Raw genomic sequence first — 72,089 nt, forward strand, 5'->3', positions numbered from 1 at the left:
TACTAAGTGCTAGAATTTAGGTACTTGTATATTCTACATTAGTGTATTTTGGATTTATATAATCTGTATTACTTTTAGAATTGTTTGAAGGAAAATTGTTTAATTAGTTTTAAAATATATTTTGCATATTTTTCTTGGGACTAGCAATATTCTATTTGGGGGTGTGATAACATATAGATATTTCTTATTTATCCTCTCAAGTACATTAGTTTCCATGCAATTAAGTATAAATTCGATATATTTATATATGTTTTCTTCATGCAAGGTGATTTTGGACCTAAAGATGAATACGTGCTTAAAAGAAGAATTAAAGCTCAAAAGAATGATTGATGAAGAATTGAAGATTTAGAGAATATTATTGAAGAATTCAAGTATCGAAGATCCAAGAAAACAAGGACAATGGATGAAAAAAAAGACTGAAAAAAATCACACAATTCATTAATAAATAACAGACTGTTCGGTCCCACCAGAGGTTGGTTTGGTTTGACCAAATGTGCATAGAACAGTCTAATGAGAATTTGTGATTTTTGGAGGAAACTCAGATTGACACTTAGGTTTGACCGAAGCCATGTTTGGTGCCACCGAAGGGAGGTTCGGTGTGACTTGAGGGAGACATAGACTTTAGATATATTTTGGTGAAATTTTACTACAGACGAATGAATCTTTGGTTGGACTCGGTGCATCTTTGGTGCCACCAAAGGTGACTATCAATGTGACCAAAGCATAACATAAGTATGCAAATTTGAAGTTGGTTCTAAGTTTCTACAAAATTTTCCTATTTAAAGGGATGTTTTATGCTTTCCAAAGCACGAATGAGGGCTTGGGAGAAAGGCCTAGGGGAGACAGAGCTTCCACAAAGACATCATTCTTCTTCGATCCCTCAAATTTAGTTTTTCTTTTATTTTTTTAAAGAGATGTTAGCCATGTTAAGCTAATCTTTTAGCTAAGGTGAATGGACGAAGCTTGTACTTTAATTACAATATTTAGTTTATTTAATTCAATGACAATGCTTTGAATGATGATAATATATTGAAATTGATTTGGATTTACTTTGAAGTCTTTGAATTGTTTATTTTTAGATTTATCTTCGTCTCCAAGTACAATGAATGCTTTGATTTAACAAGTTGTTTAGCTTAAATTAGAAGAAGGATCTAATCTGTATAATTGATTGATTTATTATCACCTAAGGGTGCTTTAGACTCTTTTGATTTGCTGCGATTGAGATCCGAGTGGTTTATGAGAGAATCATTCAATCGAAACCATATCTTATTGGTGTTCATGATTGATTTAACTGAATTATCTTTTAATTTGATAGAATAGGACTTCGATTCCAATTGAGTTATATATTGAATCAATGAATGAGATATTGTGATTAATATGAGTGGATTCTTGGATCCTTAGTTGTTTATTTTTATTGATTTCAAAACATTTTTTTACTTTGCTGTATTAAAAACCTAGACAACCTTTGCTGTTAGACTAGTTTTAGGTTGTGTTCCCTATTCCCTGAGTATTTGACCTCAGTCTCACAAAGTTATTACTACATCACAGTCCTACACTTGAGGTTGTTAACCATTGGGTTCGATCATTAGTCTGGATGTTTGGTCAGGTAGGACCGATCTTAAAATGTGCCAAATTGAATATTCAACCCAAAGGTTAACCAACGAAATGTGGTCGATCGGTCCCTAGTGACCGATCAATCGAAATCTTTGCTCGATCTCGCCAAAGACTGGAACCCTTTAGCCTAAAATTGATGATGAACCACCTCACTCAACCCTTAAGACCTAATAACAATGACATGGGCCCAATAAATGACAATTTAAGTCTTGTCGACTTGACTTATAGGCTGTAGGTTTGACTGACTAGGGGAACTCAGGCTATAAGGGCATACCCTGTCCTATCAGTCCAACCAATAGGATTGTCGATTCTTGTCAGTTTGACTGACATCCATCAATGATCCAACCAATAGCTCGCATTAAGTTGTGGATTTTCCTTTTTTTAGGGGTTATAAGTACCCTTCCTTTTCTTCATTTTCCCTAATTCATTCCAATCCCTCTTTTCTTTTTTTGTGTGTGTGTGGGGGGGGGGGGAGAGGGAGTGAGTGGGAGATCAAATGAGGATCTCACCACTCTGGATCATGCAAGCTACCTCGGATAATCTCCGGGCGGTTTGCATTTTTCCTAGCTAGGGTAGTCCTGACTGTCGTGAGGCATAGCCCTGTAGTATGCAAAAATCATAAGGAGGGGGGAGGTTAGAATAGCTCCGTGGGAGCCCTAAGATTGAGCCGAATTGAGTCGCCTAGCTGATTGGTGGATCATCAAGGTGAGTTATCCCTTTTAATCCCCAATTATAATTTGGGGGAAAATATTATAATTGCACCAAATTGAAGATGTGATTTGGGTTTTCCCCAGAGTTCGGCCCTAAGAACCATCTCCATCGAATCGTGCCTAGATCAATGTGGTAGAACCAAGAAATCCTAACCCTAAGGCGATGAATTACTCCTTCAAGCTTTCCTACAATATTTTTGGTCTTGGGATAGTTTCAATTTTGAAAAAATCATTCCAAGAATCTATGAAGCATATGATAACCCCTTATAACATCTCACATGTGTAAGTTGTAAGACGATTTGCTAGAATTCGTGACTTTCAAACCCTGTACATGAACATATAACATGCTTAGGCCTTGTATAGGCTAATCCACGCACACACACTTTTCGAATGCTCTAAATCATTTGAATATATCACTTGTCAAGTTTGATTTACATGGACACGTATTATAATATGCTTTAGTGTGATTCAGATGTATTGCATGCTGAATGGTTAGACTCTTAAAATATGGCAATCAAAATTCCTTGGGGAATTTGTGGAATTAGGTAAGTTGTGGATGGAAATCCGGAGGTCCGGATTGCTCCATTTATGAAAGATGTGGTTTGTATGATTGAGACATGTATATGAAATTGTACCTTGAACTATTGACCATCTTGTGTTTTGAACTAAATAAGAATTGAGTTCTAGACTTACCATCTTAGTGCCTTGTTGGCTTTTGTTAGGAGGAACTCTTTTGTTGAGAATAATTATAAATTAGTGATGAAAAAGTCTACTCATTAGATCAAGATGGGCTACTAGTATAGAGGCTTTATACAAATGGGCTTTTTGCAAATTGGATTAATAAAGGTTAGATTAATTGTGCACTCATGGCACACATACACTATTGGGTGCCTAGTCATTGATGATGCGAGTACTTAAAGATATTTTCACTTACGACTAGTGCATCATTATTTGAGCAACCCTTTGGTGGCATTATTGAGTGGCTAGATATTGTGGTAGCACGTACCTTCCGGTATTTTCGTTGGTTCCTAGTCCACTATTCGAATGACTTGTGTGTGGCTAGATATTGTGGTATCACGCATCTATGCATATTTTCGAAGGTTCCTAACCACTATCGTTATCATAGGTGGGTAATCATTGATAAGACACATACCTAAAGGTACTTTCACCGATGGCTACCCCCAAAAGCCATTTGGATGAGCATTCCCAATGTGACGTGCATTAATGCATTAATGCATGTAACAAGTTATATTGTGAATTGTAATTGTTTTGTATATTTTTATTCTTGAAACTATACTTGATTAATATGTTGAATGTGCAATCTTGAAGGGATTTAACACTGAATTTGTCACTCATGTTTGTAATATACAATTGCATCAACCAGGTGATGTAGATGTAGGTTGGGGCAATGTTGTCCCTAAGGGTGACCTTGTAGAGAGTGGCAATAACTAGCCACTGAGGGGCCTTTTTTAGTGTGGCCGAGTTGTAAGATCCCAATGATTAAACTTTAGTTTTCTCTGAGTTCTTTTTAACTTTCTATATATTTGGATATTGTGATGTGTAGTTCCCATCCGGGCTGACGCAACTTTGAAATTTTGTATACTTTTGGATGTTAGCTAGCATTTTCATGGGTTTAGTTATCTTTGTTTATCTTTGATGTCATTGATTAAATGCCACTTTGATTATTGATTTAGGGAAGAATGAATGTAATCTAATTTAATGTAATTATGGGAAGCACACCATGGGTGGTTGGGTCCCCAAGTGAAACTCTCGGGTTTTTGTAGGAAGAGTAGTATACTCGACCCATAAAACTTGGGGCGTTACAAGTTGGGACCTAAGGATTGGTTCTTCATTCAGTTAACACCCCTGGATTCGGGATCTGAGCCCCCATACCTAGTTTGTTGGTTTTGGGGCGTTACATTGACATGGGCCAATTATAGGCCGCCATGTATCAACACCACGTAACCACAACTGGCACAAAACATACTTTCACCCAAGAGTATCATTTTTCGCAATTCCTTTAGCAATACATATTCTGCCATTAATGCGATGTCACAAACCCTTACGCATGACTTTGGAACCCTTAAAATGGTGAATCAGCATAGGCCATGTGGCCACAATTATCATGTCCATTAATGGGGTAACACGTTTACCATGTTTATAAGAGATCTGCAGAGAGAACAAATCTTATTGCGAATCTAGCCATGATCTTCTTGAAGAGGTTGTTTCTCACAGTCCTTTAAAAATGGGAGATATTCCCAAAGACATTCGGAGAGAATGTAGTGTTTGAAAAGTTTCCAAAGATCTGAAGATCTGACTAGTGTCCACGCGAACCTAGTCATGGTTTGGGCCAAAATTGGGAGAATTAGACACATCTGTCCGATCAGGTTTTCTTCCCTGTACCTTAATTGAAATGAAGAGAATGTGAGAACTAAATCTAAAACCTAGTTTGACCAATCCTCGATCAAAGGTGTGGGAGATCTTGATACGATGGATCTTATCTATCTATGCCTTCTAACATTCTAAACCATCAAGGTGGCAGGATCCTTTGGACAAGCGATCTTGATTTCTTAGAGGGGTCCTTTCTGGATCAATCCATGAGCCGATCTAGTGGCCCAGATCCAGAGAAACTTTGGTGGTCCCAGGCTTGATCTTTACTGGGCCACGAAGATCTCCATAGAGGACCAGTTATGAGAAGAAGATCTGGGAAGCCAGCAAGTTCGGATTAAGTTTGCACTCTTTCTTTCCAACGCAGCCCGATAGTTCCGGAGCAAGTAAATAGATTCCTATATCCAAAACAACAACGTGAGCATGAAGGATCTAGAAGCAACAATGAAACCCTAATGAAGATTTCACCACCTCAACAATCTATAAACAGAGCAATCGAAGAAGAGCTTGAGGCCCTACGCTAAACACATCAATTTATTTATTTATTTATTTTTTCTTCTTATTTTCCTAGCATAGCTTAGCTTAGTTTACAGCTACTAACTAGTGGCTCTCGTTACAATACTTTAGTAGTAGATATAGTCTTTTTACAACCTTAAGTTATTGTTCACTCCCCAAGTATAGGGTTGTGATGTAGTAATAAACTCGGTGAGACCGAGGTCGAATCCCAAGGGACTGATACCTGTACGTTATCTGAAACTAAGTAGAACTAGAACTAAACTAAGACGAAATCTAAATCAAATAAATTTAAGGAGTAATGGTGAAATATTTATATAAAATTTAGAGATATCAGAGGTAGGAAACTAGGGATTCAGAGGATCTACTTATAGAAATCAGGGAGATCTTATGCCTGCTTCAAGAACTCAACTGGACTTAGAGTCCCATCTTCATCCAGTGAAGAGTGTAACCATGGTAATCAAGACTGAACTTCCTTTGATATAGTTTTCAAGAGATGAAAGGTATATGAATTAGAATGGATTCCATCACCAAACCATGCCCAGGAGACAAAGTAAACAACAGAATTAAACTAATTATCAACCAATCGACAATGTATGAAGGTTAGGAAGGGTACCGTCATCCGACCATGCCCAGGAGACTATGGTGAACAACAGGGCTTCCTGATGTCATAACATAAAAGGGAAGGAACATGCTCAAAGCTATCGAAGACCCATTGTAATTTTAGTCACAACAGACCATTAAAAACTAAAAACATTCCCATAATCAAACTAATATCAAGTTCAATTCAATGTAAATAAAAAGCACAAGCAAAAAGTCTCCCCATCATGTTACAAGCTTCACCTTGTAGCCCTAGCTAAGAGGTTTAGCCTAACATGATCGAACTAAAGCTCAACATAATTCATGAAAATAAAAATAAAAAAATAACTAAATCTAAAACTTCTCTCTCTCTCACGTCTCCAGCTTCCCAGCCGTGGATCCCTTCTTTCGTTCTCTCTCCCTATCTCTTATAGATAAGGAAAGCCTGGAGTCGGTCGGTTGAAGCTTCCGCACAACAGAGGCGGTGGAAAACTTCCGCACAAACAGAGTTACGCAGTCAGTTACGCAGCACCTTTGATCGTGTGCACGTTCGTGGTCCTCTTAGCATCCATCAAAAGTTGTTAAAACAATGCCCTGCTGGATGGTTTTGGACATTATTCAAGATGGATGGTCTGGATTTGCCATCCAATCAACGATGGTGGCCCACCTGGATCGACCGCAGCTCTGTTGCAAAACAGAGCTTGCGCGGCCTTGCGCTGTGGTAGTCGGTGGGCCCATGATCAGTGTATTCAGGAAAATCCAATCCATCCACTGAATGCACAACGAAAAACTAGTTGGAATTGACTGGTTTTGGATTAGATTTGGGGTGGCCCACAGATTTTTTCGTTGCACCATCAATCTTTCATTTTAACGGCTGAAATCAACTCTCTGTTGTCTTCCGAGAGTACTCCACCTAGGCGATGGTCACGCATACACTCTGGAGTGAATTGACGTCTCATATCATCCGAATGGGTGATAGGTGGGGCCCATAAATAAAAAACGGCGGACGGTCGTCCGTCCGATGTCCTTGCGCATGAAGAAAGACGGGTCAGCCCATCTTTGACCGGGTTGCCCGTCCAGTGCACGACGGCTGTGCGTGTGCTGTGCACACGTACCATGTAAGGTGGGTCCCTCCTTGATGTATACGATGAATCCGCTCCGTCCATTCCTTTCCCAATGTAGATTAAGGGGTTGAGACCAAAATTGAAGTATGTCCAGTGATCAGGTGAGCTCCAGTTTAATGATTTGTGGGATGATCTGTCTGTTAGGCCACTTTTACAGTGATCCGATGGCTGAAATTCGATATGTACGGTTAATTTATGGTCCTTAGTCCATACATGAAGTTTCTAGCTGAAAAGATGGTGAAAACCTTGTGATCTTTCATTCTGGCCGACTTTCAGGCCATTTGAGCTTCAGTTTCTCGATTTTCTCAGATCTCTGACATGTAAATCTATCGATTTCGGTCCTCTAAAGTCCGTTCCTTGCCTCGGTGACTTCAGAGTGTCAAATCCACACTTTTAGTAACCTTTTTCAGTCCACGCTCGTAAATACACCTTGCATCACAAACACGATTAAAATAGAGCATTAAATAGCATCATGTTCGTAAAAGCAGGAAATAACTGGGGTCTATTATGTAATATTTGACCCTCAACAGTTATAGACTGTGATCATCTAAGTTCCAATTTGGTTGATTACACTCCTCGATTCGTCTGTTACAATGGTGCATTAGGTATTTATCATTTTCCTTTGTTTATTCATTTGGCTGTCTGACAACTTTTTGATTATAATAAACATCAATTTCAAATATGAATGAAATTAACAACTTTTTTACCTTATTTAATTTGAATGTGTATGTTTGTTCACTTGAAAATTATTTTGAACTTACCATGTCTTTGAAAGAATAAGTCCTTAAGTACATATAATGACATCTATTGTCACGTGGCAAAAAGAGCTCATTTGGAAGGATTAGCCTAATCTTGTTTGAACGGAGCAAAATTTTTGTGGTCGAGAGAACTCTAGATCTTCAATCATAATCTCCAATCTATATGAAGAAGTGGACATTAACAATTCAATCAATACTTGAGTTAAGCAAACTCTAACACACTTATGCATCCTAGTCACACACACATGTACTACATCTAAACCCTTAATCATATGAGTGATCTAATTTGATTGAATTGAGTGCAACAGTACCAATCTTCTTCTAATTAGATTGGGCAACGCTGCTCTTGCAAAGAGGAATCCATTCTGTAAATTGTCTGGCTCAAAACGTAAAAGGGACCTCTCATCTGGTGGGCCAGACACGTAGGTTTAACCGGTATATCTTACTACACCGGTGTTTCTTTGTCTACTGTATTTACAGGCAGGTGGGTCCCACCTGATGAAGGAATTGCAGGAGTTTTTTGATACTTGGCTGTGTATGACGCTTGATACCGGGCATTCAGTAATTGCATAGAAGGCATACACCAAGCCACACTGAAACGGACTAAATTGTAGGACTTACTAAAGTTAATAAGTCAAATTGTCGGAATCAATTTGATAGAACCATTCTGACATCTGATCCTTGGACACTTGTATGTTGGAGAAGGACCTTTGGATATTTTCGTTTTAACCATCCAATAAATGTCCATTAATCCAACAGCAAGCTTATTCAATGAGTTTAATTTTCTCCTATTGGCGCATCTAAATTTGGACCCACAATTTAGACGGATTAATTTGAATAATTCTTGTTTCACATGTGCTATTTTTAAGTAATTCATAACTGCCCGCGTATCATCCATTACATTCTGTCAGACTATTTTTTTTTCTCATAGAGTATCTGGTTCGTCTGTACCCAGGGGGTTGGGGCACCGAATTTCGAGGCGTGGCTGGGCAGTCCGAGAGAATATTGGGAGAAAGAGCGGGCCATTTTCTCTCTCGGGAGACGATACCGAGCTAGGACTCCGTTTCGGTACCACGCTTGCCATGGTACTGGTATAAGCACTGTGGCCCCACCCATTATAATATTTATTTTATCCATGCTGTCCATGCATTTTATCAGCTCATTTTAGGGCATCAACCAAAAAATGAGGTATATTCAAATTTAAATTGGACCACATAGTAAGAAATAGTGGGGATTGAATGCTTACCATTGAAAACTTCTTGTGGGCTACGGAATTTTTGGATCAATCTGATTTTTATTTTTTTCCATCATCCAGGTCTGTGTAAGCTCATGAACAGGCTGAATGGAAAATAAACATCATCTTCACTGCTACCTGTGGTGTGGTCCACTTGAGCTTTAGATCTGCCTTATTTCTGGGCTCTTATTCTAAAATGAGCTCACAACATGAACGGACGACGTGGATAAAAACATACATCATGATGGGGCCCACAGAAGGGTCACTACCGTTGCTGCTCCATGCTAGTAAAGCTATGTGACCCATCATGATGTATGTGCTTTATCCATGTTATTAATCTATTTTTCCAGCTCATTTTGAGAGACGAACTAAAAAATAAGTGGACCGCGCTAGAAGAAAACAGTGGTGATTGAACGCCGTAATAAAAAGTTCTTAGGGACTACAAAAGTTTTGAAACTAACAGATATCCCTGTTTTCCCTTCATCCAGGTCTGTGTGATCTTATCAACAAGGTTGGATGGTAAATCAACATTACAGTGGGCCTTATGAAGTTCTTAGTAGTGGGTGTTAAATTACTAATGTTTCCTGTGGTGTGGTCCACCTGAGATTTGGATCCACCTCATTTTGAAGCTCATGCCCTAAAATAAGCTGACAAAATGGAAGAACCGCGTGGATAAAAATACATGCATTATTGTGGGGCTCACAGCTTTTCCGCATCTACCAGCAGGAAGGTCCCCATGGAGGGGCCACTACCGAATCCTAGCCCACTGTATTAAAGCCATCTGTATGGTTGAAAGAGCAATTAATCATTTCCAACTGTCCATTGAGTTATTTTATTATGGATAACAAATGTTTGGAATGCAGATGAGACGATGAGTCAGATGATCCTGGCCATCTAAACGGTGGACCCTTCAAGCAATAATGGAAAGAAAATAGTGAACGGTCAAATATCGGGGGGCCTCTGTTAGCATCTAACTGCCCAAGGTATTCCACGATGCTCGACCTAATGTTACCATGGTCTGATTTTCAGTGGGTCACGATGGATGACCCGTGCAGTCCCCATCAAAGTTCAAACTCTGAATGATCCGATCCACCCATCCATGGGCAAAAATGAGGTCACCCGGGCCAAATGGTTCCTCGCTCTTATATGTAGGGTCTTCTTGGACAAGTCTCGACAATTCAAATCGAGTTGCCCATAAAGGTTCCACTTACAGTCGGTTTGACATTATCAGATCAAATAATTAGAAAGTAGACATGTGACAACACCTTTATATGAGAGATTAGGACAAATCATCATGGCCGATATGATCTGTACGAGAGATTGTAAAGAGCAAATGTCACACCCAAAATCGGGGACCGGGCTCACAAAATTTCCGATCATTGAATCCGGCGCTGACAGACTCCATAGTATCTCATTCTCGGCTCCTGACACCCATATACTAGATTTCGTTCCTGGTATCGTAGAAGGAGGATTTTCAGCATGAATTTGTTCTCGTAAGAAGCATAACCATAAGCATAACCCAGTCACAAACAACAACATCACCACATATCCACTATAATCAAAACTTTGAGTACAATACATAAAGGGAAATACAAGATAAATATCAAAAACTCCAGAAGTTCAGCCGCATGCTCCTGCCTCAGTGCTACTGTGTCCTAGCATCACCTACACGCAACGGTCGTGCGTAAGCTTATCGAAAGTTTAGATGGTGGTGTAAGTGTGTGCGTAATATGTGCTAAGTATACAATATTAGAGTAATGCGAAAAAATGCTGGCAAGTCAATGAATGCTATCAGCCGTACCAAGGCTATGCGATGCAAGGCCTATATGGCCCAATGTCATATGCAAGATACAATGCAAGCATACCAAGTCTTCAGTTGGATCTACATATCAGTACAGTCCATGAGTACCATTAGCCATACCAAGGCTATTCGATGCAAGGCCTACATGGCTAAATGTCATATGCAAGATGCAACGCAAGCATGTTAGTCCTCAGTTGGATCCTCACATCAGTATAGTTCATCTCAGGAATATCACCGGGGCCTAGTACACTCCACGATGACTGCCCCCCTCCCAGGCACACAGCTAAGTGAGCGTAAGGGACCTCTGGCCAGTAGTCAACCGATATCTACCCGGCTCGTCAGTAGTGGACCCATTTCCAAGATGGTCAAACTTAGCCTAGCTTCAACCTGCCCCTTGGGTGGATAAGGCCACACCCCCTTCCAACCAACCACGGTACAGTGGGAGATGCAACCTACTAGTATTTGACACTCGGGCACTCATGTATCCACTCGGTCTCGACATTGGAGTATCCTCCTGGTACCAAAAGGGTTCTGGGACTTTCACCCAAGGACATCCTAAGTGCCCTAGTGCTAGAACCAAACATTTTTGGTGTCCAATCCTGTCATCCATGATATGCCTGTGGAGGCCACAACCCTGATGTCGCTAGGGCAAACAATAATCGTATCACACAAATGTAGGATGCATGAATCATACTATCCAGTCATGCATTAGTCCCATGCGTACTGCGCACTCATGTGGGGCAACTCCGTCTCTCAGGGAGTCCCATAAACAATCAGCCCAATGACATATGTTATGATCAATCACTTCACATAACATGCATGCAAATGATGCGTATGAGCATGTATCATGATGCTCTACTAGGCATATATAACGCTAATGATGTACTCTCTTACAATCAGTAGATGGCCTAGATGACATGCTCATATCAAGAATGGACCTCATGGGTAAGTCTAATGTATATAACAAGGGGAATTAAGAGGATGGGCTTAAGTACAAAGAGTGGGTTTCCTCACCCTCTCCATCACGTAGTAACTGGGCTTCCTAAGGGGCCCAATAAGCACAAGATGGGCTTTATGACTTGGATAAATCTACAAGACATAGTGGAAGCACTATCAATAATGGGGGCCCAACAGTTTGGGTTAGCCCACTAAGAGAGGAAGAGAATAGGCCTAACAATGGGCCTAGGGAGGTTTACAACATGGACATTTAACCACCATTGCCTCCTAGAGTGTGGCTCACTGTAGAAACTATCTCACAATGGGGCCCATGACCCTTAAACTAGCTAGAAAATGAATGGGCAGCATACATATTATTTCATTCATCATGGTGGGCCTCTTGGGACAGCCTATATAATCAACAAAATAGATGGGCAGCATATACAACACATATATTATAATGGGCCTCATGGGGTAGCCCATATAATCTAGCAAAGTAGATGGGCAGCATGCATATTGTTGAGGGTCAAATATTGCATATTGGACCCTATTTATTACTTGGTTTTATGAACATGACAATGCTTAATGTTCTATTTTAATCATGTTTGTGTTGCAAGGTGAATTCAAGAGCTTGGATTGAAAAGGATGTTAAAAACATGAATTTAACGCTCAAGAATCACCAAAGCCAATAATGGATCTTTCAAGACCAAGAATGAAGAATTCACATGCCAAAGACTAAGAAAATCAAGTCAAGAATGAAGAAAATTGATGTTTTGAAATGAATTTGTGTAATCCTCGACTAGTCCTGACTCTTGCTTGACTAGTCCTGGCTACGTAGGATTAGTCCTGGCTTTCACAGGACCAGTATTGGCTTTCGCAGGACTATTCCTGGCTTTTGCTTGACCAGTCTTGGCTCCTGCAGGACTAGTCGAGGAAACTTCGACTCGAATTCCAGCAACATCGGCTTCTAAATTCGCGCGATCTTTGACCAGTTAAGGGTGGTCCACGACCGGTCGAGGATGGCCCAAGACCAGTCGAGGGTTAAGTAATTTTTGTACGGATTGTATAAATTTGAGATGGTTTCCAAAAATTTCCACTCGGTGCGAAAGGTTAAGGCCTAAAACTATAAATAGGGGTCCCTAGGGCATCCCTAAGCATCTTCTAGGATTTGAGGAATGGAGCAAAAGGGTGGAGCCATCGTCAGGGAGTTCTTCTTCTTTCTCTTTAGTAGGTCTTTTTGTTTTGTCTAAGAGTTTTTATTTCAATCATGTCTATGATTTGCTAAACCTCTTAGCTAGGGCTAAGAGGTGAAGTTTGTAGCGTGATGGGATGTTTCTATTGTTTTGATTTATGTTTATATTGAACTCTCTTTGATTCTAATTTGATTATAAGGAATACTTTCAGTTTTTAATGGTTTGTTGTGACTCAAATTACAATAGATCTGCGATAGCTTTGAGTATGTTCTTTTCATGTATTGAGATTGTGAAATTAGGAAATCCTATTGTTCACCATCGTCCCTTGGGCATGGTTGGGTGATGGAATCCTTCCCAACTTTCAAAATTCTCTTATAATTGGTTGTGGGTTTAGTAAATTGCTGTTGGTGGCCAAAGTCTCCTGGGCATGGTTACGTGACGGAATCACTTCCAAAACCTCACCACTCTCATCTATTGATGATTAGATCCATGAGAAGTTCAGAGATATGACAAATCTCTTCTTACCAACTAGATAAGATAGGACTCTGATTCCAGTTGTGTCCTTGAATCATGCACGGTAGCTTCCTAATTGCTATAAGTGGATCCTTGGCACCCTAGTTCATACTTTTAAATTTACTAGTTTTAATTACTTTAATCACAATTATTTTCTCAAATATTTTAGACTTAGGTTTTCATCTTTTTCTAGTTCTTCTTCTAGTTACTTTCGGAATACGCATGAGATTAGTCCCTGTGGATTTAACCTCGGTCTCACCGAGATTATTACTACATTGCGACCCTACACTTGGGGTTGTGAATAAGTTTTTTGGTACTGTTGCCGGGGACTAGCGGTTGCGTTTTTCTAAGATTAGCTACATTTAGAATTAGTTTAAGATTATGGTTTTTCTAGTTTCTATTTTTAGGATTACGATTTTCTTAATTATTTTAGAAACTAACTTAGCTTTCTAATTTTGTTTTTAGAAACTTTGTAATTTTAAAATTTCGGTTTTTAGAAAGTTTCTTGTTTTATTTTGTTTTACAGGATCTTAATTTAGGAACTTCTAATTTGCTAACTTCTTTCTAATTCTCTCTCTTTCTATTTCTAGATTTCTTATTATTGTGGAATTTTTCTTTTATTTTTTTGGGATTAGATTCAGAGTTAGGGTTTCACCATGCAAAAGTGGGTACGTCAGTATGCTAAGATGGATAAGAGATATTGGGAAGGGATGTATGATGATTATGATAGAAATCAACCTGAAATCATCATTGAGAACCGATCGAAATATAATACTCCACCAGTGAAGAAGTCCTTACGTGATCATATGCGGGAGAACAATTACACCCCACAAATTAATAAAATAGTACAGGAGTGTTGGGGTTATCATAATTATGGGAGTGAGAACCATTATCACCCATCAGATAAGAAGAAAATAATACGTGATTATATTATGAGTGATAATATGTATTAACAACCATCAGATTCTCCCACCTATAATCCGTATGACTATAATCAGTGGAAACATCAATGTTGGGAAGATGAACCGGCAATACACCCTAGTGAACATTCTCTTGGGTCCTCTACCTTTAAAACCCAATCAGAAACAATCCAGGAGGATTCACTTCAGGGTAACATATATGATTTTGCTGACATTAGATGAACAATAAAAGCACTTGCATTGCACATCGATAAGACATTTGAGGCTCGTTCGTCCCAGCCACAACTCAATTCAGAAACACAATACGAGAAGAGTAATCCTAACTCGTTTGTGGAGAACTCTGGAATTTGGAATGAAGAGTTGGATTCCGTTAATGAGCATATGGTTCAATTTCTTAAAGAGTTGATCTTGATGATGGTCCAAAGGAATGATCAAGAGACGTGGGTGTCTTTCAAATATAATGATAATGACACACTTCACTCACATGACACACTTGGTTTCAATGATGAGGGAGAGGTTAGCCTATTTGAACCTCAACCCAATATAAGAATAGAATCTAAGGAAAGCGATCCCATTCCAAGTGTGTGCATCATTAAATTGAAAGATGATAAGTATTGGGATGATGATCATGAATGTTCAACCCAAATTCTTCTAGAATCGATCTCAAGTTTGGCCCAGGTCAATGATCAAGAGGTTAAGGAAGTTGTCAACTATAATGATCTACTTCGCCTATCTGGCGTGACCGATTTAAATGTGGAGGATAAACTGTAAGTCCCATATCCTAGTCTGTACCGTTCCTTAGACTTTCGCGATCCTCCCTATCGAATTTCGCCAACCCGCGACCTATAGTCGGCATTTGTGCCCGACCTTGAGTCGCACCTTGTCAACCTGAGTCGACTCGACCCGAGACTTGTACCCTTGCACATTGCGTCTTGCGCACTGATGTGATACGCAGGCCAGGAGTTGTGGGCCCTTGTATATTTCGAGAAAACGCCGCGCATTGTGAATCCTGAGAGAATCTCTACCCAAACATCACATCAATCAATCGAGTACAAGTTAAGTACAACTCATCTCTCTCTTACCAACAAAACATGGCATCCATCTTTCTTTCATTCCCAAAGTCAACCAAGCCCATACCCTCCTTACAACACCCACTCCTCCCATCCCATCTCCATTACAACAACCCATCCCCTCTCTCATTTCTCTCTTCATTCCTAAGCAACCCAAGAAGAGTGGACATCCAAGCATTTTCAAGAGGAGAGCCAAGTGTGGCCCACTTCCTACCCCAAGATCTCACCATCCAACCCTTCAATTCTCATCATCCTCCATCAAAGAGGAAGCTTAGGAGCTTGGGATATTAAGGAGCCAAGAAGAAGTGAAATCGGTGGGTGTTCATAGTACTAGATCATGATTTTGATTTAGGGCCCACATGATTTGGGACCCATCTTGTTGTTTGTGTTGTATATGGCCTACCTAGGGGAGCTTATAGTGGTGGAGCTCCCTCACCTCACATCTCTCTCTCTCTCTCTCTCTCTCTCTCTCTCTCTCTTTCCCATCTTGTGGCCCACCATGATATATTTTTATCCATGCTGTCCACTAAGTGGGATGCACCCGCTGTCCAATCGGGGCCCACCTTGCTGTCCACCTGCTACCCATTTTTGGCAGACCCTGTTGCAGGGAAAACACAAATATTAGCTTTATTCAAAGTAGGTGGGCCACACGTGTGGACCCCACCTATGATGCATGCATTTCATCCACTCCATCCACTATCCAGCCTACTGGACGGTGGGGCCTACTGGATGCATGGACCGTCCACACAGTCCAACCAAGTGGACGGTGGACCCACTTTAAATATATGTGTTGTATATGCACGTCGTCCATCCGTTTTCTAGTGTGGGACCTACCCCACATGTGCTGCACGTGTGGGGGTGAGGCCCACCTTGTTGATATGTATTGTATATCCCCACCGTCCATGTGGGACATTGGGACCCCATATGATGTATGTGTTTTAGCCACGCCGTCCAGTCTGCTAGATGTGTGGCCCACCTTGATGTATGTGTTTTAGCCACGCCGTCCAGTCCGCTAGACGTGCGGCCCACGTTGATGTACGTATTCTGTATCTACACCGTCCATCCATGGACGGTGCCATGTGGGGCCGACCATGATGTATGGGTCTTATCCACACCGTTCATAAGCTGGGACGGGTGAGGCCCACCTTCATGTATATATTCTATATCCGCACCGTCCATTTACTGGGGATGGTGAGCCTCTTGATGCATGTATTCTATATCTAGCCGTCCATCTGTTGCTGGACGTGGGCCCTACCTTGATGTATATCTACACCATCCATGGGACGTGGGCCCTACATTGATGTATATCTACACCGTCCATGGGACGTGGGGTCCACCATGATGTGTATTGTATTTAGGTCCATCTTGCAGGCCCACCTTGAGGTATATGATGTGCATGTGGCCCATCTATTTTGCTAGATTATGGGCCACCCCATGATGCCCAATGTGATGTATTTATGGCCCATTGATGAGCCCAATGTGATGTATTTATGGCCCATTGATGAGGCCCAATGTGATGTATTTGTGGCCCATTTTATGAGGCCCAATGTGATGTATATGAGGCCCATATGGTGAGGGCTGATGCGATGTATATGTGGCCCTTGAGTGAGACCCATTGTGATGTATATTAGGCCCTTATGTGAGGCCATAGGCCCACTATATGTTTGGCTCTATGTAGGCCACTCCTTAGGAGCAATGTTGGTTAAATGTCCACATTGATGGGCAATGATGGTCAAATGTCCACATTGTGACCTTCCCTTAGGCCGTTGTTAGGCCCATTCTCATCATTCTCTGAGTGGGTTGACCCTAATCATTGGGCCCCATTTGCATAATCCATCTATTCACATTGGGCTATCTCAAGATGTTGGGCCCCCATTGGTTGTTAGTAAGATTATTGCTTTGATTTTGGAGTCCATCTAGTACTTATTTGGGCCCTCTAGGGCATCTAACGGGCTATATGATAGTATGGAGAAGGAACCCTTTTCGGATCCTTAGGTATTTAGGTAAGGCCACCTAGGCCCAACATTGATATAAGGAGAGTAAATGGAAGGATCCGTGCTAGTAGATTTGGTATATCCGCAGTTGAGGACTGACCCTCATGTTATGGATCTACTGTCCATCTATGGACCCCGCCTTGTATAAAGGCCGGTTATTGATATCGATTATGAGTATGCGATAGTATAACATTATGATTGTAGGAGACCCTTATGTGAGGACCGATTGTGATGTATGAGGCCCATTGTGACCATGTGAGGCCCATTGAGATTGTATGAGGCCCATTGTCATTGTATGAGGCCCATTGTGATTGTATGAGGTCGATTGGGAAGGCCGATTATATGTGTAGGGCCCATTGTATGTGTGAGGCCCAATTGTGATACGTGAGGCCCACCATTTGTGTGTGTGTGATTATGTGCACACCACTCATTCATTTACATGGGCTATGGGCTGCCTTATACAGGCCCACCATGATGTATGTATAATCATGCTTAGTATACTTCATGATACATACCCATATACATCATCCGCATGCTTGTTATGAGGAGTGATTGAGCATAGCATGTGTCATTGAGCTGATTGTTTATAGGACTCCTTGAGAGGCAGAGTTGCCCCACATGAGCGCGCGATATGCGCAGGTTTGATGCATGACTAGATGGTATGATTCATCCATCTCATATTTTATGATATGACCACCGTACGCCCTAGTGACATCAGGGCCATGGTCTCCACAGGTATATTGTGGATGGCTAGTTGGGACATTAAAAATGTTTGGTTCTAGCATATGGGCATCTAATATGTCCTTGGGTGAAAGTCTCTAAACCCCTTGGTACCAGGGACGCTTCAACATCTAAACCGAGTGGAAACATGAGCACACAAGGGCCGTATACTGTTAGGTTGCGTTCCCATAGTGTCGTGGTCGGTTGGAAGGGGGTGTGACCTTACCCACCTGAGTGAGGGGGCAATGTCTAGGTCGAGTTTGACCAGCTTGGGGAATGGGTCCGCTATCGACGAGCTAGGTCCGATATTGGCAGGCGGATAGTGAGGTCTCTTTCACTTATCCAGTTGCGTGCCCGATGTTGCATACTCAGCATTTACTCATTCATTCATTCACTCACTATCCACTCGGGTTGGTGGTGCATAACTAATTTGTTATGTGTACTTTCGCTGTGGCCAGGATTTCGGTTGGAGCATGTGACTAACCTGAGATAAGGAGTTTATCAAATTGAGTCTGGCTATCTAAATTTAGGTATGTGACTGGCTTGGATAAAAGTCTCTTGTGGTGGACCCCATAGCCTGTGATACTATTACTATCATCCTAACTTCATACTCTAGCTTGGTCATTTCTTTCGCACCGCATATTGCATTGCATCCCCAGTACATGGCATATGGTTTACCACGACCTCGCATGTTATAACCGATCTGCATTGCATACTCTGATATCGTATGGCTCATGAACTTGTCAGTATTTTTGTTTACTCTGATATCGTATGATTCATGAACTTGCCAGTATTTCCGATATTGTATGATTTATGGAATTGTATTGAATACTTGGCACCTGCTTGCGCACACACGTACACTACCCTCTAAGCTTTCTATAAGCTTATGCACGATAGATGCGTGCAGGTGACACCAGGACGCAGTAGCGCTGAGGCAGGAGCGTGTGGCCAAGCTTTGTGGAGATTTTATTATATACATGTATTTCCTTTCAGCATTGTAATGAACGATTTTTATTAGTGGATTTGTGATGATAATGTTGCTCTTATGATTTGGGTACACTTGTGGTTATGCTCCTTTACAAAAATTTTACACTGAAAATCCTCCTTGTAGGATTCCAAAATCAGAAATCTGGCATATGGGTGCTGGGAGCCGAGAATGGGGTACTATGGAGGCTATCGACGTTGGATTCGGCGATCAAAAATTTTGTGATTCCGGTTTCCGAGTTTGGGACGTGACATAAACCATTTTCAACTAACCCTTCCAACTTTTGTGAGGTATGGTTAGAGCACTCCCCTGAATTGAATGATGATAAGATATAGGAGATGGACGAGTTGCTCAATATGACTTTGGAATTTAAAATCATCCAATTGAGGCCACCATTTGAATTGTCAACCCTTTACAATACAATGCCTTTACTAAGTATCGATGAATAGAGTTTTCACATCAATGCTTCATCTATTGATCTTCAATATGTCTGTGCAGGGCAAGAGTAAGAGAGCATGCATCCATCCACTTCCAGAAATGATGGAATCCTTGGGCAGATCATCAAAAACTTCAATGAGGAAAATGAGTCACTCTCAGCCGAATTTCTCAACTCTTTGGTGATTGCTTGACACACTTTGCGGATTCAAATGATCCCATGATATAAGACATAGTGAATGCCTTGCATGACAACACCTCAGTAGTTGTTACTGACCGAGAGAACCCTTATTTTTAAACCCTTCCCTCCATACATCCTGATTGTTTACTATCACAGGAGGGAAAACTGAAAATTGAATCGGAGTTTGAAACTTCGGAATGTGTTGAGACTACATCATCTGCCGAGATTTTTTCTGAATTTTATCTACTTGTAGTCTCTGATTCACCATAGAGTACTAACATTGAAACTTTTTTTGTCATAGGTGAATCATATATACTTTGGATATCTTAGGCGATTCAACGATAATTTTTTGCTTAGGTCTATAAATTTCTCTAGAAATTTATGCTCCAGGGTACAAAGCCTATTGCAAAAAGGGCTTTTGGATGATCTTATTGAGAAACCTACTGAGAAATTTATCAAGGTATTGGCCGGAGGAGGAACTTTGCGGCATGACTGAGTAGTTTTTCCCTTGCTTTCCTTAATTAGGATTAGTTTATTGCTTTCATGTTATGTCTAGGATAGTCGGCTTTATGCTATTTAGGATAAGTTGCTTTCTGTCTATTTTAGGATAATTTGCTTATTGTCTGTTTAAGTCTTTTGTGCTAACCCATCTTCACACTGAGATCATTAGAAACACCTCAAAATTCCTTCTTCAGGTAGTACCTTTCCATCACTTCTCCTTTACTTTCATTGTCTCATGTGCATTGCATGCTTATATCTTCTACTTTGAGGACAATGTAAACTTAAGGTTGGGGGGTGTGGATTAGGCAAGCTAATCAGGTTTTCTTAGTCTTTGAGCGAAAATTGTGAAAATTTTTCTAAAATTTTTGTAAATTTAAGTGATTTTGAAGTTCATCCATGATTTAGAAATATAAGATACTTAATGTTGGTGATTTATGACTCTTGGATTCAGTTACTTGTTAGATTTCATAGTTAAGTTCGAATTACTAATCCATGATTAGAAGTTCTGCACATTGAGCGAAGTCATGATTTCACATGTCACATTTAGCTTTCTCACTAAAGCTTCAATCAACATTGAATTGTTAACTTGGTGATTATTAAGCATGGAAGGAACCAACCTGGGGAATTTGTCCATCATGTTTAATAAGAAGAATTGTAAAAAAAAAAAAAAAAAACCCAGCTAAAATACAGTTGTCGTCGAAAATGGCTACCTATTAAAGATCTTTAAAAAGGTTGACATAACATGAAGGCATTGATGGAAAAATCAAAAGCTGGAAGAATGAAAAGATGAACTATAAGGCAAGTTTTGGTTGGCCCGAATGTTATTTTGATTATCAATGTTATCATGAAAATGGAGAATTGAACCTTTTATTGTGAAAAGTCTAAGCTTCATTAAACACTCATGGAACTCAATATGTAGAATTGTTCTAATTAGTGGATTAATACTTTGAACTAGATTGTGAAATTTACTGAGTGCTAGAGCTGAGGAGAAGGTGATGCTCAACATTGATGCATCTTAGAATTCTATTATCTGGATTGTTTTTCAAAAAACCACTTGAGCTTATAGAAATTGTCATGTGGTTCTCAAAATATTTTTGCATACTTTGCTCGGGACTAGCAAAATGCTGGTTGGGGATTGTGTTGAGGGTCAAATATTGCATATTGGATCTTATTTATTACTTGGTTTTATGAACATGATAATGCTTAATGTTTTATTTTAATAATGTTGTGTTGCGATATGAATTCATGAGCTTGGATTGAAAAGGATGTTAAAAGCATAGATTTAATGCTCAAGAATCACCAAAGCAAAGAATAGATCTTTTAAGACCAAGAATGAAGAATTTACATGCCAAAGATTCAAGAAAACCAAGTTAAGAATGAAGAGAATTGAAGTTTTGAAGTGAATTTACGTAATCCTCGACCAGTCTTGGCTACGCTGGACTAGTCCTGGCTTTCGCAGGACTAGTCCGGGCTTCCACTCGACCAGTCTTGGCTCCTGTAGGACTAGTCGAGGAAACTTTGACTCCCAGCAACATCGGCTTCTAAATTCATGCGATCTTCGACCAGTCGAGGGTGGTCCATGACTGGTCGAGGATGGCCCAAGACCAGTCGAGGGTTACACAATTTTTGCGCGGATTGCGTAAATTTGAGACGGTTTCCAGAAATTTCCACTCAGTGCGAAAGGTTAAAGCCTAAAACTATAAATAGGGGTCCCTAGGGCATCCCTAGGCATCTTCTAGGGTTTGAGGAGTGGAGCAAAAGGGTGGAGCCTCCATTTGAGAGTTCTTCTTCTTTCTCTTTAGTTGTGTTTTTGTTTTGTTTAAGAGTTTTTAGTTCAATCATGTCTATAGTTGGCTAAACCTCTTAGTTAGGGCTAAGAGGTGAAGCTTGTAGCATGATGGGATGTTTTTATTACTTTGATTCATGTTTATATTGAACTCTCTTTGATTCTAGTTTGATTATAAGGAATACTTTCAGTTTTTAATGGTTTATTGTGACTCAAATTACAATAGATCTGCGATAGCTTTGAGTATGTTCTTTTCATGTATTGAGATTATGAAATTAGGAAATCCTGTTGTTCACCATCGTCCCTTGGGCATGGTTGGGTGATGGAATCGTTCCTAACTTTCACAATTCTCTTATAATTGGTTGTATGTTTGGTAAATTGCTGTTGGTGGCCATAGTCTCCTGGGCATGGTTAGGTGACGGAATCACCTCCAAAACCTCACCACTCTCATCTATTGATGATTAAATCCATAAGAATTTCAGAGATCTAACAAATCTCTTGTTACCAACTGGATAAGATAGGACTCTGATTCTAGTTGTGTCCTTGAATCATGCAAGGTAGCTTCCCAATTGCTATAAGTGGATCCTTGACACCCTAGTTCCTACATTTAAATTCACTAGTTTTAATTACTTTAATCACAATTATTTTCTCAAATATTTCAGACTTAGGTTTTCATATTTTTCTAGTTCTTCTTCTAGTTACTTTCAGAATACACATGAGATTAGTCCCTGTGGATTCGACCTCGGTCTTACCGAGATTATTATTGCATCGCGACCCTACACTTGGGGTTGTGAACACATATCACATTCAATAAGGTGGGCTCCAATGGCTGGATGTCCTGCCCATCTGGGCTTGCTGGACGTCCAAAAATCTGGACAGCATGGTTTTAATTTATACAGATGGAAGGTGTGCCTTATAAGGCACTAATGAGGCCCATGATCTCAGAAAAAATAGATGCATAGTGTGTGTATGCATTATACCTTCAATCTGATGGCCTCACAACTTTATAATATACAGCTATATGTAGCAATACAGGACCCTTACTGGATGTCCAGTTCACCTAGCTTTTTGGGCCTGCTTGGTGTCCAACAGAAGTACAATTGGGTGAAATACAGAACTCGTAGTGGCCCATATATATGTCAGTGGGCCCCACCAGATGAATGACATGATTACAACACATATATCAGGGTGGGCCTGTTGTTGGACAATTAGTCCAACAGCGTCCCAACCCTGCTGGATGGTCCAAGAGGCCTGGATGGCCTGAATAATACATGAGCAAGGTGGGCCCCACTTGTAGACATCCCACCAGAAGGTGGGCCACATCTAGGTGGACCATGAAATTGGAGGATGGTGTGGATACAACACAACATCAAGGTGGGCTTGTGGTCATGGACGACCAGCTCTTGCTGGATGCTGGGCTTTCCTGGGCATCCAGTAGATGGGCAGCTGGACCTGCTTGTGGCGTCCCATAGATGGACAACCTAGATGCTACACATATACCTGAGGTGGGTCTCAGTTAGGTGGGCCACAAATGAGGTGAATGGGGAAGATAAAATACATACATTAAGGATGGACAGCTGCTGGACAGTCAGTCCAGCAGCATCCTGGCCCAATTTGGGTGTTGGACATGTCTCTGGATTAGGCCCAGGGCCTGCATAATCATGGGGAAAAATGGATGGATGATGTGCATCCTTAAGTACACAACAAGGTGGGGTCCACGTGAGTGGCCCACCAGTTTTCAATCAAGCTGATATTTATTTATCTCCCAACGTCCAGGCTTATTGGATGGTGCCAGCACGCTGGATCGTCCAGCCTCTTGGGCCTAGCCCAATGGCGTTTACACATGGCTGGAAGGTGTGGACATGGACATACATCAAAGTGGGGTTCTCACACCAGTGGGGTACCCCATTCCCATCAAATAATCAAACTGAAATGACAATAATACTCCATCCAAACGGTCAGCAACCAGGGCTTGAAACTAGACAACAACATGCTGCTATATAGTGCAGCCCATAAGTTGCTGGATGAGTGGATATACGTCATATACATCAAGGTAGGGCCCTCCTGGATGGGCCACACACATCAGACCAAGCCCCTCTTTATGTCTTTCCTTGCATGTAAAATAGGACAGCAAGGTGGGCCAGCTTGCGTACAGATTTCTGGACAGCAGGGCTGTCCCACCCCGCTGGACGGTCTGGATGTGCTGTGCACATCAGGTGGGCCACACATCATGGGAAAAGATGGAGAGGAGAGAGAGAAAGGGAGAGAGAGGAACGGCTAAAGGAGGGGCTCCGCCACTATGAGCCCCTCAAGATAATCAAAACATACATGCAAGCTAAGGTGGGCCATTGGCCACACCTAGAGGTCAAGATAGGATCCTCACCATTGATTGGTGGGTCCTACTTGCCCCATGCTAGAAAATATAGGAATTTATGCAAGAAAATGGAAAGAATCTAGTCCTAGAGTACACCCACCTCTCTTACTTCTTCCCTTATATGCTTAAGCTTCTATGGAGCTCCTTCAATGGTGGAGATAGGTTTTAGAGGGTTGGATTGGAAGGGATCTAGCTAGAAAGGGGATGGAGGGATGGGTCTCTCATGGACGTCCAAGGGCTCTCTTGCTAGCAAATGAGGAAGATGAAAGGGAGAGGGTGAGGTATATGAGAGCAATGATGGGTTTGTAAGGTGATAATTGCTTGTGTAAGAGGGCATGGCATGCTTGTCATTATGACTAGCAAGCATGGGGAGGGCTAGGGTGATGTCACCCTAGGCTAGGTAGCTTAAGATGATGTCATCCTCATGATGGCTTGCTAGAGAGTCTACTTTATCTGGAATGTTGTGGCCCTGCAACGCGCAGCCTATGGCCAAGATTATGCGCGGGCCATATCTCCTAGTCTAGGCGTCACATTAGCACATGAGACACGGCGTTGGAACTGCGACGACGGTGCAGTCGTAATGGTATAGGTTTCGGGTTAAGTCGACTCAGGTTCATAGGATGCGACTTAAGGTCGCTTGCAAACGCTGTCTATAGGTTGCGTGTCGCTAGAATTCGATGGGGAGGATCGCGGGATCCGGAGGAACGATGAGATACTAGACACAGGCCTGACAACCAAGTTGGCCATTGTCATATAACACGTGTTGTACGACCAAAATGACAAGAATGAGTAACCGTCATCTCTATAACTGGCTAAATACATACAAGAGATGTCCATAGTTGTGTAATTGCATAGGAGAGTGAACATGATCAAACGACTAACTCACAATAATCGCCTTCTATATTTGGTAAAATGTAATACCCCATGGTTACTTAGTGACTCAAATGGTTGCCCAGAGATGTGGAGGAGGGATGGTTATAGAGATGACTCTGTCGCAACTCTCCCAGAAAATTTATCAAATAGGAATATCTCAAGGCCCTTGCTAATCCAACCCAACCCAACACCGCACAATGCAATGTTGCCTATCCTTCGTTCCTCATGGATGTTTTTTTTTTTTAAATAATTATAACTGGCCATCGCTCGCACTTGCTACACTACATCATAGCATAGGTTGTAGTTTTTAGCCTCTCTCTATCCTTCACTATGTCACCTTGTTGGATTGGAGCGAAGATCGCTTAGTCTCAAATGAAACATTGGAGGGCTTTCCTGCTACTTGTGAAGTGATTCTATCAACTATCTCACTGTATGCTTGGCACTCACCAATCAAGCCATTGACCATCTCACTACAAGCTTGACTCTTGTCAAGATTTCAAACAAATTGTCACTCTCATTGGCCATCTCGCCATGAGCCTAGCTCTCTCCAAGTCTTTGAATAGATGGTCGAAGAACTGCACTTCATCGACTGTATGGCCACGAGCTCGGTAATCCTTGAGTTTGAAACCAATGATAACCCTTCCCGCCCCAATAACCATCTTTCCACGAAGTTTAGCTTATGCTTGGTGATTAATGGACTATCATTCCTTTCCCAAAGTTGGTTGTAAGTATCCATATTATAATATTTTTAATAATGCAATTTAGCTCTTATCTAGTTATATATTTTATCTCTATTGCATTATTATTAATCTACTGTTGCTATTATGTGTTTATTTGAAAGTCCTTTTGACCAAAAGACAAAAAAATATATAATACGAAGGACGCCTATCCTTTGCAAATCGCTCAGCCTTTAATGACCTGTAGCTGAATAGATGGTTGATCGACATGAAACCTAGTCTCTCAGTTTATTTCGACGCCTGGGGTTAAAGGCATTTGGTTCGATTCGAGCTGCATTCGACACTGGCATGCCAACACACAAGCATATTATGCACAACCGAATTTGAGCCATATAAGCTCATCAATACTTTGTAGAGGATGGGTCATGTGAGGCTCATCCATGGAATATTTAATTGGCTCCATTAGGTGAATACTTAGGGGAGAGTGACAACCAATGAAAACGATCAAATTTAATTTGGGTCTTGGATCGTGTTTATCTACCCATCCAACTCATTCATAATGTCATTGCACCCCACCATGATGAAGTAATGCCTAAAAAATCAAGCTAACTTAAAACTTAGTTGGGCCACACCACTTAAATTTAGAGGTTTAACACACTTTTTATATTATTTCTTTAGTCCAACTTACCCATGGATCAAATCAGCTTGATGTTGGGGGTGTATCATCTTCATAGTGGATGTTCTATTTGAATGATAAACACTCAAATCAAAATAGGCCCACAAACAACTCAACGTGGTGGCATGCACATTGTACATTATATGCATAAATATAAGAAATTATTAGATTATATGGGCCATCTTAGTGCACTAATTTGCGCACTTATTTGTCAATCATACTTATTTGTCAATCATGTGAGTCGGTTGAGCCCTTGGAAGCTGAACATCGATGACATAAGAGGACATGACGCATCAAAGAGCGAAGATGTAACACCCCGTACTTTACAGTACTCAAGTGTTACCATAAAGACCTAACTTAATGTATGCACAAGCTGACTCATTTAATTGTTCACTTCATTCTAACATAAATAAGATAATTAGGAACCATCTCTGTCCATAGATTGAGTCATCCAATCGTTGATTTACAATAAGGACCAGTACATCATCAAGGAATTCACATTGAAGAGTAAAAGGCCTAATTTTGGGAACCCCATTTGGGATAAAACATCAACAAAGCTTTGCTAAATTGACAAAGTTGTACGAACTCAATTTTGGGAATGAGGTCGTCGAATCCACCATCCATTAGTCATTGATGTCTGATAAGATAAAATCCCCACCCTAATGTAAGAAATAGGCTATTCAATCCCCATATTAGCCATTAAATCCCGTGTGATTAGTCCTAGAACCCTGAATCATCGAGAAACTTGTCTTATGGTAGATTCGACCATTAGAGTTTCACGAGTTGTGGGTTAACCATAAATTTAGGATCGTGACCATCTAGCTTTGAACTCAACTATTAAAAACTCATCCAAATAGACTTTAGAATCCCTAGGACCATTATAGCCGTGGATGGTCAGATTGAATGAAATCCAACCATCAGATGAATGAAAATGTATAATTAATGGGCTAAAACCTAAATTTATGGCCCATCTGACAGACATATCTACTAGAAAATCAGTCTGATGACCTATTAGGAGTTGTAGTGTGGAATTGACGGTGTGGATTTAATAAAATATCACCATGGACCCCACTTGGGACGTGCGTGTGCACAGTCCGTGCATAGCTGCAGTACACCGGACTGCTGCCCGAGTTAAACGGATGCTGACTCGAGAAATCCCGAAAAGGAGGATTTCTCCTCTCTTTCTTCCGCGCTTCCCGCGCGACTGAGGTTTAAAAGGGAGACTACCATTTGGGTTCGATCGTGGCCCACCATCACGACCATTTTGCCGATCCAAATCGTCCATCACGATCATGACACTGATATGACCAAAATCCCTTGAGTCCCACACGTAGTTGACCATGAGTATACATACAAGTACAGGCTCAGGAAGAGCTGTGCGTGCGAATGTTTCCGAAAATGGAAACTGTTTTCTATGCTAGCTGGCTTCAGGAGTGCCTCCTCATCCATGAATCCTAGCCCTTTATGCAGGACAATCCTAGCCATCCATTCCCTCCGTTTTCTCTAGGGTTCTATCCTCTCACAAAGCGCCGCCGCAACATGAACTTCGAATCCACCGAGAAATGGTGGTCAACCATCGAAATGGTGGACCCCACAATAATCCCTAAACCAATCTAGACCATCCAGGTGCTCATCATGAAAGGTAGCCCACCCGATCAAAATTCACCATGATCGGTGGATCATCTTCCTTATATGACGGGAAAAATCATTCCCCTTATGTGGACCCCATTGTCCGATCAGATTCATCATTTAGTGGGCCACAATGTCGGAAGTTCCGTTGCATCTTTAAATTTGCTCCATGCAAACAGATATGAGGTCCACCATCTCGATTATTAAATGGTTAAAAGGAAAAATACCGCAACTAATCCTCTGATTAGTTTCTATCGAAAGTTCTAGAAAGACTTTTGAGAGCTATAAATGATCTCCTTCTATTTTGGGTAGCCAGCCCTAAAAATTTGGAGAGAGAGAGAGAGAGAGAGAGAGAGAGAGAGAGAGAGAGAGAGAGCTTGGAGCGGCTCTGAGTTTGTGCCGCACCGACCCGTTCAAGTCGTAGCAGGGCCAGGCTCCGTCTGGATGCATGAAGGATGAAGAAAAGAAGAAAGGAGAAAGGAGAAGAAGAAGCAAAGAAGAAGAAGACACGATAGAGAGAGAGTCTGTGCTGGTTCATTACACCAACTCGATTCGAGTTGAGTCGCTGACTCGCTCGGGCTGGGTCGAGTCAAGTCCTGTTGCTGGACTTCCGTAGTAGAGAAACAAAGGGAGAAGGAAAGAAAGAAAAAGAGAAAAGAAAGTATGAAAGAAAGAGGAAAAAGAAGAAGAAGTGAGGGAGAGAGCCTGGTTGCCCACTAGCTGCACCATTGCTGCCTAGTCCATCTGTTTAAGTCTCGTCTCCACTGTCGTCTAAAGTAGCAGAAGAAGAAGAAAATAAGGAAGAAAGATGGGTTTGAGAGAGGAAGAGAGGGAATGAAGAGAGAATGAGAGAAGAAGCCGAGTTTTAAAGCTCGACTCACTGCCGAGTCAAGTTACAACCACGAGTTCACGACTCAACGAGTCATTTGGGCTATCGATACTCAACTCTAGGCTTAAGTTCAGGTCGATGGGTAAATCCTCCAGAGAAAGAAATAGAGAAAAGAGAAAAGAAGAAGATCAAAGGGGAGAGTGTTGCCGCTGAGTTGCTAGTGAGTCATAGTTCCCAGTCGAGCTGAGTTGGGGGTAGTCGGGCTATGTTTGTCCTAGTTCAAGTTAAGCCCAAGGTGGCCGGCATATCAGTTGGCAAAGAATGAAAGGATGAAGAAGAAGGAAGAGAGACAGGGAAAGAAGGAGAAGAAAGGTGGATCGAGAGAAAGGTGAAATTGTGGTAAAGACCGCTTTAGTTGAAGTAGGAATATGCCAATATGTCCTAGAGGGGGGTGAATATGACTTTTTAAGAATTTTATAATAGTTTAAAATCCTATCACTCTAATCCTAACAATAAGCATATATTAGGATTACTCAAGAGTAACTTTACTGGCTTCCAAGCCCGGTAGAGGATCCAATCACAAACTATTTGAGAGATAAACAATATGCAGACTAGTTTATGATGGATATGACTGTGAGTGTGTGTGTGAGGTGTGATCTCAGATGATCAGATATGGAAGTATTTAAGGAAATCACATAAATAAATGAAAGACACAAACAATCTCAAACACAGTAATTTTTATAGTAGTTCGACTAATTGTCTACTCCACTCCCGGTAACTGCACTCAACCCTTAAGTGTACTGGATTTCACTAAGGAGGTTTCCCACGGTTCACCCTAAACCCAAGGTTTTAAATCAGGTTCACCTTTAACCTTTACAACCTACACCTAGGCTAACTGTTTATGCTCCCACGAGCAAGGGTCAACACATCGCACCCAATTTTAGGCACACTGGCCAAGGATCCACACAAGGAACCTCACTGTTTATGCTCTCACAAGCAAGGGTCAACACAACGCACCCACTTTTAGGCACACTGGCCAATGATCTTCCACAAGACCCTAACTGTTTATGCTCTCTACAGAGCAAGGGTCAACACAACGCACCCACTACATACACTCCCGCCGGAGGCCTCCTAGAGGATTTGCAAGGGGTGAGAAACACCTTAGACCCAATCCTACAAAGGAATGATCATAAGGGTCCTCTAGACTCTAATAACTTATAGATAAGTAGATGAGTCCCTTTTAGCTCGTTGTCGAAGATCTCCTCCTTTGTTAATGAAGAGTCTTCTACTTCCTTAAACCACAACTCAGAAGATGTATCAATGCATGGCGATGGGTTGGGTCAAGGTTATGATGGAATCCTACTCTCAAATATTTTCCTATAAAGGAGATAGAGTGATTCCAATCATACATGCATTCAAGGCATCCCAGCTTAATGATTTGCCATTAAGATGGTAGCTGGAAGATCCTTGAATGTGGAAGTTCATTCCCCAATCCACTTTATTGAATATCAATGATGAGGGTGGATTGGAGGATGAACTCCCTTGAGAGAAAGGGCTTTGGGTATATGATCTAAGGTTAAACACTCAAAAGCACTCTCTTCTTTCTCTACCAGCAACTAAAGACAAACTCTCTATATATAAGCAAAAAGTTTCAACGGATGTAAAACGGTCACATTTATGACAAGTTCGATATCATCGAGCAGGGTCGATATCATCGAGCGTATACTCTCGATTGCATCGACTGGCCGCTCGATGACACAAACTCAATGTCATACGCTTTTGAAACCTTTTACCAGCTGGTCAAGGAAATTGAGACTGGTTTCGATATCATCGGAGTTCGAACTCTGATAGTATCGATACGAGGTTTGATTCCTTGACATTGAGATATGATCGAGTGACCCTCGATACAAGATATGATCGAAGTACACTCGATATCATCAGAATTTGAATGTCGATGATATCGAAGGTCGTGTCGATACATCGATAAATCCAAAGATTTTATCAGTGAGCTTGCTGGACAGTTTATGTCCTTTCTCGATGCAATCGATACAGCTTCGATATCATCGATATTTGAATTCGATTCTATCGAGTGACCCTCGATACAAGATAAAAACTACCTGAAAATATCTGCTGGAAAACAGTGTCTAAGACCGATATCATCGAAGGCCTTTCGATATCATCGATATTTGAATTCCGAGGATATCGAGGGGTACTTCGATATATCGAAGGTCTACATGATTTTCTTTAGAAAAACAGGGACACAAATGCTTTGCCGTTGATTTTTTCGAGTCAACTTCGATAGACTCAAGTTTCAAATATCGATGATATCAATAGGGGTATCGATACATCGATAATTCTGTCCAGATGAATATGTGGTTGCTGGACATCTTTTATCCTCACTTCGATGGTATCGATTGAGCATCAAGGACATCAATAGCACTTCCCGATTTTATTGATTAATCTATCGATAAATCGATAGAGGTAGAAAACTTAGATTTTTTTTTTTCTGAATTTGTAAAAACGTTTTCTAACCTAAAAAATCTATGATATTCTAATTAGTTTTAAGGGTTTTATTTACCTGGTGTTTTGGGACATGGGTTGTGAGGCTTAGATTTACCTGTGGCGAGTTTGGGCCCACATTCGGTTGAGGCAGACGGTTGATTGATCTTCCTATGGAGCTTCTCTGTCTAGCGGACTCAACGCTCACGCTAATTGACAAACCAGGGCACTTTCAAAAGGAAGAAGATTGTTTCGAGTCAAAGCACGAGTGGGCTGAGTAGTCAACTCAGTGAGGTAACTCCTTACTTTCATACTTTTCTGAGTTAAATTAAGGGCCAGATTAGAGTTATTATTAGTTTTTAATATTAAAAGTGCCCTGGTTTGTCAATTAGTGTGAGTGTTGAGTCAGCCAGACAAGTGAGCCCCATAGGAAGATCATTCAAGCGTCTGCCTTAATAGGATGTGTGCTCGAACTCGTCAAAAGGTAAACTTAGCCTCACATCCCATGACCCAAAATACCAGGTATATAAAACCCTTAAAAAATGGATAGAACAACTTAAGCTTATGGTGTGAAAACTGTTTTGCAAAATGAGGAAAATATCTAAGTTTTATACCTTTGTCGATTTATCGATAAGTGGTTCGATGAAATCGAACACTATTATCGATGTCCTTGAAACTCACTCGATGTTATCGAAATGAGGACTTCAGATGTCTAGCAACCACAATGAATCCTGGACCGAATTATCGATGAATCGATGGGAGGTTCAATATCATCGACTTTCGAATCTCGATTTCATCAAGATGGCTCGATAAAATTGACATTTGGTCAGTCTGTGTCCAAAATGCAGTTAAAAAAAATCATATGATTTTCGATATCTCGAAGAGAGCCTTGATATCCTAGAAATTCAAACCTCGATGATATCGATGACCTTCGATGATATCGGATTGGGACACAAATCTGACTAGCAAGCTTTTAGGTAAATTCTTTTAAAGTATCGAGGATCACTCGATAACATCGATATTCAAATATCAATCATATCAAGACTAGGTCGATGTCATCGAAATAGGACAGAAACTGTCCAACAAGCTTATAGAAAAATTCCTTGAAAAGATCAATGAATCGAAACTGTTATCGATATCATTGACATTCAAAATTAGATGATATCGAGGGATGCTCGATCATATCAATACCTGTTAAGTTTCATAGGCAAGTCTGGTCTCATGTTTTCAAATATCGAGGAATCGAACCATGCGTCGATGAAATCGGAGTTCGAAATCCGATGACATCGAAGCATGTTCGATATCCTCGACCACATGGCAAAAAGGTTCAAAAGCGTTTGACAGATTGAGTTCATGTCATCGAGTGGCCATTCGATGTTATCGAAAGTATACGCTCGATGATATCGAAGCCTGCTCGATGATATCAAACTCTGTTAAAAGATATGATTGTTTTATTTTTGTTGGAACTTTTTGCCTATTTAATGAGAGCTTGCCTGAGGTTGTTTGTAGAGAAAATAGATAGAGTTTTTGAGTGTTTAATCTAGATCACCTACCCTAAGCCTTTTTCTCTCATGGGAGTTCATTCCTCAATCCACCCTCATCATTGATATTCAATAGAGTGGATTGGTGAATGAACTTTCGCATTCAAGGATCCTCCAGCTACCACCTTAATGACAAATCATTGAGCTAGGATACCTTGAATGCATAGATGCTTGGAATCACTCTATTTCTAATATAGGAAAACATTTAATAAAGTAGGATTCCAATATAACCTTGATCTAACCCTTCACCTTACATTGGAGCATCATAAGTGTTGCGGATCAAGGGAGTTGAAGATTCTTCATCATCAAAGGAGGAGATCTTCGTCAACGTGCTTAATGTGGCTCATCTACTTATCTGTAAGTCATTAGAGTCCAGAGACCTTGCTGATCATTCCTTTGTGTAGGTTAGGTCATAGGTGATTCTCACCCCTTTTAAGTCCTCATAGGAGGCCTCTGACGGGAGAATACGTGTGGGTGCTGTGTGTTGACCCTTGCTCATGGGAGCATAAACTCGAGGTTCCTTGTGTAGATCCTTGACATGTGTGGCCTAAAACCTAGGTGCTGTGTGTTGACCTTTGCTCTTATTTAGGGCATAAACTATAGGTTCCTTGTGTAGATCTTCGGCCTGTGTGGCCTAAAATCTGGGTGCTGTGTGTTGACCCTTGCTCTTATGTGGGGTATAAACTTGTGTCTCGTGGAGAGACATGTTAGGTACCTTGTGTAGGTCCTAGAGTCAGCCTTGTGTAGGTTGTATTGGTTTGAGGGAAACCTGATTTGAAACCTACGTTAGTGAGATCTGGTACACTCAAAGGGTTGAGTGCGTCCACCGGAAGTGGAGTAGATATATAGTCGAATCACTATAAAAATGACTGTGTTTGGGATTGCTATTTTCTCTTAATACTTGTGTGATTTCTTTAAATGTTCTCATAATGCATGCTTACATGATTACCTAGAACTAATTAGAATCACATCTCACACACAGTCATATCCATTATGAACTAAGTTCTACATCTTGTTTATGTTTTGAATAGTCTTATGATTGAATTCTCTATTTGGCTTGAAAGCCATTAGAGTTACATTGAAGAAATCCTGCTATTTGCATATTAGTTCAGGATAGGGTTGATAGGTTTTAAATCATCATAAAATTTAAAAAGTCATATTCACCCCCCTCTAGGACATCTTGGCATATTCCCACTTTAAGAAAAGTGGTCATTATCGTAATTTCAGTTAGTATCAAAGCGGGTCTCTCTTAAGGGCTTCACCGCCTAAAGAGTGATCTTGACCGAAGTTAGTAATATGGCCAAAGGAGAGGGCCCATCTGTAACTAGACCTCCTGTATTTGGTGGATCAAATTATGCGTACTAGAAGGCTAGAATGCACTACTTTCTGAGATATCTGGATCATGATGTTTGGGACATTGTCGAAAATGGATATGTGCTACTAACCAAACAAATAGTACTTGAAAATGGCACAACCATATCCAAACCAAAATCCAAAGAAATGTGGACAACATTCGATAAAGAAAAACAAACGTTTGAAGCTAAAGTAATGAATGCTATCTATTATACTGTGTCCCAAGAAGTCTTCAATCAAATCAGTATGTGTGAAATAGCTAAAGAAACATGAGACTTGTTGGAAACAACTTATGAGGAAACCAACACAGTGAAAAGATCCAAACTGCAACTCCCAACATCACAGTTTGAAAGTCTCAGAATGGAAGAGCATGAGACCTTCATGGAGTTCTTGATAAAACTAAATATCATCTACAACTCCATGAGTGGATTAGGAGAAAAAGTTCCGGTTCCAAAAATCTGTAGGAAAATTCTGAGATCCTTACCAGAATGGTTCAACTCCAAAGTCACAACCATTGAAGAATGTACAAACATGGATGAAATGAAAGTAGAAGAACTCATAAGTTCCCTACAAACATTTAAACTACACTTCAAGCAAAATCCTAAACCCAAGAATACTGTTCTCAAAACTTCTAAGCACACTAATGAAGATCATGAAAGTGAAAGGGAAAATGAAGATGAAGAAGTGGCCCTGTTAGCTCAACGGTTCAGAAAATTCTTCCATAAAAACTGTGGCCGACCATTTAAAGGAAAACAGTTAGACAACAAAAATTTTACAGGAAAATCTGGTAAAAAGTCCAAAGAACCATTGTGCTACACTTGCCGAAAGTTTGGACACCTGTCCACTGAATGCTTAAATAGGAAAACCAAAGGAAAGGCAATGGCAGCCGCATGGGATGATACTGAAGAGTCAAATTCAGAAATAGCGACTCAGAGAGTGATGGAGAGCAAAAATCCCTTAAAATTCTTATGGTCTCTACAGCCTCCAACATTCCCATAGAAACTGAGAATAGCAAAGAACCTCAAGCCACATAATCATTTTTATCTGATGATGAGGAAATAGAGAAAGAAGAAGAAGAAAAGGATAAATTACAGGAAGCCTATAATCAACTTTATATCCATAGCATCAATATCCTGAAAAGACTTGGTATAAATGAAAAAAAAATTGCTGCAAATGGATCTAGACAAAACATTAGAAATCAATACACACTTGATTAATGATCTACAACAATACCACTCTAAAAATGATAAGCTGGAAATAATCAATCTGTCCCTTAAATCTGAATCATCAAAACTTACTAAATAGATTGATCTATTGAAAGATAAAAATGAGCAGCTAAAGAATGAGAATCTCACACTTAGGTTTGATGCAGAACAATCCAGGAAGTCAGTTGAACTAAATTACAAATTCTTCCAAAGTAGTGGAATATTAGAAAAACTCTTAAGGATGAGAAGACCTGGAAGAGACAAAAGTGGATTAAGATATGACAAATTCAAATAAAAATCCAAAAATGCAGCACCAATGTTTGAGAAATCAGCTGCATCAGGAAGTCAAACAAAAGCTACTTCTATTTGTTATTCATGTGGAGACTCCGGCCATTTCAAATTTGAATGTATTGCTCCAAGGTAGACTCAATCTAATTCTGGTCTGAATCATACTGGTAAATACAGACAAATCAGAAAATCAATACAGAATGCCAAGAGTCCACTAAACAATATGGCAAAAGGAACACATCCATCTCCACCCAGAATGACCAAGAGAATGAAGGAGTTAGTGAATCAAGTGGCTGAACTAAATCAGAAAAAAACTGAATTTATAAAATAAGGAAATATAATTCAGTTGCCCAACATGCCTACAAAAATTCTTAATAAAGCAAAAACTACCATAGTAAGAAATCCTGTCACAAAATGGGTAGTGAAAGAAAAGAAAAATTGCCTTGTTGAAACGGCCTAACTATATGTCCTAGAGGGGGGTGAATAGGACTATGCCAAATTATAATTATAATAGCGGAATAAAATAAAGAGATAGCCAAATAAAATAAATCAATTCACAATGCTGAAATAAAATCAACCTCAATAACCAAGTATTGAGAGGTTGATACGAATTCAATTCTAAGGGCAACCTTACACCATAAAAACCAAGGGTTTATGGCAGGACAACCTTATTTCTAGAACGTCCTTTGTATCAAAAACTCAATCTGAAGATAAATAAATAAATAGCAAGGAATTGAAATAAATTGCAATTTAAATCTAAATTATTACAATATTCCACACACTTGCTTGAAATGTAAATTTTACAACATTCACATTCACACATACATCCCACAAACTTGAATGATAAAAGATATAAAACTTAAGCAAGCATTCAAACCATAAGATAAAGAATTATAGTGGTTTGCCTGTGTGTACACCAACTGTTTCACAACAGCCACACAGAATGCTACTCCACTCCTAATATCCTCACACAAGGGATATTAGCGTTCACTAACAAAATAGGTTTCACAGGTTCACCTAAAACCTTCACAATTGTGTCTTTTTAACTTGGGCTTACACAATCCAAAAACACATACTTTTTGAGTTTTCTAGCTCTCCTCAGATAACCACACAATGAGATTTTTCTGGCGAATCTCAACCGAAAATCAAAAGAATGGAAATTTTACATAAATGTAAAATACCTGGATTTCTCTTTTCGTAGCAGTCCGGAAGAACCAATCGGAGTAGAAGTTCGAATCAACGTTCAATGTCCAATACTCACTTAAAATGGTTCTAAGTTCTAATTGATTTTGATTCCAAGAAGAAGGAATTATAGAATTTCCCCTTTTCAAATCAGATTGGAATGTAGATCAAAATCAAATAAAAATAAGCTAACAAAAGGAAATATTAATTATGCACAAAGTAGCTTAAAATGAACACTAACTTATCTCAGAGTTGAGCCTTGAATTTCTTTGAATTAAGTTATGAAATTCTGAGATTCGTGCTCAATTTATAGAAGCAGAAATCACGTCTACGACTGGTCTTAGGGAAACTTCGACTAGTCGTAGCTTCAACGATATTTTGAATTTTTAAGCACGATCTTTGAAAATCGTTCTATGACTGGTTGTGGGGTGTCTATGACTGGTCATGGATCACCTATGACTGGTCGTAGATGACCCAGGACTGGTTGTAGACAGCATGAGTTGGTCGTTGTAGTTTGAGTTGAGGACCCACGATTGGTCGAAGTTCGAGTCGTGAACACACCTACGACCGGTCGAAGGACCTTTAGGACTGGTCGTGGGCTAACCAAAAAATTCTGAAAATCTGCAACAACTTAGGACTGGTCGTGGAATTTCTTGGACTAGTCGAACTAGTGCTAGGACTAGTCGAACAAGGTCCAGGGCTAGTCTTAGAACATTCCAAATTCATATATAAACATACAGTTTGAATTATGTATCCGAAATGACCTACCCTAAGGTCAATCTAAGGTTAATCATGCCTGGGACATGAAGTATGGACATTGAAACTCCATTCTATCAAGTGATTGTTGACCTTTGAACTTTACAAAGCTTGAGATCTCTACTTGATATAGCTTGATCTTGAGATCTTCGATAGCTTGACATCAAACTTCAACATGAGTTGCTCTTGAGTCTTGAAATGTACTTGAGTCTTGTACTCTTTATTGATGTAGCTCTGAACATTGATGTTTACAGTACATGGCTTGACTTGGCTTGAAGTCGATCATTGTACTTAACTTGAAGCACTTGTGAAGCAGTGTCTGGAACATATATAACAACAAACAAACACAAGATACAAATAGAGTTTTGGCACAACAAAATTTAACAACCAAAGGAGCATGAGACCATAACACTTACAATCTCCCCCTTTGTCAAATTTGTGACAAAACACTCTCAAAGAGAATAAGAGAAGCACAACATGTTTAACAAAGAATCATGCACCAGTTATCATAAACTAGCACACACATTCATTTAGCGGCAAGTCTCCTCTATACTCCTTTATACTTAGTACTCCCCCTGAGTAGCACACATAGATATTTAAATATAAAAAATGCTACTTAATCCTTAATCCATAACCAATTAGCTTCAAAAAGTCTTCTCCCCCTTTTTGTCACAAAATGACAAAGGAAGAACAAAAGGATAAGAATGATATTTAGGAGAGCAAAGTGAGCAAGAGATGAAATAAAGTCCACACATCCAAATATCAAAAACTAGTCAGGTCCAAAGACAATTAAAAATAGTCATACAAACTGAGATAAAGCAAAATAGTATATGAGTTATTATAGACCAACAAATTAAAACATTCAGTCAGATCCTAAAGAAGGAGCAGGAATAGATGGATCTATTTTGTGCAAACCCTTAGAAACGCGTCGCATATACTTGCGCATATAAGCAAATTAAGAAGTTTGGGTTACACGTATTTTAGCCAACTGTTCCTCAAGAGAACGCAATCTCTCATCAAAGCCAGATGGCACAAAGTCAGGATCATTTCCAGAATCAGATTCTATTTCATCAAATATAGCATCTATATTAATATCGTCTGGAGGAAGATTATCACCCTCATCTTCATTCACACCTGCTGCTCTACCTTCTCCAACATCTACTTGGCTCTCAGCCAATCGCAACTTCATTTTGTTTAAGTTGGAGTTGTTGAAAATGAGGTGTTGGATAGGAGACTCTCCAACAGGCATAGCGACTAGCATATGAGTAGCTAATACAATCATTAAGTAAGTAAAAGGAAGATCACTATGACCTAGATGGATACGAAACTGAATGATGGAATGACATATCAAAGAGGGCAGACAAAGATTTGCACCAGTGCTGATAGAATACAAGATACGAACCATGAATATAGTCAATTCTGTTTTATTACCAGAACGGGGATACAGATTAGAAGTAAAGATATGATGCAAAACTCTGTATTTGGGTAACAAATATTTAGTTGTGAGGGCATTCCCGTTCTGAGTCCATTGAGCATCCATGTTACAAAGTGCTCTAGTATAAATACGTTTTTCAGATTCAGAAACTTTCTCAGCCAGAGTGTTAGGTGGAATACCATCATCATTAACAGGTATATCCATAAGGCCTGAAATTAAATGACAATCAACAAGAAAAGGCCCTTCTCTAGTAGCCATAGAGAAAGTTAATTGTTCAGTAGAAAATTTAGATATGCATGCAAACATGCTCTGCGCAATGGATTGGTTTGCCGCCCCGCCCCAATGTAGGATGTTATCCCAACCTACAGATTGGAGAAGAGGAAGGAGACCGAAATGAGCGAAGTGATCTAAATCAACGACTTTTTTCAAAATGACATTACGCAGACGCAAATCACACACATAAGATGGATCATCTTCTAGCTGCGGCACCTGCACCTCCACATACTGTTGTGGGTCCTCCTCCACACATTCATGAAAAGTACTCAGGGAGGCGCTTGGTGTATGAGCGTAGGATTGACAGGGATTGCATCAAACCCTACAATGTGAAAACTTTGTTAGAGGCAATCGACTAGCTGCCTCTTCTTGATTTTGGGGGTCCATGTCATGATGAGCGGACCTACCGCTTTCTTGCATATTGTCACTCTCCAACACTAGATCCACCATCCATTGCTATTACAGATGGGGATGATAGCGTTGACATTATGCAGAGTCCATTGCTAGCATTTTTGGTCTAACTTTGTCTCTAGTTGGGTTGTCTGACCTTAATCTTGAGAATCCAATCACTCGATCTACAATTACAAAATTCCTGTGTTAGGACCGAGATATCCCATGGTACTGTAACATCTCGAAAAAATTCGTATAAAGACCCGAGTACCACCCCAGGCAGAAATTGCTAAAGACCGAATTCTTTAGAAATTAGAGGAAAATTAATTAAGTACTAAACTAAATTAATTAGTGGATTAACTTGAACCACTATCTATATAAACTGCAAGACCCAAAACTATTAAAATCACTAACTCAACATTACTTAAAAACCTCGGGGAAATCCCAAAACCCAGTTGCTCTCGGGAGCACATTGAAACTCTGTATCGACCTGGACTGCGCGTTGAAAGTTTGATGACTGCGAAATTATAGGGTTATGACCACTTTATTGGGCTTGACAACCATCGTGGGGATCGAGCCCAAGCAGTATCCAGAAATGCACAACTTAAGCCTTAAGCGAAGTGTGTGAGAAACGCGAATATCTTTAGAAAATGAACCCAAACTTAAGTGAATTAGACCGTTTACTTACGGGAGAAATTAAAGGCTTTAGACCATCAGATTCTGACCTAACTACACCCATGGATCAGAGAAATTTCCTTGCACATATCCGTATACTTGTGGTCCTGATCGAGTGACAACGACCGTTGATCTGATACGGGTCCGTCCCGGTTGATTGGCCTATCTAAACGTGCTGAAATCGCATCCTGGCCTAGATCCATGGTCATGGAACTTGCTTAATGACGTATCTGAACAATAGACCTCGAGATGGGCCCCATTCGTCAAAAACAATCGCCCTTTGGCTATAACCTAAGTATACCATGACCTTGGGGCCATTTATATCACTTCTGAGCCTATATAAGGCCCTTAAATCACCCCATTCCTATCCAATACGAATTTTTTGTAACCCTAGGAGAGAGAAGAGAGAAAGGAAGAGAAAAGAGTAGGGAGTGAAGGGAGATCTTTGGAGTTTGCTGCAGTGATTCTTCCCTGCTACTCCACGTGTTGAATCACCTTTACATCTAGCTACACGAACCATTTTAACTTCGATTTGGGTAAGGAATCCTAACCCTAATCTTGCTTTAGAAATTCAGATAGAGTAATTAGTGAAATAGCTAACCTATTGCATGATTTAGGTGCTCGTTGTTCCGTTTACGGTAACGTAGGATTCGAACCGTGTCCGAATCAAGTATTCTGACGAAAGGTGCGGACTATAAATGTTTAGGTTATGGTTTTCAAGGCTTTCAATATCAGCTAATGATTTATGTCTGACTTGATTACTGCCATATGATCTTAGTTATGACGTTTTCCATAGGTTACATATGTATGAACTATGTTGAAGACATACATTCCATTTGTTTGTTGAAATGTTTGAATGGACTTGAAATTATGATTTTTGCTTGTTATGATTTCTAATTTAAGATCCATGTTTGTTATATGTGGTATAGCCTATGCTGTGTAGGAAATTTCTATAGGTCATGTCATAACTAATCTAGTCTATGAATTTGGTAATGTGTAGGCTAAGTGTTTGATAAAATGTTTGAATGAGAAATTGCTTGATGAATTGTATTTAATAAGGGTGTTGAGATAGGATTCTCAATGACCTTATCTATATGTATAATTTTCTTCATGTAATCGTGATTTCAACTATACAAGTTATGGATGAATTGCAATGTTCGGTAACATGTTCAATATGTTTGATAAAATGCTCAAATGAGTGTTGTACTTGGATAGCTTGTTAAATGCTTATATGATTATCACATGTATCCACATGCTGCGTTTGAGTATGATTGAGACTATAATGTAGTCCAGGCAATCGGTAACGGTTCCTGATTGAGTGGCCGAATTATTCTCGCCACATTGGATACGCTTGATAAATTCGAGCCGTACGATGATTGTCGACAGTGGTTGGCCACACAGAATGCTTATGCGCTCCATGTCGATTAATTCAGCGTGCGCTCGTACCAATCAAACTTATCTAATAACCCGATTGGCCTATTGTATGTTTACCATGTATGGACATTACTGCTTGAATTTAAGGTACCACTTACCCATGTAAAACCCATTTCAACCATGGTACCACGATCTGCTAAGACTCATAAGCTGGGCATGGTGGTATGGGACACCGTGGTCAAGCTATCGGCCTACGTTGGGGTGACGAGCCTCCCCGTAGTGTCCAGTGAGCAACCCAAACTTGTGAGCCGAATAGGGTGGTATGGGACACTGTATTCGAGTTGTCGGCCTATGTTCAAGTGACGAGCCTCCCGTAGTGACCTCGAGTATAATCAATTGAACTTGCCTATCCACTGCTTTTCATTAGGGGTGATGCCCTACAACTTGCCTATCATATGTGAATAACTAAGATTGACAACCCTAAATGGATCTCCGTTTGGGTTAATGATATAAAGGGAGGTACCTCAGCTTCTGAAATCTGCTGTATGAATAAGCCTAATCAATTACTCAGCTAACACAATCATGCACCACATTGTATGTGCTTTGGCGAGGAAGCGCATGTTTAGGGAGTTTTCCATGCACGATCGTTAGATGAAGTCACTCAGGGAGTGCAGGCGAGTGCATGCATCATTACAACATACCATCCCTACATTAATAAGAGTCCTTAGGACATGATTGTTGTACTACCTTATCATTACTGCTTGACTAAATTGATAACATGTTAACCTTTACCTTATAGTACCACTGAGTTGATCACTCACTCCCACTCTGGGACGATGTTTTAAAACACTAACTAGACCCTGTTTTTGTTACAGATGACGATGTGACTTACGCGACGGAGCCGGATTTCTTAGACGAGGAGGAGGAGTTCTCCTACGTGCAGCTCTCAGGTGGGTCTATGTAGACCTTGAGCTGCGTTGCTAGGATTACAGGGTTATGGATTAGTTGGACATTTACACTTTGAGATTTTGTAAAATTTGGAACAATACATGTATATGTTCAGCCTGGTATCATACTCATACTCTGAGGATTGAGAAATACTTACTTACTTTATATACTTATCTCAGTCTTCCGCTCGCTTAATTTAATTATCTCTGGAGTATGATATGCTTACTTAGTATAATCTCTCTCATGTTTAATGCATTAATATGGATAACATTTAAACATCATTATCTATGTTGCATAAGTGATGCGTTGGATCTCGGGAGTTGTGCTTTGCTCGGCCCTTGAAATTCAGGGCATTACAGGTACCAAGGGAATGCATTGAAAGCTAAATATATGCACCCTCAATACCGAGTCTTGCACAGAATATTCTGCTCCAACGCTTACCCTCATGGACCAAATCGAGCTAATCTGACCAGGTTTATGGTCATGATTTTGTATTGTGTTGCCACAGGAATCAAGCTGTGTCTGCCTACCTTGATTCTTCACCAATTGGCAAGTGTCATCCACTAGTCCAGAGAAGTTCATTTGCCATTTCCTCACATCATTCATGTGATATGTGATTCAATCGGTATTCCTTGGACAGACGATCTTGAGCGTCCTCTCAAGCATTTTAACAGGGTTAATATTCGAAAACTGGACCTTAAATTTCATCCCTATCCGGAAGATCAATCTGAGGAAGCTATTCATGAAGGCGGTGAGATGAGAGAAGGTGCAGTGCCACCAGGAGGAGATCCTCTAGAGTCTCAACTAGTTCCAGCTCCGACTGGTTCTGCTCAGACCTAACGCTTCAAATTTCATCAAGATAGGGTCGGGGCAACGCAGCGTGGATTGGCTCGAATAGAGGATAAGCTGGAGAGACATGATGCGTGGTTCTCCGCATTGAAGAAAATGGTGTCTAGCGTATAGCACACGGTCTAACAACTCGTTGATCTGCTGACATGCCATCGAGATGATACAACACCATCCTCCTCGGCTCTAGCACCTTAGAGTCAATAGCTCGTATGCCACTACATACATTGACTACTCATTTACAAGTACGGACATGGATATCTTTTTGAATGTACTGCGGTCTTTTGTGTGTATGTGGTGGCTAGCTAACATAAAAAGTCTAACAATTTTTTTGTTGTGTGGTTTATGGATATCCTCTGCATGAGGAAAATACTTGTATGTTTGATATGCCCATGGTTGGGCTAGATATTTTGTTGGGTTGGGATGGATGTTGCAATACTGCCAAGCTTGGGTAGTTTTTATTTTGGATATTTTGATGGGTGATTGACACTCTAAATATATATTTGCTGTCATGTCTCTCTACTCTCAATTATACGTTAAATTCTTTGAAATGCTGGTATAAATTGTGTAACTGCTATGTTTTGTATCTCCTATGATAGTCAAATTTTGTAGTGCCAAAACCTCTTGGAATCTGTATCTTGTGTAGCTCATCTACATATTCAAGATCATGCAATTCATGTACAAGAACAAAGGTCTTTACTTCAATTACAAGTTCAAGATGTTCCAATTCAAGATTCAAGCATTACAAGTATAAGAGATATACAAGTTCAAGTACAACATCAAGTGATAGTTCAAGGTTTCAAAGCTTCAACTATGTCAAGACAAAGTGCTTTGTTTTAGAACTCAAAGCTCAAGGTGAAATACTATTCAAGTACTTCAAGTTCAAGATTCAAAGTACTTCAATATCAAGCTTCTTATACTTCAAGATCAACTATCAACCGAAACAAATGATGATTCAATGTTCAAATATCACTTATAAGGTATGTAAGACCCTAGATTGACCATAGGTTAGGTCATATTGATTGCATACTTAAAGTGGGTCACTATATACTTCTATAGGCTATTTCTCGACTAGTCTTAGCCTATGTTCGACTAGTCCTAGTACTGGCTCGACCAGTCCAAGGTTTGTTACTAATTTTCAAGATTTTTTGTTGGATCTTCGACCAGTCCTAGAGACTACTTGACTAGTCGAGTGAATAGTGCTTGACCAGTCGAGTAGGCTCGACTCAAAGTCCAGCAACTAAATTGGGTCCCACACGACCATTCGAGTGCAGGGTTTGACCGGTCGTGCAGGCCACTTGACCAGTCAAGCAAGCCACTTGACCAGTCGTGGAACGATCTTATCTTATCGCGCCAGAAATTTTAAAAGTTTGTTGGTCCTTCAACTAGTCGAGCTGTCCCCTGGACCAATCGAGTGAACAGTTTTTTGCGCTTATAAATAGAGCACGATTTTTAGAGTTTTTCATTCAATTCAAGCAAAATCAAGACACCGCTCTGAGAGATAAGTTTGTGATATTCTTAAGTTGTTTAGTGCTCATTTAATATTCTCTTTAATTAGCTTTTTGCATTTGATTTGAGATTCTACATTCCAATCTTATTTGAAGAAGGATTTTAGTTTTCCCCTTTCTTGGAATCAAAATCAAATCAAGTAAGCCCAAGGTAATTTAATCTAAAAATCATTTTGAACTTAGAACCTTTTCATAAGTGAGTGTGGACATTGAACATCTACTCCGAATTGGTTCTACCGGGCTTCATCAAAGTGTTTTTAGTTTTATTGAGATTGTGCCAGGAAAAATCTCTTTCATTTTTTTTTGGTTTGCCAGAGGTGATTCAAAAAACTTAGAGTGTGGGGTTTTTGAATTGTGTAAGCCCACTTGAAAGACACAATTTGAAGGTTTTAGGTGAACCTTGAAAAACCTCTTGCATAGTGAACGCTAATATCCACTGTGTGAGGATATTGGGAGTGGAGTAGTTGTGTGGCTGTTTTTCTAAATAGTTGGTGTACACACAAGCAAACCACTATAATTTCTGGTCAAGTGGTGATTGATTGATTGTGGCTTTCTGTGAATGTTGTAATTTCCTTTTAAGCATTTGTGGAAGAATGTTGTAACATTTTTATGCAAGTGTGAGAATGTTGTAATAGCTTAGTTTATTTTCTTTCCTATTTATTTATTCCTCTATATCAGTTTAAGATTTTGATACACAGACCTTTCTAGGAATCGGGTTATCCTACCATAAATCATTGGTTTTTGGTGTAAGGTTGTCCTTAGAACAACATCTATATTAACCTCTCAATACTTGTACATATGAGGTTGTCATTCATTTATGCTTTGTGAGATTGTTTAACGCTATATTTATTTATATTGATTTAAATTTCGCATTTAATTTTTAATTTGGAATAGTCTTATTCCCCCTCCCCCCCTCTAGGACTCTTAGCTTGGCCTTTTCAAGTGGTATCAGAGCCTAATAGCTCGCTTTATTTTTTGGATTTATTTCCTGAGCTAATTGATTTGAGCTTTTTAAGATGTCAAATTTTGATAGTCTATTAGTCACTAGGCCTCCACCATTTGATGGCTCTAATTATGCCTATTGAAAAGCCAGAATGAGGATTTTCTTAAAATCCATGGATGAGAGCGTGTAGCAAGCCACAGTGACCAATTGGACCCCTCCTACCACTGAAGTGACTGGTACTAATGGATCTAAAACGATACAAGTCACACCTTACTTCTCTTGGACCACTCTTCAGAAAAGTGAGAGTAGTACCAATGCAAAGGCTTTAAATGCTATAACTTGCGCACTATCACCGGATGAATTCAAGAGAATTATATCCTGTGATACTGCAAAGTAAGCCTGGGATATTTTGGAAATGACACATGAGGGAACAACAATTGTCAAGAAATCTAAAGTCAAAATCCTCACAACTAAATTTGAGGAAATACGTATGGAAGAAAGTGAAACTTTCATAGACTTTTATACAAGATTGAATGTCATTGTTAACTCTATGTGGGGTCTTGGTGATAGAATCCCAGAAAGTAAAGTCTGTGCAAAGATACTGCGATCATTGCATGAACGGTTCAATTCAAATGTAACCACGATCCAGGAACTTCGTGATACGGATAATATGAGGGTAGAAGAATTGGTTGGTTCTTTACAAACCTATGAGTTAAACTTTAAAGCTCCTAAAGGCAAATCCATCACACTTAAGTTTTTTAAAAATATTTCTCAAGAAAATTCTAATAATTCTGATTTAGAAAATTCTAAAGATGATATGGCCCTTTTAGCTAAAATTTTTTATAAGATTTTCAAAAGTAAAAAAGGGGTTGATTTACAAAAACCTATTGAAAAGAAAAGATCTAGATCTAAAACTTAAAAATCTTTAAAAGACAGCCAATGTTACAACTGCCATGAATATGGGCATGTAGTGAACAAATGTCCTAAAAAGGATAAACCTAAAAAGAAAGGTATGTTGGCTACATGGGATGAATCTTCCTGCTTTGAAGCTTCTTCTAAGTCAGAAGATTCTAAAATCGAGTCAGGTAATGATGTTAAAGCCCTAATGACTCTAGTCAAGTTCACTTTTTCATATAACGATGATTCAACCAGTGAAGAAAATCTGAATAGTAACCATGAAAATGAAGAAGATCTTCAAGATGCTTATGATGCCCTATACATGGAAAGTTGTAAAATTACTGTAAAACTTAAACTTAAAAAAGAAAAATTTTTAAAATTAAAAGAAAATTTTGATAATCTAGTCTTAGAAAAATCTCACATTTTAGATTGTTTTGAAAAAACTAAGTGCGACTGTGACGCCCCAGTCACTGCTTCAATGTGGGCGGGCGTGATGTGGGTGGGGCCTAAGGGCCTGGGTGAGCTACTGCGCTGGGTGAGCTACTGTTGTAGTTGAGGTAACGTAACTTGTCCCACATCGGAAGAGTTGTTTGAAGTAATGGTGATTATATGTGGAGTTGTCACCCTATATTGTATGAGGCCTTTTAGGGGCATCCCTGAGAACAAAATCGTGCGGGCTGTGCCCAGAGCAGACAATATCATACAGTGTGGGCATGGGTTGTTACAAATGGTATCAAAGCCGAGGATGGCTCTGCCCTCAGTGGGGGATAATGTGATGCCTCGGTCACTTATTAAATGTGGGCGGGCGTGATGTGGGTGGGGCCTAAGGGCCTGGGTGAGCTACTGTGCTAGGCGAGCTACTGTTGCAGTTGACTGTAGCGTAACTTGTCCCACATTGGAAGAGTTGTCTAAAGTAATGGTGGTTATATATGGAGTTGTCACCCTATACTGTATGAGGCCTTTTGGGGGCAACCCCGAGAACAAAACCGTGCGGGTTATGCCCAGAGCGGGCAATATTATACAGTGTGGGCGTGGGCTGTTACAACGACTTAGATTTCAAAACCTCCCTAGTTGAAAACCTAAAATCTGAAAATGAAAAGCTAAAACTTGAAGTCTCTTCGCTTTTGAGTTTGAAAGACACATGGAGGTATGCCCAAGGTGATCCCAAGTTAGAAAAACTCTTATACGGATCCAGAAAATGTGGCGATCGATCTGGATTGGGCTACGACAAAAGTATTCCTCCCAAACATAAGAATACTCCACACAAATTTGTGAAAGGGGAGTCTTCTAAATCAAAAGAGAAAAGTCTGAATCAAAATTATTCTAAACATTCTAAAACTTTTCAGACCTTAAAAGCTAAAAGCAACCATATTAACTATAAAAATCAGAATCGTAATCCTTTAGCTGAGAAAATTGTTGACTTACTTAAGGAGCTCTTAAAATCTAACTCAGTGGGTCAGTCTTATAACAACTACAAACATAAGAAGACCAACTATACTCCTAAACCCAAAATTGTAATGAAATGGGTTCCTAAGGTTACTTATTTGGTTGTCCACACCACTTTCAAAGCTTCGAGCCATTCAAAGTGGTACCTAGACAGTAGTTGCTCCAGACACATGATAGGTGACAAAGGACTGTTCACCAATCTTAAAGACATGATTGATGGTTCAGTTACATTCGGTGATGGTAGCAACTGCAGAATTATTGGCCAAGGTACGGTTCAACTCTTTAACCTCCCTCTATTTGAGAATGTTTTATATGTAGAAGGGTTAAAACATAATTTATTAAGCATCTCTCAAATATGCGATAATAATTGTAGTGTAAAATTTACTAACCAAGGGTGTGAAATATTAAATAAAAATGGTTCTATAATATTAACAGGTCGCAGAACTTCTGAAAGCTGCTACATTGTTTGTGATTCAAATCATCTAATCTATCATGTTACATGGTCCAAACCGATGAGACAAAATTATGGCAAAAACACCTCGGACATGTACACTACCGTAACTTGTATAGATTGAGCAAAAGAGAGTTGGTAAGAGGTTTACCCAAAATACAGAAAGTAGACAAAATATGTGGCGAATGCCAGATTGGTAAATAAACCAGGAGTTCTCACAAAAAAGTGAACTCCAATGCCAACTTCTCCACATAGATCTCATTGGACCAACTAGAACGGAAAGTCGAGGTGGCAAGAAGTACATTCTGGTAATAGTAGATGACTTTACCAGATATACCTGGGTAGTCTTCTTGAGAGAGAAATCAGAAACTCTCAATGAAGTAAAGAGGGTACTTAAACGTATCCAAACGGAAAAAGGATCACAAGTCTCTAAGATCCATAGTGATCATGGTTCGGAATTTGAAAATAATAGTTTTGAGAAATTTTGCAGTGATTAGGGAATATCACATGAATATTTTGTGCTCAAAACACCACAACAAAATGGTATAGTGGAAAGGAAAAATAGAGTACTTCAAGAAATGGCAAATGTAATGCTAAATAGTATGAAGCTTCCTAAAAATCTTTGGGCTGAAGCCGTTAATGTAGCTTGCTATTTAATTAGCCGCGTTTATACTAGAAAATTAAATGGTAAAATGGCTTATGAAATGTGGTTTAATAAGAAACCTACTTCAAACAATTTCGAGTTTTTGGCAGCAAGTGCTACATCTTACGTGACCGAGAAAATCTGGGTAAGTTTGACACCAATAGTGATGAAGGGATATTTTTAGGGTATGCTCTAAATAGTCGTGTGTATCGGGTTCTTAATAAGAGGACTGGTGTAATTCAAGAGTCCATTAATGTGGTTATAGACGATCACTTGAATACACCTGTCTCAAGTTTAGAAAATGATGAAGTTCTTATAATTGATAAACCAGACTCTTCATCAAGTTAAAATAACATTGAACTGAGGACAGTTAAAGACCATCCTTGTAATCAAATCCTTGGAAACCCTCTCACTGGTGTGCATACTCATAGATAACTTGAAGATATGTGTAACTACGTGTGCTTTACATCTCAGATAGAACCGGCTAACGTAAAAGAAGCTCTTATGACGAAAACTAGATTGTAGCGATGCAAGAGGAGCTTAATCAGTTTGTAAGAAATGATGTGTGGTACTTAGTTCCAAGATCGAAAGATAAACACATTATCAGAACAAAATGAATTTTCAAAAATAAGTCTGATGAACTTGGTAATATTATTAGAAACAAGGCTAGGCTGGTTGTACAAGGGTATACTCAAATAGAAAGCATCGATTATGATGAGACCTTTTCCCCAATAGCTCGTCTTGAATCAATCAGACTATTTATATCCATTGCTTGCTTTAGAAATTTCAAAATATACCAAATGGATGCAAAGAGTGCATTCTTAAATGACGATTTGCATAAAGAAGTGTATGTTGAACACCCAACGGGTTTTAGAGACCCTAAGCATGCTAATCATGTCTACCGCCAGAAAAAGACACTCTATGGTTTGAAACAAGCTCCCAGGGCATGGTATGAAAAGTTAACTAAGTTTCTACTAAGTCATAACTTTATAATGAGAAGTGTTGATAAGACATTGTTTGTAAAGAAACATAATGATCACATACTAATAGTGCAAATTTATGTTGATGATATTATCTATGGATCTACCCGTGCTAACATGACTGTTGAGTTTGTAGATCTTATGAAGTCTAAATTTGAAATAAACATGGTTGGAGAACTAAATTATTTCGTAGGGGGTTGCAAGTCAAACAACTACCTGATGGTTTCTTTATCTCTCAAACCAAATATGCGTTGAACTTAGTTAAAAAGTTTTGATTTTAGAGTGGGAAAATTTTTGATAATCCAATGAGTACTAATCTAAAACTCTCTAAGGATTCAACAGGTAAAAGTGTGGATCCTAAGTTGTATCGCAGTATGATTGGTAGCTTACTTTATTTAACTGCGAGCCGACCTGATATTGCATTTAGTGTAGGAATTTATGCTAGATATCAGTCTGACCCTAAAGAGTCACATCTAATTGCTATTAAGCTCATTTTGCAATATGTCGCTAGTTCAGCAAATCTTGGTCTCTGGTATCCACATGATACTAGTGTGCAATTAGCTGGTTACACTGATGCGGATTGGGCTGGTAACATTAATGATCGTAAATCAACCAGCGGTGGTTGTTTCTATGTAGGGAACTGTTTAGTTTCTTGGCTTAGTAAGAAATAAAGTTTCGTATCGCTCTTAATAGCTGAGGCTGAATATATTGCTGTTGGTAATGCATGCACTCAACTTGTGTGGATGAAAAGAATGCTGAGCGATTACGGAATTGCGTAAGAATCCATGGTTTTATATTGTGATAATTCAAGCATAATTAACATCTCTAAAAATCCAATTCAGCATTCATGAACCAAGCATATTGACATTAGATATCACTATATTCGTGAATTAATGGAAGACAAAACAATATCTTTGAATTATATTTCAACTGAGATTCAACTAGCTGACATATTCACAAAACCGCTCGACAAAAGCTGGTTTGCAAAATTGAAAATTGATCTTGGTATGTGCAAAATGAACTGATAATTTGTGTCTCTTTGTATCATAATGTATATATTTTTATTTTAAAAATTTTCAGAATTCAAAATTTATGAAAAATTGTAAATTTTGTGAGGTGCACGACCAGTCGAGTACATACTCAACCAGTCGTGGCACGACCGGTCGAGCGTGTACTCAACCCATCGTGAAACACGAGTTTGACCTTTTATTTGGAAAAAATCACTTTTTCTTCATTTGGGTCTTCTTCTCCAACGAGCCCTACCTCGACCAGTCGAACCCATCTTCGATTCCTCCATGGTTATTGCGTTATTTTTATTTTTCTGGTAGATTCAAGTCCTTTGCACTTCTTTTTCTTCATTTGTGTGATTTATTTCATGCTTTATGATTGTTTTGGGGTTTTCTATCAAAAAATCTAATCGTATAGAAACCCTTCTTGCCTCTTTTGCAATCTCTTTATTCTTACTTTCTTTATTACAAATGGAGGGTAGAACTAAGAAGAAAGGATCTCGTGGTCCTTCTTCATCTCGTTCTGCTCTATCACAGTGTGAGACCCGATCCGAGTTCGCTTGTGTGTATGTGGGTGTAAGTATGCATTCCGTCCATCTTGGTCCTGCGGTCCTACCGATCGAATCCCGTTGACCCGTGACCCTTGGATAGTGTTTGCGGTCATCCATGAGCCCAGTCGTGAAGACCCGACTCGGATCGAGTTAAGACCTATGCCATTGTGACCGCATCGTCGCCGCGGTTCCAACGATGCATCTTGTGCGTCCATCCGAAGTGTGGATCATAAGTTGTGTGCATCTCATTTGTAGCCTTTGAGCATGATCATGTGGCCCACCTAGTGTGGAGGGTACATTTTTCAAGGTGGCTACTCTCTTTTTTATAAATTCCAATACACACCACCCATACACTACCTAAACCCCCCATATCCTACACCACCCACCACCCACACACTACCCATCCCTACTCTAGCCTAGCAACATAGTTTATATCACCATAGGCTATAATGATTTTTCTCTTATCTAGGAGAGAGAGTGATGATTACTTTCCCTCTCTCTCTTTTCTAGCAAATTTTCATACTCTCCCTCTCATTTCTCTCTACTCTCTTCTCTCTTTCTTTCTCTCTTACAAAAAAAATTTAGCCCCATTTTCCCTCTTCTCCAGCCCCTTCTCCCTCAAATCCCCTCCATCTAACCTTCAACAATCCATCTCACCCATTGAAACATGTCCCTTGGAGCATGAAGAGTAGATTGATGTAACTTTAGAGTGGGATCCATTAAGGTAGGTGATTATAATTTTTGATCTTCTTTTCTACCCTTTGATCTTATTTTTCTTCCTAGATGGATCATATGGGACCCACCAATCCATGGTGGGGACCCCATTTGACCTCATGGATGTGGCCTTTTGGCCCATCCTACATGCATATCATGAAACATGATGGGGCCATTCTCCATGGACCCCATCATGATGTATTGTATCATCCACTTTATTTCAAGGGCATCTAGACCCTAAAAGTCATGTTGGGATGGCATCCCAACCACCCATTCTAGTCAGAGATCATGAATGCATTAGTATAATGTTGCATGTTCAAGAAACATTGTTGTACGGTTGAGATTGACTCTTGGGAGGGCCCATTAGTGGAGGGGCCCTACCCCTATGGCCAGATTACTCTTTTTTTCTTCTTCTCTTTTCTCTGATGTGTGGATGATAATGTGTGTGTGGCCCATTTAGTGGGCCTAAGATGTCCCAAAATAAATAAAAATAAAAATCCAGCAAGGTGGGATGCCCTTACCACCCAACTCCATGATCATTGGACACCTTGCAAGTGTCCTAGTCCTAGTATGTGATCTGGACTTATGTGGGGCCCACTGAGGAAGGCCACACACCCTTTTTATGGCTGAGATTATTGAGATATAGGCTGATGTGTCCAGCCATGTATTGCTATCCAAAAACCTGGACTGTTGCATGAACTGTCATGTTCAATCTTTGGCATGGATTTTTGGATCATGATTGTCATTATTTTCTTTATAATTATGGGGTGTAATGAGAAGGCATGGACCCCACCTTAAGGTGTGATGGGTCATACCTCAGATGACCCATGAAATGGTATCAAAAAAGGAGGCCCATAGGGGTGGGCGGTCCACCTTGTTGGGCTGTCCAGCCCACATAGAAAACATACACTTCAGCTTGGTTTCTCTAAGGGATGGGCCACTTTTGTGGACCCCACCTTACTGTATTTTATGTTGAAAATACTAAACCTCCATTTTCCCCCTCCTGGATGAAGGTTGGGCCCACCTTATTGGGTAAACAATGCATGGACAGCAACATCTCTTCCTGGACAGATTGAAATTTCTAATTTAATTAAAATATTTATGAGTATCCAAAAATCATAAATTTTTTTAGAGAGGTGGTCCACTCATGGTAGGACCCACCTACAAAATTTTGGGGCCAATGGACACCTGTACACACTATGGTGGTGGCTGGACCAGCCCAATTTTTTGGATAGTCTGTTTCATTTAAATAAATTAAAATATTTTTTAGTGTCCAAAAATTCTGAAATTTTGTGGGAGTGTGACCCACCTATGGAAGTGTTACTCTATAAAATTTCAGACCCAAAAGACATTTGACCTGGCTGTGGTGCGGCCGGGAGTGGCCAGCTAAGCAGGGATGCCTAGGCTGGGGCGTCCAGCCTGCTTCATGGGCCCACCTTGATGTGTTGTATATCCCAGCCATCCCATCCATGGGTGGCCCACATAGGGAGGATCCACCCTACATGTACATCCCTTGTGGGACCCACTTTAGTGTACATGGAGCCCGCCTTGATTTATGCATAGCCAGGCTGTCCAGGCCTTGGACTGCCCAGGCCCATAAGGGACGCCCCATGTGGGCTACCTGCTGGACTTTGGTCTAGAAGTGTGGCCCACCTACTCCCTTGTGTCATATGATGTAACCCTATGTGGTGGGCCCCTCTGACTTGATAGCTGGACCACTTGGGCTGATGTCCTAATCAAATGAAACAATTACTAGACTCCAATTGGCCCATAAACCTGTTGGATTAAAAATATCCAGCAACTTGTTATAATTATGCTTGGCCTTTGGGCTGAAATTTTGAGGAGTGGGGCCCACCACATTGTGAAGATCTTAGAGGGAATAATTTATACCTTTGGTTCCTTAAATGTTGGGCTTAATAAATGCACTTTTGAGGCCCACTACAGTTGAATTTAATTGGGTCCATGAATGTAGCTAGTTGTTGAACTCTTTAGGCCAATTGGGTTGGAACTTTCCAGATAGGCCCATTGAACTCTTGGGCCATTTTTACCATACTATTGTGTTGGGTTAGTAGGCCGGATTACACAAGTAGATGGGCCCTTGGTTGCCCACCAAATCAACTTTAATACTTAGGCGGGTTGTAGGCCCAACTTTCTTAACTAAGAGCTTGACATTTGCCCATGTGGTTTGAGCAATGGGCTGCCCACTAGGCCACCATAATATATGGGATTAGTGGCATTTATGTTGGGCCCTAACCTTTCCCCTATGGGCCCATAGTGGTATATATGGGTTGGGCTATGTGTGTTTCCCTTGGACCCATGTTTTGGATAGGCCTTGGGCCGCCTTTCTGAAGCCCAACATGAGTGTTTGTGGTATGATTATGGCTGCTAGTTTCTTATTTCTGATATTGTGTGGGCCTTGATTCATGATCAATTAGAGATGGGCTACCTCTTGGGGACCAATTGTGGTTAGATGTCCACATTGGTGGCCCTAAGGTAGGCCCATGGGCTTCTATGGGTGGTTAAAGGCCCACCATAGACCCTTGCTAGGCCCGTTTCATCTATTTAGGCCCATACCATTGTTCTCCTTAGTCTCTTGGGCTACCCCAGGTATATGGGCCCCCACTAGAGGTTGTATTCCTTATGAGGAATTGGTTAAGTACTTAGACCCTTCATGGTTAGGTAGAGAGTTCATCTTCACCTCATTGGCACCCCTATTCATCTTCATAGCCCACTCCCATATGCATCAATACATACTTGGTTGAGGTATGATTGGCCATGGTTGTGCCATTATGTAGGACCTGTTGGTATCTCCCCGAGAGATGGATGCTTGGGATTGATGCATGGGTGATTGTGTGATTTATGCATCTGGCATTGCATAGCTTGTGGATATCCTCCCTTACTTCATCAGGGCCTTGCCTCCACAGGGGTATTCGTGGATGGCTGTATGTGTGGACACCAAAAATATTAGTTGAGCATACCGGGTGTATAGGATGCCCATGGGTGAAATTCCCAAAACTTCCATGGTACTAAGGATCTGCTCCAATGGCGTGATCGGGTGGAATACATGAGCACACGAGGGCCTTGTACCGTTAGGCCGCGACTCCCACCGTCGTGTAGTCGGTTGGATAGGGGTGTGGCCTTACTTGCTTGGTGTGAGGAGGCATTACTAGGCTTAGTCTGACCAGCTCGTAAATGGGTCTGCTACTGTCAGGCCTTGTTAGTGATTGGTTGTCCACAGGCGGGTAGTGAGGTCTCTTACACTCGTTTGACTGTGCGGGGTCTGCAGAGCGGCAGTCATTCAGCAGTGTAATGGACCCCAGTGATTTCCTTATGATTGGAAATGTACTTGACTTTTGGTTTGGATATGAGCACTGACATTACTTGTACCACATTAACATTGGCTATACAAGCCCCTTCATGCATTGCCTTGGTATGACACCCATTACTCATTGCATCACGTTCATGGTAAGCCTTGGTGAGGCTAGTGATATGCTCATTGCTCATGCTTCTCTCCTTATACCTCTTACTATTCTTCTATGCACCATTGACACACACTTTCAGCACCCTCTAAGCTTCTATATGCACGATTGATGTGTGCAGGAGACTCTAGGTAGGTGCCGTAGCAGTAGAGCCTGGAGTAGAGTTGAGCAGTGAGGACTCCAGTGTTGCTAATTTCTCTCTCTTTTCCTTTTATTCTCATGTATGTCCTTTTGGACCTTATGGATGATTGTAAAAGTTCAAATTTATAGTGGATTTTACGATGTGTGCCTTTATTATTCTCAGATGTACTTGCTGTGATCTTGGGTATGCTCGTATTAGAAATGATTATACTATTATGAAAATCCCCCTTGTAGGATCTCAGGATCGGAACCTGCCTCAGGAGTCGAGAATGGGGTACTATGAAGGCTGTTACAGCCAGAACCGGCCATCGGGTTCCTGGTGATTCCAGTTACCGAGTTTAGGGCATGACAGGAGTTGGTATCTGAGCATAGCAAGTAATTCTGGAATGACTAAGGATAACATCGCATGTCTACCAAGAACATAGGACTAGAAGTCTCCCGAAATTCTTCCTTTCACTCCGTATTAAGCCTATAATTATCCTGATTCCTTACATCGTCATTATTTTGTAGACGATGCCGCGTGGACGTGGCACCCATGGTCATGGCTCCTGTGGTCGTGGCACCCGTGGTCGTGGTGCCCGTGGACGAGGTACCCGAGTTACCCCTTCTACTCGAGCACATCCTGCTCCCGTTGCTGAGGATCCGATTCCTGAGGTCCCGATCCGGCCCGTTCCTCCAGTTGAGCCCGTAGTGCCCATACCTTCAGTTGCTCTGGTTCCCCCACTTATTCCCTCTACTCAGCCTGTTGTTCCAGTTACTGAGGCTCCTGCTCCCCCGGCCGCACCCGTGCCTCTGCCTGAGACGGGTGCCACCCCTGCCTTTCAGACAGTACCTATAGGAGCTGAGCATTTTTAGTAGTTGATGCAGCTTGTTGCCACCGCATTGCAGACCCGTCAAACAGCTACCGCTGAGGTTTCTGGGCAGTTTGACTTACTGCGTGCTAGTGTGATAGCCCGAGAGTTCCAGCAGCATGATCCCCCGAGGTTTAGTGGTGACCCTGACCCTTCTACCGTCGAGGCGAGGCGCACTGAGGTTGTGAGGATTTTTGACACTATACAGTGTCCTACGGGTCAAAGAGTATCCCTTGCCACCTATCTCCTTCAGGGTGAGGCTCGCCATTGGTGGTCATCTGTATCTAGGATGGTCGGACCTCAGTTTGTTTGGACATGGGAGAAATTCGTGGTCCGTTTCGACCAGAAGTTCTTCCCTGAGCACATTCAGATATAGCGAGCGATCGAGTTTGAGACCCTAGTGCAAGGTGATATGACCGTATCTCATTATGAGGCCCGTTTCTTGGCCTTGTCTAGATTTGCTCCTCATCTCACCAGCGATGAGAAGATGAGGGCTCGTCGTTTTATGACTGGTTTGCATCATGCCCTTCGCAGTCGTGTGGTAGGGCATTGTTTAGAGACGTTTGACCAGGTCATTCACCGGGCACTGGTTTATGAGGAGGATTGGGCTATGACCCAGAGGTCGAGAGAGCAGAGTTTCGGTGGAGATCGGAAGAGGAGGGCACCAGCCGACAGTTCCATGTAGCACCGTCAGCAGAGAAGGAGGGGCAGGTCAGGATTTCAGCAGCCTATGGTTCAGACAGTAGCTTCATCATCATCGTCAACACCATCTTCCGGCCCCTTTTCTGGTGTATGCTTCGGTTGTGGATAGGCCAAGCATCTGAGGCGTGAGTTCCCTCTCCCCATTCAGTAGCAGAGGCCACCGTAGTTGCCTCCTCCTCGTCCTCCTCAGCAACAACAGAGAGCTCAGCTTCCACCCGCCACTCCTAGGGCTCCTCCTCAGCAGTAGAGGCAGCCAGGCAGACCTCCTCAGCAGCGACAACAGCAGCAGAGACAACAACAACCGCAGCACCAACAGAGGGGATATCTGTATGTCTGATCCCTGGGTCCGGTATGTATCACAGCCCAGCAGGCACAGACTCAGGACCCTCAGTCTTCCGGGTTGCTTCCCCTACCAGCTCAGGGCCACTTTTATTCTACGCAGCAGGCGCCAGGCCAGGACCCGCAGTCATCGACCGGTGGAGTAGTCGAGGGTATTCTTCTTGTTTCTTCATGCATCGCTCATGTTTTATTTGATTCTAGAGCCTCCCATTCTTTTGTAGCTGAGCAGTTTTGCCAACCGGTATTCCATTGGAGGCCGTGTCCAAGGCCTTGGCCGTTTCGACTCCCAGGGGAAAGTCTATTATGTTGACCCGTCACTGTCCTTCTTGCCCGGTGTTAGTGGGTGAGATGTTCCTTCCTGCCGATCTGTTCGTGATGCCGATGTCAAGTTTTGATGTTATTTTGGGTATGGACTGACTTTCAGAGTATGGTGTCGTCTTAGACTGTGCTGCGACGACAGTTACGTTTCATATTCCAGGCTTGCCAGTATTCCAGTTCGTTGCCGAGCCCAGAGGGGAGCCATTATCTAGTTTCTTGGCTTTAGTCGTTGAGGATTCTGTGGCAGAGAATATTGAGTAGCTTCCAGCTTGATTTCTTTGAGGGATGGGCCAAGTTGATGTGGGTGTTGGTGGAGCTGCAGAAGCACATGAAGAGGATGGTGATTTTGCTCCAGATGATGTCAATATGGATGACATTTTTGATGAAATTGAATCCAATTCTGCTGGTGATCCTGATTATCAACCATCTGATTATGATGCGCGTTTGCGCTCACTTAAGGAGAAGGTTGAAGGTATACATGTGTCCCAAGAAAGGTAATTTAAATATATGCGCAAATATCTTAGGCGCATTAACAAGGGACTTCATCAAATTGATCCATACATACCTGCTCCTTCTGGATCAGATTAGTATTTTTAAGTATCTGTTATGTAATAACTTTTAATACTTGAATTTCTCTTATATTATCTGTTTGGACATGCTTAGGTTTGTCAATTAGCATGAGTGTTGAGTCAGCCAAACAAGTGAGCCCCATAGGAAGATCATTCAAGCATCTACCTCAACAGGATGTGTGCCCGAACTCGTCAAAAGGGAAACTTAGCCTCACATCCCATGACCTAAAACACTAGGTATATAAAACCCTTAAAAAATGGATAGAACAACTTAGGTTTAAGGTGTGAAAACTGTTTTGCAAAATCAAGAAAATCTTTAAGTTTTCTGCCTTTATCGATTTATAGATAAGTGGTTCGATGAAATCGAACACTGTTATCGATGTCCTCAAAACTCACTCGATATTATCGAAATGAGGACTTTAGATATCCAGCAACCACAATGAATCCTGGACTGAATTATCGATGAATCGATAAGAGGTTTGATATCATCGACTTTCGAATCTTGATTTCATCAAAAAGGCTCGATAAAATTGACATCTGGTCAGTTTGTGTCCAAAATGCAGTTAAGGAAAGTCATGTGATTTTCGATATCTCGAAGAGATCCTCGATATCCTCAAAATTCAAAACTCGATGATATTGACGACCTTCGATGATATCGGATTGGGACACAAATCTGACCAGAAAGCTTTCAGGTAAATTCTTTTAAACTATCGAGGATCACTCGATAACATCGATATTCAAATATCGATCATATCGAGACCAGGTTGATGTCATCGACATAGGACACAAACTGTCCAACAAGCTTATAGGAAAATTTCTTGAAAAGATCGATGAATCGAAATTGTTATCGATATCATCGACATTCAAAATCAGATGATATCGAGGGATGCTTGATCATATCAATACTTGTTAAGTTTCATAGGGAAGTCTGCTCTCATGTTTTCAAATGTCGAGGAATCGAACCATGCGTCGATGAAATCGGAGTTTAAAATTCGATGACATCAACTCATGTTCGATATCCTCGACCAGTTGGCAAAAATGTTCAAAAGCATTTGAGAGATTGACTTAGTGTCATCGAGCAGCCATTCGATGTTATCGAGAGTATACGCTCGATGAGATCGAAGCCTGATCGATGATATCGAACTCTATCAAAAATATGACTATTTTATTTCCATTGGAACTTTTTACCTATTTAATGAGAACTTGCTTAAGGTTGTTTGTAGAGAAAATAGATAGAGCTTTTGAGTGTTTAATCTAGATCAACTACCCTAAGCCTTTTTCTCTCATGGGAGTTCATTCCTCAATCCACCCTCATCATTGATATTCAATAGAGTGGATGGTGAATGAACTTCCGCATTCAAGGATCCTCCAGCTACCACCTTAATGGTAAATCATTGACCTGGGATACCTTGAATGCATAGATGCTTGGAATCACTCTATTTCTAATATAGAAAAATATTTAATAGAGTAGGATTCCAACATAACCTTGACCTAACCCATCGCCTTACATTGGAGCACCATGAGTGTTGCGGATCAAGAGAGCTGAAGATTCTTCATCATCAAAGGAGGAGATCTTCGTCAACATGCTTAATGTGGCTCATCTACTTATCTGTAAGTCATTAGAGTCCAAAGACCCTATTGATTATTCCTTTATGAAGAATTGAGTCACAGGTGATTCTCACCCCTTTTAAGTCCTCATAGGAGGCCTTCGACGGGAGAATACGTGTGGGTGCTGTGTGTTGACCCTTGCTCATTGGAGCATAAACTTGAGGTTCCTTGTGCGGATCCTTGACATGTGTGGCCTAAAACCTAGGTACTGTGTGTTGACCTTTGCTCTTATTTAGGGCATAAACTCTAGGTTCCTTGTGTGGATCTTCAGCCTGTGTGGCCTAAAATCTGGGTATCGTGTGTTGACCCTTGCTCTGGTGTGGGGCATAAACTTGTGTCTCGTGGAGACATGTTAGGTACCTTGTGTAGGTCCTAGAGTCAGCCTTGTGTAGGTTATATTGGTTTGAGGGGAACCTGATTTGAAACCTCCGTTAGTGAGATCTGGTACACTCAAAGGGTTGAGTGCGTCCACCGAAAGTGGAGTAGACATATAGTCGAACCACTATAAAAATGATTGTGTTTGGGATTACTATTTACTCTTAATACTTGTGTGATTTCTCTGAATGTTCTTATAATGCATGCTTACATGATTACCTAGAACTAATTAGAATCACATCTCACACACAGTCATATTTATCATGAACTAAGTTCTACATCTTGTTTATGTTTTGAATAGTCTTATGATTGGATCCTCTATTTGGTTTGGAAGCCATTAGAGTTACATTGAAGAAATCCCACTATTTGCATATTAGGTAAGGATAGGGTTGATAGGTTTTAAATCATCATAAAATTTAAAAAGTCCTATTCACCCCCCTCTAGGACATCTTGGCATATTCCCACTTCAAGTAAAGCGGTCATTACCAAAATTTCAAATATTTCAATTGTAGGAAAAATCACTTATCCTCATTTTGGAATCCACCTCTTTCAATTAACAATGTTGGTCGTCCAATGAAGGTGAGTTAACCGTATATCCCCTAATTTGAACATCAATTATAGTTTAAATGGGATTATTAAGCCCTCTTTGATTTGAATGTAGGATGTCTAAATTCTCAATGCAAGTCTAGCGTCGAACCTAGTTTGAGTGCACTTTTGAGTCATCTCAAATTAGTAAGGTAAAGGACCTCTAGAACCATTTAATTAAGCTTTTCATAGACAAATATATGTTAGATGATGGATTTGAATGTGGGAATTGGATTTCATAATTTTTCATATTTTAATCCATAACCGTTGGAGTACATTCGAATCCATTAAATCCTAACCATTTGTGTATGGTATTTTAGGCTAGAATGGGCATTTAGTGATCCTCAGTGATCTCTAATCAAGCAAGGAATGAATCCACATCTTAAGGTGAGGATTACCTTCAAGATTTTCTACATCATGATAATTATCTTAGTTCATTTATTCATTAATTGCTTAATTTAATATTCAGTCAAAATGATGAAGAATGTTAGTTTATACTTAAGTGAATTCTTCATAAATGATTGGTCGTTGTATTTATATTTAAGTATTTGAACATCCTATGGATCACAAATACCTCTATCCTAGTTTAAATAAAACATCATATATGAATAAGCGCTATTGACACTGTACGTGACTTGTTTTACCACTTGTGTTTACTTTATGGTGTATTTAGAGGCCCTCGAATTAGTGGCCATTTGTGTAGGGACTTGCAATCTTATGGACTATTTGTTGCCTATGTGGCTTTTGGGGTAACCCCTTTTTATCACATCCTTGGGATGACTTTTTGCCCTATGTAGCTTGATGAAATATTTACCCTATGTGGCTTTAATAGATCTTCTTCATATAACCTTGTGATGGTATGTTCCACTTGTAGAACTATAATTGGCCACTAGTTGAGTAGGTTATCTTTAAACATCCTATTTGTTAGTCTCATGAGCCAGGGATGGTAGAATGAGACACTATGCTTGAGCTGTCAGCCTATGCTAGGTGACAAACCCCCCATAGTGACCTTTGAGCTTTCATAAAATGGTTGTTTGAAATTATAGTAATAATGATTGGACTAATCCTACATCTTCATGGCATACAGACTTTACCAGGTGGTCGATATAAAACGTGGAGTTTTCTTGGGTCACTACGGGCTGTATCGTGGAGTATTTTACCTAGTGACCCTAAGTTTTCGTTAGCGCATTTGACCACCATGGGAGGTCCTTTTCGCAATGGACTTTTCCAGGTGTCTAGTCTTCCTTGGACGTATTATAGTATACTCTTCTAGGAAGTTAGGCCACCTTGGGTGTCCTCGTTGCATGGTCTTTTCTGGGCGGCTAGATCTCCTTGGGTGTACCTTTGAGTACTTTTTCGGGCAGCTAGTTCTTCTTCGGTGACCTTTTTTCAGCTGGATATGCATCCCTAAGTTTGTGAGCAAGTGCATGCATTCATGCATTTAAACAAGATTATCTTTGTGAAATTTATCCGATGAATGCATATCTACTGAACCTTGTTTGATTTCTATGATGATCATTGTGAAATATTTGTTATACACTGTTCCTGATAATTATGCTTAATTATCTTGATGATATGATAAATCTTGGGGGTTATACCTCACCGGGATAGCCATTGACACTATCAAACCATATCCGGTGTGCAGGAGATGTAGATGATGTGTATGCAGGTGCTTATGGAGAGTATGAGAACCTAGATGATCTTGCAGCTCTCCATTTCAGATTTCCTTCATGTTTAGTTTATACTTTCATGTATATTAAGACTTGAGACACTGTGTTGTATGAGTTTTCGGGTAACCACTTGAAATCTTGGTTATGTATATTTGGACTCCCTCTTATACTTGATTTGTTTATATTCCACTAGTTTACTAACTCTGATAAAAAATGGACGTGAAATTGCATCACAGTTAAAGGTTAACACTCGGGTTTTTGAAAAATGAGTAATGTACTTTGGTTTCAAGAACCGGGGAGTTACAGAAGAATAGGTAAATTGAGGTGCCTTGGTCACCCTAGCTTTAGATCCAAAACAACCTAAACCCTATGTGATTAGAGTTTAATAGGTAAACCTTTGATTGATTATCGTATAGTCTCAGGAGCCCAATTGGAATATGCTTAAATAGGTTTTAGAGGTTCCGAGCTGCTAGAATTCAAACTGCCCAAACCAGCAGACTCATAGATATTGTCGAGAGTAGCTTAATCAATCAGTGGCTTGGTCGATTAATTGATGGCACTAGTCTGATCGATCGATGGTCGCCAGAAATATCCAACAAACAAATTCCATATATCTAAAATTTCTCGATCATACAGATAGAGACCTTCGATCGGTCTTGATCGAATCCTCGATCGATTGAAAGATCCTATTCGATCAGTCGAAGATGGCTTAAATCATCCAATAAGGTTTCTAAGAAAATGCTGGAACTGCTTGATCAATTGAAGCATCGCTCGATTAATCGAATGTGTCATTTTGTCCTTCTATTTTATCGTTGGAACTTGGTTCCTTTATAAAGGGCATACAAACCTTAGGCATGATGATGTGTTTTTAGTACAATTAAACCTTAAGTGATTCCCCACTTATATCCCTCATCTTATGACTCCTATCTTATGAGATTCAAATCATCTTCCTTGAGATTACCCCTTTAATGAGGATTCTAACCTCCATTATAAAGATGCTCTTAATCTCCACCATTATTTAGAGATTAGATAATAAGCCTATTCGTATATTCATGTTTAAATCCTCTCGAAGACCTATCTAGGTGAATTCCCTTTGGAAATCAACTATCCATTAGTTGAAAGAGATTTCACCATCCTCCCACCACATTGGTCACCTCATCTGTAAGGCCCGTATCCTAGTTCGTACCGTTCCTTAGACCTTCATGACCCTCCCCATCAAATTCTCGCAACCCGCGACCTCTAGACAGCGTTTGCACGCGACCCTAAGTTGCATCCCGTAGATCTGAGTCGACTCAACTCAAAACTTATACCCTAGTGACCACGCCGGTGCCACGGTTCTAACGCTGCGTCTCACAATCCTATGCAATACCTAGGCTAAGAGATGTGGGTTCACGCATATCTTGAGGAAACACCGCGCGTTGTAAATTCTGAGAGAATCTCTACCATCTATCACATCAATCTATCAAGTACAACCCATCACTCACCCATACATCTCTCTTCACCAAGTCAAATGAACCCATACCTATCTCATCCCTTTCTTACCAACAAGTTAAGGCAACCCATACCCCATGTCACCTCATGCCCCCAAAAGTCAATAAATCCTATACCCTTCATATCACCTCCTCTTACAACATCCTCTCCCTCTCATTCTCTCTACCATTTTTCAAGCAACCAAGAGAGGACCGTCCAAGCATTTTCAAGGAGAGCCAAGTGTGTGGCCCACTTCCTACCCCTAAACTCTCATCTTCACCCTTTAATCTTCATCATCCTCCATCAAAGAAGAAGCTAAGGAACTTAGCATCTCAAGGAGCCAAGAAGAAGTGTAATAAGTGGGTGTTTATAGGACTAGAGTAGTGATTTTGATTATGGGCCAAGTGGGGCCTACCGATTGATGGTATGGATCTCACTTTGGACCCTAGGTGTGGCCGATGGCCCACCATGATTCATATGTTCATCCCATGATGGGGCCATTCTCCATGGACCCCATCATGATGTTTATTTATCCATTGTGAGAAGGTCATCTAGACCTTGCATTTTTGGTGGAAAAGGGATCTCCACCGTTGATTTTGATTGGTGGGCCCACATGTAATGGGACCCACCTGATGTATGTTTTGTAATGTATGGAAGGGAGGGCTCATAGTGGCGGAGCCATCCATCGTACATCTCTCTCTCTCCCTCTCTCTCTCTCTCCCTTGATTGTATGGCCCACCTATGATGTATGTATTTTTATCCATGTCGTCCACCAAGTGGGACACACCCACTGTCCAACCGAGGCCCACCTTGCTATCCACTTACTGCCCATTTTGGGCAGACCCTGTTGAAGGGAAAACACAAATATCAGTTTGACCTAAACCAGGTGGGCCATGTGTGCGTGGGACCACTAGATGTTAGTGTTCCATCCTGGCCATCCGTCCATGGGACGTCCAACAGGCCTGGACGACAATGGAAAAATAGAGATCAACTTGATACAAGCTGGTGGGCCACATGCATGGACCCACCAAATGTAATCCAGTTTATCCAGACCATGGGACGTGGACCCCACCTTGATGAATGCGTTGCATCCGTACCATCCAACCATATGGACGTGGGGCTCACCAGATATATGTGTTGTATATTCACCCCATCCACCGTCTGGGACAGAGGGACCCCTGACAAGTGTGGTGTCCACACCGTCCAGCAGATGGGACAGTGGGACCCACACATGATACATGTATTTTATATCCACATCATCTAGTGGTCTGGACGGTGGGGACCATCGCAATGTATGTATTTCAAATCCACACTATCTGTCTGTTTGCAGGGTCACCTACTGTACATGCAGGGCCCGCCTGTGATATGTGAGGCCTGAAGTGATGTAAATAAGGCCCATGTGGTGTGGCCCATTGTGATGTATTTGAGGCCCATGGGATGTGGCCCATTGTGATGTATTTGAGGCCCATGGGATGTGGCCCATTGTGATGTGCATGAGGCCCTTGTGTGAGGCCCATTGTGATGTGTATGAGGCCCTTATGATAAGGCCCATTATGATGTATGTGAGGCCGTTGTGTGAGGCTCAATGTGATGTATGTGAGGCCAATGTGTGAGGCCTAATGTGATGTATGTGAGGTCCATGAGTGAGGCCCAATGTGATGTATATGTGAGGCCCTTGTATGAGGCCCAATGTATGTGAGGCCCAATGTGATGCATGTGAGGCCCAATTGAGTTATGTGAGTCCACCATGATGTATGTGATGATGCCCATTCATCTCCTAGTTAGCATGAGGACCACAAACCCCCATTATAGGGTTGGTTCTAAATGGGCCATGCCTTGGGAGCAATGATGGTTAAATTTTCACATTGTAAGAGCAATGATAGTTAAATGTCTACCTTGTAACCCTCCCTAGGGACCATTATTAGGCCCATTCTCATCAATTTGGGCCCCTATAGTGTTATCGATCTAGTCTTAGTGGGCTAACATAAACTGTTGGGCCCCCACTATTGATTATACTTTTGTCATGCCTTGTAGACTTATCCAAGTCATAGAGCCCACCTTGTGCTATTGGGCCCTTAGGAAACCCAAATTTCTATGTGATAGAACGGGCGAGGAAGCCCACTTCTTATTCATGAGCCCATACTTGATATGAGTAGGTCGTCTAGGCCCATCGTTGTTATGAGAAGAGTACATCATCATCATTTAACATGCATAGTATAACTTCATGATACATGCCCATACACATCATATGTATGCTTGATATGAGGAGTGACTGATCATAGCATATGCCATTGGGCAAATTGTTTATGAGACTCCCTGATAGATGGAGTTGCCCCAATGAGCGCGCATTATGCACAGGATTGATGCATGACTGGATGGTATGACTCATGCATCTTGTATTGTGCGATATGATTACTGTATGCCCTAGCGATATCAGGGCTATGGCCTCTGCTGGCATAGCATGGATGGTAGGATTGGATACCGGAAATACTCGTTACTAGTATTTGGGATGTCATAGATGTCTCAGGTTACAAGTCCCCAAAACCTTATGGTAGCAGGAGGATGTTCCAGTGTCTAGACCGAGTGGATGCATGAGCGCATGAGGGCCGAATACCAATTGGCCATGTCTCCCACTGTGTCGTGGTCGGTTGGAAGGGGGTGTAGCCTTACCCGCCTAAGTGAGAGGGCAATGACTAGGCTGAGTCTGACCCAGCTTAAGGAATGGGTCCGCTATCGACGAGCCGGACTCGATATTGGCAGGAGGATAGTGAGGTCTCTTCCACTTACCCAATTGAGTGCTTAATGGGGCGGCAAGTTGGTGTTGAGTGTACTAGACTCTAGTGATATTTCAGAGATGAGTTATATTGTTATGTGAATTCAGATGAGGACTGGCATGCTTGCGTTGCATCTCACATATGACATTTGGCTATGTAGGCCTTGCATCGTATGGCCTTGGTATGGCCGATAGCATTCATGCCTTGCATCGCATAGCCTTGGTATGGCCGATAGAATTCATGCCCTGCATCGCACAGTCTTGGTACAACTGATAGCATTCATGGACTTACCAGCATGTTTTCGCATTGCTCTGATATTGCATACTTGGTACTTACCTTGCGCACACACTTACACCACCCTTTAAGCTTTTTATAAGCTTATACACGATTGTTGCGTGCAGGTGGTGCTGGGACACCGTAACAGCATTGAGATTGGAGTGTGCAACTATCTTCTGGAGCTTTTGATAATGATATTGTATTTCCCTTATGCATTGTACTTAAAGTTTTCCTTTTATTATAGTGGATATGTGGTGATGTTTCTGGTTGTTGTTGTTGTGGGTTTTGCTTATGGTTATGCTTCTTACGAGATAAATGTACGTTGGAAATCCTCCTTGTAGGATCCTAAGATCGGAACCTGGTATATGGGTGCCAGGAGCCGAGAATGGGGTATTACGGAGGTTGTCGGCGCCGGATTCGGCGATCGAAATTTTGTGAGCCCAATTTCTGAGTCTGAGGCGTGATAGAAGTTAGTATCAGAGGATAACTTGGGAATAACCTAGAACAACATCACATGTTTGCTAAGAGCTTAGGAAATTAGGTCCCGTGTGCATAACCTTCTAGTTTAGTTCCCTAACGTCTGAGCCTTTGAGGGTTCTTAAGGATGATAGGTGCCTTTGTTCTTTTTTATATACCATGCCGCCTAGGTGAGGCACTCGAATGACCTGAGCGGTTCTTGCTTCACCACCTGATGTTTTTGTTCCCTCACCTGAGCCTCCTGTTCCGATGCCCGAGACTCCTACAAATCCTGCACCTCCGTCTGAGACCAACGCAGCCCCTACCTATCGGTTAGTGCCGACCAGTTGCAGCAGATGCTTTAGGCTGTGACAGCTGCCCTCCATGGGTAAGGCAGGCATCCTGTTGAGACCCTGGAGCAGGCAGAGTAGGAGTGCGAGATCGCCCTGCTGCGAGATTTTCTTCGGCTCGATCCCTCGCGGTTTCAGGGTGAGCCTGATCCGACTGTAGCAGAGAGGTTGCACTCCCAAGTGGAGAAGATGTTCGAGACCATGCGATGCAAGACCCAGCAGCGGGTCCCATTGGCAGTATATATTCTTGAGGTGAGGCCGAGCATTGGTGGGCCTCCATCACCCATGTTGTAGGGGCTGATTTCGTTTGGACATGAGAGGACTTCATGGACTGGTTTAACTAGCAGTTCTTTCTCGACCACATTCGTCAGCAGCATGCACTGGAGTTCAAAACTTTAGTACCGGGAGATATGACGATGGCTCCATATGCGACTCACTTTGTCGAGCTTTACAGATACGCAACATACTTAGTTGATGATGAGGGGCGGAAGGCCCGCCATTTCTAGAACGGCTTACGTTATGGTCTCCGAGGCAATGTTATCGGCCATATGCTTCAGACTTTTAAGGACGTCGTACAGAGGGCCCAGGTTTATGAGGCTAAGTGGGCCGGCACGTAGAGTGATCATGATCAGAGGAGAGACTGGAAGAGGTAGGCCCCCTCCGATGTCTCCCAACAGCAGCAACATCGATAACAGAAGAGGCGCTCGACCCACCGAGCACCAGTGGCACCTCCACTACCACCTCTGAGGCAACTCCCTAGTGTCTGTTATGTATGCGGTGGGATAGGACACCGTAGGTGGGACTCTCCCGGCCCTCAGCAGCAGCAGTAGCAGCCGAGAGTACCACTGTAGCCTCCACTACAGCAGCCTCCATCTCAGCAGTAGCGACAACAGTTCCTACCATCGAGGCCCCCACAGCAGCAGTCGAGAGCACCACAACAGCCTCTAAGACCACAGCAGTAGAGGTAGCAGTTTCGGTCACCACAGTCACAGTAGCAGCAACAGAGACCTCATAGGGGACAGGCACCTCTCCAGCCAGCTCAAGCTAGATTCTATGCGGCTCAGTAGGACCCGCAGTCATCCGGAGGAGTCGTTGAAGGTATTCTTTCTGTCTCTGCTTGCATTACTCGAGTTTTATTTGATTTTGGTGCTTCGCATTCTTTTATGTCTGAGGACTTCTACCATTCGACTGGATTGTCGTTAGAGTCTGCTTGCGAGGGATTGTTAGTGTCCACGCCCTTGGGGAAGACCGCAGTATTAGGCCGATTCTGATTATCTTGCCCTGTGTTGGTGGGGGAGACTTTCTTACCTGCCGACTTGTTTGTGCTGCCGATGTCAGAGTTCGACGTCATCCTGGGCATGGATTGGCTTGCCAAGTACCACACCGTTTAGGACTATTCCATGAGGATTGTCACATTCTATATACCCGACTTACCTTAGTTCCAGTTCGTTGCTCAGTCCAGAGGAGAGCTGTTATCTTGTTCGATGTCGTGTACAGTAGAGGAGCCGTTGTAGTGAGCATTGATCAGTTGCCAGTTATTTGTGATTTTCCCGATGTATTCCAGGAGATTCCGGAGTTGCCGCTGCGCCGGCATATTGATTTTCAAATTGATCTTGTGCCCGGTACTGTGCCTATCTCGAAGGCCCCGTCGTATGGCATCGATGGAGTTGCGAGAGTTGCAGCAATAGTTGGACAAGTTATGTGAGTTGAGTTTCATTCATCTGAGTAGTTCATCGTGGGGAGCGCTGGTACTATTCATTAGGAAGAAGGATGGCTCGTTAAGGCTTTGCGTGGATTACCGTGAGCTCAACCGGGTCACAATCAAGAATAAGTATCTGCTACCGAGGATAAATGATTTATTTGATCAGCTGCAGGTTGCACAGTTCTTTTCGAAGATTAAGCTGCGGTCCGGTTATCATCAGATTCAATTCTGAGAGGAGGACATCCCGAAGACAGCTTTTAAGACACGCTATGGTCACTTTGAGTTTCAAGTCATGTCCTTCAGACTGACCAATGTGCCCACCGTTTTTATACAGTTGATGAACAAGGTCTTCCGTCCTTATCTCAATCACTTTGTTGTGGTCTTCATCGACAACATTCTGATCTATTCAAGGACCCGTGAGGACCATGAGCAACATCTGAGGATTACGTTGCAGATCCCCGTGCCCACCAGCTATATGCGAAGCTGGAGAAGTGTGAGTTTTGTCAGGAGGAGGTGAAGTTCCTTGGTCATATGGTGACGAGGGAGGGTGTCATAGTAGATCCCTTGAAGATAGATGTAGTGCGTCAGTGGGGCCAGCCCACGAACGCGTTCGAGATCCGTAGTTTTCTTGGTTTGATGGGATATTATTGACGCTTTATTGGGGATTCTCTCGTATCGCAGCACCGCTGACCAAGTTGACCCGGAAGGGCACAGAGTTTGTGTGGAGTGATGCGTGTGAGCGAACATTTATGGAGCTGAAGGACTACCTCACGTCCGCTCCTGTTCTCACTCTTCCCTCGGGGAGTGAAGGATTTATTGTATTTACTACTACTTTGCATGTGGGTTTGGGTATTGTCCTGATGCAGCACGGAAAGCAAGTGGCTTATGCATCTTGCCAGCTTAAGGTCCATGAGATAAACTACCCCACGCATGATTTAGAGCTGGCAGCAGTCATCTTCACACTGAAGGTGTGGAGGCACTATCTCTATGGGGTCAGGTTCGATCTTTTCTCTAACCACAAGAGCCTGAAGTATCTTTTCTCTTAGTCCGAGTTGAACATGTAGCAGAGACGTTGGATGGAGCTCTTGAAGGATTATGATTTTGATCTTTAGTACCACCCGGGTAAGGCGAACGTGGTGGAGGATGCCCTTAGCCGTTAGCCACAAGGCCTGGTGGCGCATATGATGATTCAGGAGTGGAAGATGCTCGAGGATATTACTGCGTTTGACTTCAAGTTTAACTTGTATCGTTTAGTTATCGAGCCTGTCGATTCAACCCTCTCTTGTCGTAAAGGTGATCGAGGCTTAGTAGTCAGACAAGTCACTTCAGAGTTATCGAGCAGAGTTAGTTAGATTGGCAGATTAGTTCTGATGGTTAAATTCACTTGAGAGGCCAATTATGTGTCTTGGATATTCCAGAGTTATGCAGAGATCTTATGACCAAGGCACACCGATCGAGGTTTTTTATCCACCCTGGCTCAACGAAGATGTACTGCGATATGAGGCG

This window comes from Magnolia sinica, chromosome 17, assembly GCF_029962835.1.
Source record: "Magnolia sinica isolate HGM2019 chromosome 17, MsV1, whole genome shotgun sequence".
Taxonomy (NCBI): domain Eukaryota; kingdom Viridiplantae; phylum Streptophyta; class Magnoliopsida; order Magnoliales; family Magnoliaceae; genus Magnolia; species Magnolia sinica.